The following is a 72089-nucleotide window of genomic DNA, read 5'->3' as shown; positions in this document are numbered from 1 at the left end:
CGAGATCACTACTAAGATTATGGCTCTCAAAGGAAAACAATCCACTCCAAGAGGCAAGAAAGAGAGCGTTCCAAAATCACTTTGGAATCAAGGGAAGTTCTTATCTAAAGAACATTCAGACCATTATCTTAAAGTAATGGGTCTGAGATCAGTGATCCCGGAAGTGAGATTCGATCTGAAAGAAGATGAATATCCGGAGATCCAGGAGCAAATTCGAACCAGGAACTGGGAAGTCTTAGCTAATCCTGAAACGAAAGTAGGAAGGAACATGGTCCAGGAGTTCTATGCTAATATGTGGCAGACTGACAAGCAAAGATTATCTGGAACAGCCTGCTACGAATTTCGGACCATGGTCAGGGGAAAGATTGTTCATACCACCCCTGACAAGATCAGAGAGATATTAAAGCTACCTCAGCTAAAGGATGATCCAGACTCCTTCAACAGGAGGATGATGAGAGTAGACATTGGCCTGGATAAGATTCTAGAGGACATATGTATCCCTGGAGCCAGGTGGACCACCAACACAAAGGGCGTCCCAAATCAACTCAAGAGAGAGGATCTCAAACCAGTTGCTAGAAGATGGCTGGACTTCATTGGGCGTTCTCTGTTGCCCACTAGCAACCGTTCTGAAGTCACAGTTAAAAGAGCAGTGATGATTCATTGCATCATGATGGGAAAAGAAGTGGAGGTTCATCAGCTGATTTCAACTGAGCTCTATAAGATTGCTAACAAAAATTCAAAAGAGGCCAGGTTGGCTTATCCAAGCGTGATTTCTCTGCTCTGCAAGGACGCTGGAGTCAAGATGAGAATAACTGAATATATCCTAATTGAAAAGTCAATCACCAAAGCATCAATGGAGAGACAACAAGCACAGGAGGATCTTATCAAGAAGAGAGCACAGGAATCCCTCCCAGAGATTCCTCAAGCAGAATATTGGGAATATCTTGAGACGTCTGTCACCAAGATACAGGAAGCTATAGAGCAAATAATAAAACAACAGAAGGAACACAGTCAAATGCTGACCCAGATGTTTAAAGAACAAGAGGAGCAGGGACGTGACTTAAGGGAACTGAAGCGCCAAAAGTCTTCTGTAATACCAAGCCTCCCAAGGATCAGAGGAACCCCCATACCCCCAGAATAAAGGTTGTTAATTTCCAATTTCTGCCTTAACTCTGTGACAGTGTCCTTATAAAAAGTTTACCTTAGAAGTCATATAATAGTAATTAGTATCTATTTGATTTTATCTCCAATTAAGCTGTAGTTTATTTTTCTCATCATCATTAAACATGAATAAAATAGTAGATCTTTTGAATAAGAAGCAATAAAATTTCGAGTTTAATAAAAGAAATTCTAATTGGTTAAATGTGGTGGCAATGCTTTCTGTCTTCTGAATGAATGCTTGAACAGTGCATATGTCTTTTGAATTTGTTGTTTAAGACTGTTAAATATGTTGGCTCTTGAAGGAATGATGAACATGAGACATGTTATTGATAATCTGAAAATCATAAAAATGATTCTTGAAGCAAGAAAAAGCAGCAAAGAACAAAGCTTGCAAAAAAAAAAAAAAAAAAACAAGCAGAAAAAGCCAAAAGCTCTTAAAACCAAAAGGCAAGGGCAAATAAAAAGGATCCCAAGGCTTTGAGCATCAGTGGATAGGAGGGCCTAAAGGACTAAAATCCTGGTCTAAGCGGCTAAACCAAGCTGTCCCTAACCATGTGCTTGTGGCGTGCAGGTGTCAAGTGAAAACTTGAGACTGAGCGGTTAAAGTCAAGGTCCAAAGCAAAAAGAAGAGTGTGCTTAAGAACTCTGGACACCTCTAATTGGGGACTTTAGCAAAGTTGAGTCACAATCTGAAAAGGTTCACCCAGTTATGTGTCTGTGGCATTTATGTATCCGGTAGTAATACTGGAAAACAAAGTGCTTAGGGCCACGGCCAAGACTCATAAAGAAGCTGTGTTCAAGAATCATCACACTGAACTAAGAGAATCAATAACACTATCTGAATTCTGAGTTCCTATAGATGCCAATCACTCTGAGCTTCAATGGATAAAGTGAGATGCCAAAACTGTTCAGAAGCAAAAAGCTACTAGTCCCGCTCATCTAATTAGGATCTGAGCTTCAATCAAAAACTCTGAGATATTATTGCTTCTCAACCTATTAGTCTTCTATTTTATTTGTCTAGTTGCTTGAGGACAAACAACAGTTTAAGTTTGGTGTTGTGATGAGCGGATATTTTATACGCTTTTTGGGATAATTTCATATAGTTTAGAGTATGTTTTAGTTAGTTTTTAGTCTATTTCTAGTAGTTTTTAGGAAAAATTCATATTTCTGGACTTTACTATGAGTTGTGTGTTTTTCTATAATTTCAGGTATTTTTCTGGCTGAAATTGAAGGAGCTGAGCAAAAATCTGATTCAGGCTGAAAAAGGACTGCTAATGCTGTTGGATTCTGACCTCCCTGCACTCAAATTGGATTTTCTGGAGCTACAGAACTCGAAATGGCATGCTTCCAATTGCATTGGAAATTAGACATCCAGGGCTTTCCAGCAATATATAATAGTCTATACTTTGCACACGGATAGACGACGTAAACTGGCGTTCAACGCCAGTTCTCTGCCCAATTCTGGCGTCCAGCGCCAGAAAAGGATAAAAAACTGGAGTTGAACGCCCAAACTGGCATAAAAACTGGCGTTCAACTCCACAAATGGCCTCTGCACGTGACTCACTCAAATCTCAGCCCCAGAACACACCAAGTGGGCCCCAGAAGTGGACCTCTGCATCATCCATCATAGTCCACTCATATTTTGTAACCATAGGCTACTAGTTTAGTATTTAAACAACTTTTAGAGACTTATTTTGTATCTCATGACATTTCAGATCTAAACTTTGTATTCTCTGACGGCATGAGTCTCTAAACCCCATTGTTGGGGGTGAGGAGCTCTGCTGTGTCTCGATGAATTAATGCAAGTATTTCTGTTTTCCATTCAACCACGCTTGTCTCTATCTAAGATGTTCATTCGCGATTAACTGTGATGAAGGTGATGATCTGTGACATTCATCACCTTCCTCAAACCATGAACGTGTGCCTGACAACCACCTCCGTTCTATATCCGATTGAATGAGTATCTCTTAGATTCTTTAATCAGAATCTCCGTGGTATAAGCTAGAACTGATGGCAGCATTCATGAGAATCCGGAAAGTCTAAACCTTGTCTGTGGTATTCCGAGTAGGATTCAAGGATTGAATGACTGTGACGAGCTTCAAACTCCTGAAGGCTGGGCGTTAGTGACAGATGCAAAAGGATAGTAAATCCTATTCCAACCGGATCGAGAACCAACCGGTGATTAGCCGTGCTGTGACAGAGCACGTGAGCGTAGTTTTTACTGGAAGGATGGAAGGTAGCCATTGACAACGGTGATCCACCAACACACAGCTTGCCATAGGGGGACGTGTGTGCTTGAACAAGAAGACAGAGGAAAGCAGAGATTCAGAAGACAAAGCATCTCCAAAGCTCCAACATATTCTCCATTACTGCACAACAAGTAACTTTTAATTTATGCTCTACTGGTTATTCACAATTCAATTGATAAACATAATTGACTTCCTGACTAAGATTTACAAGATAACCATAGATTGCTTCAAACCAACAATCTCCGTGGGATTCGACCCTTACTCACGTAAGGTATTACTTGGACGACCCAGTGCACTTGCTGGTTAGTGGTATGCGTTGTGAAAAGTGTGATTCACAATTCGTGCACCAAGTTTTTAGCGCTGTTGCCGGGGATTGTTCGTGTTTGAACAACTGACGGATTATTTTGTTGCTTAGATTAGGAAAAATCTTTCTTTTTTTTTGGTTTAGAGTCTTTTATTATTTATCCCTTGTTAAAATACTTTAAACTTATAGCTCAGTTATTTAGAACGTGGTGTTTATGTTCATGATAATTGGCTATCATATTTTTTAAAAACCTTTTTCAAAAATAATTTTTCTATTAAATCCTGTGCCAAACTTTAAGTTTGGTGTTTTCAAAAATAATCTTTCTTAAAATTTTTGAAAGTGCCATAACTCATCTGGCTAGAGCGTTAATCTGTGTTCTTGGTAATTGGGTTAGAGTCTTTTATATTCTTTTCAAAACCTTCTTTTTCATAAATTATATTTTCTCTATTAAATTTTGTGCCAAACTTAAAGTTTGGTGTTTTCTTGTTGATTTCCCTTTGGTTTTCGAAAATTTTGGTTTGGTTTTCTAAAAATTTTAAGTTTGGTGTTCTTTCTTCATGTTCTTGTGTTCTTGTGAGTCTTCAAAGTGTTCTTGAGTTTTCCTTGTGTCTTGATCTTAAAATTTTTAAGTTTGGTGTTCCTTGGTGTTTTCCCTCCAAATTTTTCGAAAACAAGGAGCATTAGATCTAAAAATTTTAAATCTTGTACTATCTTATTGTTTTTCTCTCTCCTCACTAAATTCAAAAAAAAATATCTTTTCAAAATATCTCTTCTAACTTCCTAACTTCTTATCTTTTCAAAATTTGTTTCAACTAACTAACTAACTTTTTGTTTGTTTCTTAACTTTTTCAAAACTACCTAACTAACTCTCCCTCTCTCTAAATTTCGAAAATATCTTCCCTCTTTTTCAAAAATTTCTTTTTTATTAACTAATTAATTTCTATTTTTAAAAAAAAATATTTAACTTCAAAATTCAAATTCTTTTTAGTTATTTTATTTTATTTAAGTATTTACTTCTTATAAAATAAAATAAATAAAAAGGTAAATCAGTCCAAGTTATATCCATAGATCCATCATGGACATAAGTGGAAATGAACAGTCCATGAGGACTCTGGGGTCATATTCTAACCCCTCTACTGCTTCATATGGGAGTAGCATCTGCATACCCTCCATTGGAGTCAGTAGCTTTGAGTTGAATCCTCAGCTCATTATCATGGTGCAGCAAAGTTGCCAGTATTTCGGTCTTCCACAGGAAGAACCTACAGAGTTTCTGGCACAATTTTTACAAATTGCTGACACAGTACATGATAAGGAAATAGATCAGGATATCTACAGACTATTACTGTTTCCATTTGCTGTAAAAGATCAAGCTAAGAGGTGGTTAAATAACCAACCTAAGGCCAGCATAAGAACATGGAAACAGCTGACAGAAAAATTCCTGAATCAATATTTCCCTCCAAAAAGGATGACACAGCTAAGGCTGGACATCCAAGGCTTTAAACAAGGAGATAATGAATCTCTTTATGATGCCTGGGAGAGATACAGAGAGATACTACGAAAATGCCCCTCTGAAATGTTTTCAGAGTGGGTTCAGTTAGACATCTTCTACTATGGGCTTGCAGAAGGAGCTCAGATGTCTCTAGATTACTCAGCTGGTGGATCTATCCATATGAGAAAGACAATTGAAGAGGCTCAAGAGCTCATTGATACAGTTGCCAGGAATCAGCATCTGTATCTAAGCAGCAACCCTTCGATGAATGAAGAGGTTAAAACAGTAACTGCTGAATTCAGTACTGTAAAACAAGCTGCTGAATTCAATCAGCAATTAGATTTTCTAACAAAGCAGCTAGCTGAATTCAAAGACAGGTTACAGGAGACAAGGATAGCTAATATACATATGGACGAACAGTTTAAGCAAACAAAGCAGCAGCTATCAAAGCAAATAGCAGAAGAATGCCAAGCAGTTCAATTAAGAAGTGGGAAAACATTAAATACCCCACCTCAAGGCATCAAAAATTCAAGAAATGAGCGACCCACCAAAGATTCCCCTGAGGACAGTAAGAGCCCAGGGAAAAATAATTCTGGCACTAAAACGCCAGAAAATGGGTGGAAGGCTGGCGCTGAACGCCCAGACCATGCCCAAAACTGGCGTTCAGCGCCAGAAACAAGGCAGGATTGGCGTTCAACGCCAGAAATGGGCAAGAATCTGGCGTTGAACGCCCAAATGGGGCAGAATCCAGCATTGAACGCCCAACAGGGGAACATTTCTGGCGTTCAGGCGCCAGGAACAGACAGTGAGCTGGCGTCTAACGTCACTCCAGCTTCTGACTCTGGCATTCAATTGCCAGTGAGGGATCAGACACACACAAGTGCTGACAACAACCCCTCTAAAAAGGCTTCTTTAACCATTAAGGTTGAGGAATATAAAGCCAAGATACCTTATCCTCAAAAACTCCGGAAAGAGGAGCAGGATAAGCAATTTGCTCGCTTTGCAGATTATCTAAGGACTCTTGAAATAAAGATTCCATTTGCAGAGGCACTTGAGCAAATACCTTCTTATGCCAAGTTCATGAAAGAGATCTTGAGTCATAAAAAGGAGTGGAGAGAAACAGAAAGAGTTCTCCTCACTGAAGAATGTAGTGCAGTCATTCTGAAAAGCTTTCCTGAAAAGCTTAAAGACCCTGGGAGTTTTCTGATACCATGCATATTAGAAGGTGATTGCACCAAGACAGCTTTGTGCGATCTTGGGACAAGCATCAACCTGATACCTGCATCCACTATCAGAAAGCTTGGCTTAACTGAAGAAGTTAAACCAACCCGGATATGTCTCCAACTTGCTGATGGTTCTACTAAATACCCATCAGGCGTGATTGAGGACATGATTGTCAGAGTTGGGCCATTCGCCTTTCCCACTGACTTTGTTGTGCTGGAAATGGAGGAGCACAAGAGTGCTACTCTCATTCTAGGAAGACCCTTCCTAGCAACTGGACGATCCCTCATTGACGTCCAACAGGGGGAAATAACCCTGAGAGTCAACGATGATGAGTTCAAGTTGAACGCTGTCAAAGCCATGCAGCATCCAGACACATCAACAGACTGCATGAAAGTTGATCTCATTGACTCTTTGGTAGAAGAGATCAACATGGCTGAGAGTCTCGAATCAGAGTTGGAAGACATCTTTAAAGATGTTCAGCCTGATTTGGAGGATTCAGAGGACATGAAAGAGCCTCTGAACTTTCTTCTGAAAGAGGAAAAACCTCCTAAACCCGAGCTCAAGCCACTACCACCATCCTTGAAATATGCATTTCTGGGAGAAGGTGACACTTTTCCAGTGATCATAAGCTCTGCTTTAAATTCACAGGAAGAGGAAGCACTTATTCAAGTGCTAAGGACACACAAGACAGCTCTTGGGTGGTCCATAGGTGACCTTAAGGGCATAAGCCCAGCTAGATGCATGCACAAAATCCTATTGGAGGATAATGCCAAACCAGTGGTTCAACCACAAAGGCGGCTAAATCCAGCCATGAAGGAAGTGGTGCAGAAAGAGGTCACCAAATTACTAGAGGCTGGGATTATTTATCCCATTTCTGATAGCCCCTGGGTGAGCCCTGTTCAAGTCGTCCCAAAAAAGGGAGGCATGACAGTGATTCATAATGAAAAAAATGAACTGGTTCCTACAAGAACAGTTACAGGGTGACGCATGTGTATTGACTACAGAAGGCTCAATACAGCCACCAGAAAGGATCATTTTCCTTTACCATTCATAGACCAGATGCTAGAGAGACTAGCAGGTCATGATTATTACTGCTTTTTGGATGGATATTCAGGCTATAACCAGATTGCAGTGGATCCCCAGGATCAAGAGAAAACAGCATTCATATGTCCATCTGGAGTGTTTGCTTATAGAAGGATGCCATTTGGGCTATGTAATGCGCCTGCAACCTTCCAGAGATGCATGCTCTCTATTTTCTCTGACATGGTGAAAAAATTTCTGGAAGTCTTCATGGATGACTTCTCAGTATATGGAGACTCATTCAGCTCCTGTCTTGATCACCTGAAACTTGTTCTGAAAAGATGCCAAGAAACCAACCTAGTTTTAAACTGGGAAAAGTGTCACTTCATGGTGACTGAAGGAATTGTTCTTGGGCATAAAATCTCAAACAAGGGAATAGAGGTGGATCAAGCAAAAATAGAGGTAATTGAAAAATTACCACCACCTGCCAATGTTAAGGCAATCAGAAGCTTTCTGGGGCATGCAGGATTCTATAGGAGGTTTATAAAGGATTTTTCAAAAATCGCAAAACCTCTAAGCAATCTGCTAGCTGCTGACACGCCATTTGTGTTTGACACAGAGTGCCTGCAGGCGTTTGAAACGCTGAAAGCTAAGCTGGTCACAGCACCAGTCATTTCTGCACCAGACTGGACATTGCCATTTGAGTTAATGTGTGATGCCAGTGATCATGCCATTGGTGCAGTATTGGGACAGAGGCATGACAAGCTTCTGCATGTCATTTATTATGCCAGTCGCGTTCTAAATGATGCCCAGAAAAATTACACAACCACAGAAAAAGAACTACTTGCAGTGGTTTACGCCATTGACAAGTTCAGATCATACTTAGTAGGATCAAAGGTGATTGTGTACACTGACCATGCTGCTCTTAAGTATCTACTCACAAAGCAGGATTCAAAACCCAGACTCATCAGATGGGTATTGCTTCTGCAAGAGTTTGATATAGAAATAAGAGACAGAAAAGGGACAGAGAACCAAGTAGCTGATCATCTGTCTCGGATAGAGCCAGTGGAAGGGACGTCCCTCCCCTTCCTTGAGATCTCTGAGACGTTCCCTGATGAGCATCTATTTGCCATTCAGGAAGCACCATGGTTTGCCGATATTGCAAACTATAAAGCTGCACGGTTCATACCCAAGGAGTACAATAGAATACAAAAAAGAAACTAATTACTGATGCAAAGTACTACTTGTGGGATGAGCCCTATCTCTTTAAGAGATGTGCAGACGGAATTATCCGTAGGTGTGTCCCCAGAGAGGAAGCACAGAGAATCCTATGGCATTGCCATGGATCTCAATATGGAGGCCATTTTGGAGGTGAGCGAACAGCCACCAAGGTTCTCCAATGTGGCTTCTATTGGCCCACACTCTATAAAGATTCCCGAGAGTTTGTACGTAATTGTGACAGTTGCCAAAGAGCTGGTAATCTGCCTCATGGTTACGCCATGCCTCAACAAGGAATCTTGGAAATAGAGTTGTTTGATGTATGGGGAATTGACTTCATGGGACCTTTCCCACCATCATACTCAAACACTTATATTCTGGTGGCAGTTGACTATGTATCAAAATGGGTTGAGGCTATTGCCACACCCACCACTGATACTAAAACAGTGCTGAAGTTCCTCCAGAAACATATCTTTAGAAGGTTTGGTGTCCCTAGAGTGTTAATCAGTGATGGGGGCACTCACTTCTGCAATAAACAGCTTTACTCTGCCATGGTTCGGTATGGAATTCGCCACAAGGTGGCCACTCCATATCATCCACAAACCAATGGGTAAGCTGAAGTCTCTAACAGAGAATTAAAGAGAATCCGGAAGGTCTAAACCTTGTCTGTGGTATTCTGAGTAGGATTCAATGATTGAATGACTGTGACGAGCTTCAAACTCGCGATTGTTGGGCGTTAGTTACAGACGCAAAAGGAGGGTGAATCCTATTCCAGCATGATCGAGAACCGACAGATGAATAGCCGTGCCGTGACAGGGTGCGTGAGCATATTATTCACTGAGAGGAGGGGATGTAGCCACTGACAACAGTGATGCCCTTGCATAAAGCCAGCCATGGAAAGGAGTGAGACTGATTGGATGAAGATAGCAGGAAAGCAGAGGTTCAGAGAAACGAAAAGCATCTCCATTCGCTTATCTGAAATTCCTACCAATGATTTACATAAGTATCTCTATCCCTATTTTATTATATAATATTCGAAAACACCATTATCACTTTATATCTGCCTGACTGAGATTTACAAGGTGACCATAGCTTGCTTCATACCAACAATCTCCGTGGGATTCGACCCTTACTCACGTAAGGTATTACTTGGACGACCCAGTGCACTTGCTGGTTAGTTGTATCGAAGTTGTGACAATTATGAATTAAGATCAGAGCACCAAGCTTTGGAGCCATTACCAGGATTTGTTCGAGCCTGGAGATCACAATTTCGTGCACCAAGTTTTTGGCGCCGTTGCCGGGGATTGTTTGAGTCTTCGGCAAGCTTTTGGTCCGGTAACATCAGTGCCAGATTCCCTTTTGATCCGGCAACAGCACCAAGTTTTTGGCACCGTTGCCGGGGATTGTTTGAGTTTGGACAACTGACGGTTCATCTTGTTGCTCAGATTAGGTAATTTTCTTTTTATTTTATTTTAAAAAAATTTTTCAAAAATATTTCTAAAATTTTCTCATCTGTTTTCGAAAATAATAAAAATGTTTTCAAAAAAAAAAATTTTTTTTTATTCAAAATTTTTAAAGAATGAATTCTAGTGTTTCATGAAGCATGTAAAGCCTGGCTGGCTGTAAAGCCATGTCTAAATTCTTTTGGACCATCTTTGGATCTTTGGATTACCTTATGATCCTTTGATCACGCTTTAGGGGGCTGGCCATCTCGGCCATGCCTGGACCTTTCACTTATGTATTTTTAACGGTAGAGTTTCTACACTCCATAGATTAAGGTGGGGAGCTCTGCTGTTCCTCAAAGATTAATGCAAAGTACTACTGTTTTCTATTCAATTCTTCTTATTTCTCTTATAAGATATCCATTCGCACCCAAGAACGTGATGAAGGTGATGATTATGTGTGACGCTCATCATCCTTCTCCTTTATGAACGCGTGCCTGACAAACACTTCTGTTCTACATGAAATAAGCTAGAATGAATATCTCTTAGATCTCCTAACCAGAATCTTCGTGGCGTAAGCTAGAATGATGGCGGCATTTAAGAGAATCCGGAAGGTCTAAACCTTGTCTGTGGTATTCTGAGTAGGATTCAATGATTGAATGACTGTGACGAGCTTCAAACTCGCGAGTGCTGGGCGTTAGTGACAGACGCAAAAGGAGGGTGAATCCTATTCCAGCATGATCGGGAACTGACAGATGAATAGCCGTGCCGTGACAGGGTGCGTGACAGAGAATCCTGGAACGGACAGTAAATACCCGTGGAAAGGATTGGGCAAGGATCTTGGATGATGCTCTGTGGGCTTACAGAACAGCATTCAAGACCCCTATAGGGACCTCTCCATACCAACTGGTGTATGGTAAGGCATGTCACCTGCCCGTGGAACTGGAACATAAGGCCTACTGGGCAACCAGATTCCTAAACTTTGATGCCAAATTAGCAGGAGAAAAAAGATTGCTCCAGCTAAATGAGCTAGAGGAGTTCAGATTCACAGCTTTCGAAAATGCCAAGCTATATAAAGAAAAATAAAAAAAGTGGCATGACAGAAAGCTGTCATCTAGAATCTTTGAACCAGGACAGAAGGTTCTGTTGTTTAACTCTAGACTCAGGCTATTTCCCGGGAAACTGAAATCCCGGTGGAGGGGACCATACGTGATTACAAGTGTATCACCATATGGTTACGTGGAGCTTCAAGATATTGATTCTGATAAGAAGTTCATTGTCAATGGACAGAGAATCAAGCATTATCTAGAAGGCAACATTGAGCAAGAATGCTCAAGGCTGAAGCTAGATTAAAAGCTCAGCAAGGTCCAGCTAAGGACATTAAAGAAGCGCTTGTTGGGAGGCAACCCAATGTTTATCTAATTCTCATTTTTATTGTTTTTCATGTTTTCTTAGGTTCATGATCATGTGGAGTCACAAAATAAACAAAAAAAAATCAAAAACGGAATAAAAAACAGCAGAAGAAAAATCACACCCTGGAAGAGCATCTGTCTGGCGTTCAAACGCCAGAACAGAGCATAGTTCTGGCGCTGAACGCCCAGAATGGGAGCATCCTGGCGCTGAACGCCCAGAACAAGCATGGTTCTGGCGTTCAACGCCAGAAATGGCAGCAAAGGGGCGTTGAACGCCCAAAATGGGCACCAACCTGGCGCTGAACGCCCAGAGTTGTGTGCAAGGGCATTTTGCATGCCCAAATTGGTGCAGGGATGTAAATGCCTTGACACCTCAAGATCTGTGGACCTCACAGGATCATTTCAAGATCTGTGGACCCCACAGGATCCCCACCTTCCCTCCTCATAATCCTAGTTTTTTTATTTCCACATCTTCTTCTTCATCTATTCCCTCTTCTTTTGCTCGAGGGCGAGCAACATTCTAAGTTTGGTGTGGACATCACAATTATGTGAAGGATCTATAGCTCAGTGGTAGAACATGTGGCTGCAAATCAAGAGATACCTCAGGGGATGCACTTCCCTCCACATAATTATTGGAAGCAACTGAGGATAGAAATACCAAAAATCACTAGGAATCAAGCCACAAAGGCAAGGAAAAGACATAAAAGAGCTCAAGAACATCATTGGTGCCTCAAGAAGGAAATGCCATCATCACTAAGGTGGACTCGTTCCTTGTTCTTACTTTCTCTGTTTTTCATTTTCTCTATGTTAAGTGCTTATCTATGTTTGTGTCTTCATTACATGATCATTAGTAGTAATTAGCGTCTAGTTTGATTTTATCCCCAATTAAGTTATAGTCTATTTTTCTCATCATCAGCAAACATGAATAAAATAGTAGATCTTTTGAATAAGAGGTAATAAAATTTCGAGTTTTTAATAAGAAAAATTCTAATTAGTAACATGTGGTGGCAATGCTTTCTGTCTTCTGAATGAATGCTTGAACAGTGTATATGTCTTTTGAATTTGTTGTTTAAGACTGTTAAATATGTTGGCTCTTGAAAGAATGATGAACATGAGACATGTTATTGATAATCTGAAAAATCATAAAAATGATTCTTGAAGCAAGAAAAAGCAGCAAAGAACAAAGCTTGCAGAAAAATATATATATATGTATATTAAAATAGGCGAAAAAAAAATATATATATATAGAAAGAAAAAGAAAAAGCAAGTAGAAAAAGCCAAAAGCTCTTAAAACCAAGAGGCAAGAGCAAAAAGCCAATAACCCTTAAAACCAAAAGGCAAGGGCAAATAAAAAGGATCCCAAGGCTTTGAGCATCAGTGGATAGGAGGGCCTAAAGGAATAAAATCCTGGTCTAAGCGGCTAAACCAAGCTGTCCCTAACCATGTGCTTGTGGCGTGCAGGTGTCAAGTGAAAACTTGAGACTGAGCGGTTAAAGTCAAGGTCCAAAGCAAAAAGAAGAGTGTGCTTAAGAACTCTGGACACCTCTAATTGGGGACTTTAGCAAAGCTGAGTCACAATCTGAAAAGGTTCACCCAGTTATGTGTCTGTGGCATTTATGTATCCGGTAGTAATACTGGAAAACAAAGTGCTTAGGGCCACGGCCAAGACTCATAAAGAAGCTGTGTTCAAGAATCTTCATACTGAACTAAGAGAATCAATAACACTATCTGAATTCTGAGTTCCTATAGATGCCAATCACTCTGAGCTTCAATGGATAAAGTGAGATGCCAAAACTGTTCAGAAGCAAAAAGCTACTAGTCCCGCTCATCTAATTAGGATCTGAGCTTCAATCAAAAACTCTGAGATATTATTGCTTCTCAACCTATTAGTCTTCTATTTTATTTGTCTAGTTGCTTGAGGACAAGCAACAGTTTAAGTTTGGTGTTGTGATGAGCGGATATTTTATACGCTTTTTGGGGATAATTTCATATAGTTTTGAGTATGTTTTAGTTAGTTTTTAGTCTATTTTTATTAGTTTTTAGGAAAAATTCATATTTCTGAACTTTACTATGAGTTGTGTGTTTTTCTGTAATTTCAGGTATTTTTCTGGCTGAAATTGAAGGAGCTGAGCAAAAATCTGATTCAGGCTGAAAAAGGACTGCTGATGCTGTTGGATTCTGACCTCCCTGCACTCAAAGTGGATTTTCTGGAGCTACAGAACTCGAAATGGCGTGCTTCCAATTGCGTTGGAAAGTAGACATCCAGGGCTTTCCAGCAATATATAATAGTCCATACTTTGCACAAGAATAGACGACGTAAACTGGCGTTCAACGCCAGTCCTCTGCCCAATTCTGGCGTCCAGCGCCAGAAAAGGATCAAAAGCTGGAGTTGAACGCCCAAACTGGCATAAAAACTGGCGTTCAACTCCACAAATGGCCTCTGCACGTGAATTGCTTAAGTCTCAGCCCGAGCACACACCAAGTGGGCCCCAGCACACACCAAGTGGGCCCCAGAAGTGGATCTCTCCATCATCCATCATAGTTTATCCACTTTTTGTAAACCTAGGCTACTAGTTTAGTATTTAAACAACTTTTAGAGACTTATCTTGTATCTCATGACATTTCAAATCTAAACTTTGTATTCTCTGACGGCATGAGTCTCTAAACCCCATGGTTGGGGGTGAGGAGCTCTGCTGTGTCTCGATGAATTAATGCAAGTATTTCTGTTTTCCATTCAAACACACTTGTTCCTATCTAAGATGTTCATTCGCGCCTAACTATGATGGAGGTGATGAGCTGTGACACTCATCACCTTCCTCAAATCATGAACGTGTGCCTGACAACCACCTCCGTTCTATATACGATTGAATGAGTATCTCTTAGATTCCTTAATCAGAATCTCCGTGGTATAAGCTAGAACTGATGGCAGCATTCATGAGAATCCGGAAAGTCTAAACCTTGTCTGTGGTATTCCGAGTAGGATTCAAGGATTGAATGACTGTGACGAGCTTCAAACTCCTGAAGGCTGGGCGTTAGTGACAGACGCAAAAGGATAGTAAATCCTATTCCAACCGGATCGAGAACCAACCGGTGATTAGCCGTGCTGTGACAGAGCACGTGAGCGTAGTTTTCACTGGAAGGATGGAAGGTAGCCATTGACAACGGTGATCCACCAACACACAACTTGCCATAGGAGGACGTGCGTGCGTGAATCAGAAGACAGAGGAAATCAGAGATTCAGAAGACAAAGCATCTCCAAAACTCCAACATATTCTCCATCACTGCACAACAAGTAACCTTTAATTTATGCTCTCTTGGTTATTCACAATTCAACTGATAAACATAATTGACTTCCTGACTAAGATTTACAAGATAACCATAGATTGCTTCAACCCAACAATCTCCGTGGGATTCGACCCTTACTCACGTAAGGTATTACTTGGACGACCCAGTGCACTTGCTGGTTAGTGGTACGAGTTGTGAAAAGTGTGATTCACAATTCGTGCACCATGGGCAATATAGAACGCCCAATGAAGTCCAGCCATCCTCTGGCGACTGGTTTGAGATCTTCTCTCTTGAGTTGATTTGGGACACCCTTGCTGTAGGTGGTCCACTTGGCTCCAGGGATCCATATATCCTCTAGAATCTTATCCAGGCCCTTGTTTGTTCTCATCATTCTCCTATTGAAGGAGTCTGGGTCATCTTTCAGTCGAGGTAGCTTAAAGATCTCCCTGATTTTGTCAGGGTGGATGTGAACAATCTTCTCTCTGACCACAGTTCGATAGTCATAGAGGGCAGTTCCAGATATTCTCTGCCTGTCTGTTTGCCACAGATTAGCGTAGAACTCCTGAACCATATTCCTTCCCACTTTTGTTTCAGGATTAGCTAGGACTTCCCAGTTCTTGTTTCGAATCTGCTCTTGGATCTCCGGATATTCATCTTCTTTTAGATCGAACTTGACTTCCGGGATCACTAATCTTAGACCCATTATTTTGTAGTAATGGTCTGAATGTTCTTTGGTTAAGAACTTCCCTTGATTCCAAAGTGGTTTTGGAATACTCTCTTTCTTGCCTCTTGGAGTGGGTTGTTTTCCTTTAGGAGCCATGATCTTAGTGGGTATAGTTTAGTGATCACAGATAAACACACCAAACTTAGAGGTTTGCTTGTCCTCAAGCAAAAGAAAAGAAAGAAGAGGGATAGAAGGAGAGCTAGTGTCGAATGGTGGATGAGAGGAGGGAGGCCGAATGTGGATTTAAAAGGGAGGGGGGTGGGTTTTCGAAAATTTTAAAAAGATAAGATAGAAGATATGATTTATAAAAAATAAGTATGATATGAAAAGATGTGATTTAAAATTGAAAAGATATGAAAGATATTTGAAAAAGATAAATTTGGATTTTGAAAAAGATAATGTGGAGATTTGAAAAAGATATTGATGAGTTGAAAAGATTTTAGAAGAAAAAGAGATAGATTTATTTTGGAAAATTTGAAAAAGAGTTGGATTGGATTGAAAAAGAATTTGTGTTTATGGATTAAGATACATTTGATATTTTTAAAGTAGGATTTTTAGAAATTAGGGTTTTTAGAAATTAGGGTTTGTAACATGTTTATGCAAGAAATCATGAATTGAAACATGAAAATTAAAATTAAAATAAAAAAATGTGAAATAAAAACGAATTTACCTCCTCCCCACCATCCTGGCGTTAAACGCCCAAATGCTACATGTTTTGGGCATTTAACGCCCAAATGCTGCTTCTCCTGGGCGTTCAACGCCCAGCTGTTGCTTCTTTCTGGCGTTGAACGCCAGAAACTCCTTTGTCACTGGGCGTTTTTCTGAACGCCCAGGATGCTGTCAATCTGGCGTTAAACGCCCAGAAGCTGTTTCTTTCTGGCATTTAACGCCCAGATGGCTATCATTACTGGCGTTAAATGCCCAGTAGATGCTCCTTTTGGGCGTTTAACGCCCAGTTGTGCCTCTTACTGGCGTTTTCTTGCCAGTGAGCTCTTTTTCTCTGTTTTGTGTGCTGAATCCTTTTGTAACCCTGTGAACCTATGCAATTGACTCTTTACCTTATTAATAGTGAACTTTATATAAACAAATAAAATCAAGAATAGGGCAAAACAACAGAAAAAGTTTTCCCAATGGCTGGGTTGCCTCCCAGCAAGCGCTTCTTTATTGTCTTTAGCTGGACCTTGCTGAGCTTTTAATCTAGTCTCAGCCTTGAGCACTCTTGCTCAGCATTACCTTCAAGATAGTGTTTGATTCTCTGTCTATTAACAATGAACTTCTTATCAGAATCAATGTCTTGAAGCTCCACATAACCATATGGTGATACACTTGTAATCACATATGGTCCCCTCCACCGGGATTTCAGTTTCCCAGGGAATAACCTGAGCCTAGAGTTAAACAACAGAACCTTTTGTCCTAGTTCAAAGACTCTTGATGACAGCTTTCTGTCATGCCATCTTTTTGATGTTTCCTTATAAAGCTTGGCATTTTTGAAAGCAGTGAGTCTAAATTCCTCTAGCTCATTTAGCTGGAGCAATCTTTTTTCTCCGGCTAATTTGGCATCAAAGTTCAGGAATCTGGTTGCCCAGTAGGCCTTATGTTCCAGTTCCACGGGTAGATGACAGACTTTACCATGTACAAGCTGGTATGGAGAGGTCCCTATAGGAGTTTTGAATGTTGTTCTATAAGCCCACAGAGCATCATCCAAGCCTCTTGCCCAATCCTTTCTACGGGTACTTACAGTCCGTTCCAGGATTCTTTTTAGTTCTCTATTAGAAACTTCAGCTTGCCCATTTGTCTGTGGATGATATGGAGTGGCCACCTTGTGGCTAATCCCATACCGGACCATGGCAGAGTAAAGCTGTTTGTTGCAGAAGTGAGTGCCCCCATCACTGATTATTACTCTAGGGACACCAAACCTGCTGAAGATATGTTTCTGGAGGAACTTCAGCACTGTCTTAGTGTCATTAGTGGGTGTGGCAATGGCCTCTACCCATTTTGATACATAATCGACTGCCACCAGAATATAAGTGTTTGAGTATGATGGTGGGAAAGGTCCCATGAAGTCAATTCCCCATACATCAAACAACTCAATCTCCAAGATCCCTTGTTGAGGCATGGCGTAATCACGAGGCAGATTACCAGCTCTTTGGCAGCTGTCACAGTTATGTACAAACTCTCGAGAATCTCTATATAGGGTAGGCCAGTAGAAGCCACATTGGAGGACCTTGGTGGCTGTTCGCTCACCTCCGAAACGGCCTCCATATTGTGATCCATGGCAATGCCATAAGATCTTCTGTGCTTTTTCTCTAGGTACACACCTATGGATTATTCCGTCTGCACATCTCTTAAAGAGATAGGGTTCATCCCACAAGTAGTACTTTGCATCAGTAATTAATTTTTTCTTTTGTTGCCTGCTGTACTCCTTGGGTATGAACTTTGCAGCTTTATAGTTTGCAATGTCTGCAAACCATGGTGTTTCCTGAATGGCAAACAAATGCTCATCCGGAAAGGTTTCAGAGATCTCAAAAGAAGGGGGGACGCCCCTTCTATTGGCTCTATCCGGGACAGATGATCAGCCACTTGGTTCTCTGTCCCTTTTCTGTCTCTTATTTCTATATCAAACTCTTGCAGAAGCAACACCCATCTTATGATCCTGGGTTTTGAATCCTGCTTTGTGAGTAGATATTTAAGAGCAGCATGGCCAGTATACACAATCACTTTTGATCCTACTAAGTATGATCTAAACTTGTCAATGGCATAAACCACTGCAAGCAACTCTTTTTCTGTGGTTGTGTAATTTTTCTGGGCATCATTTAAAACATGGCTAGCATAATAAATGACATGCAGAAGCTTGTCATGCCTCTGCCCCAGTACTGCACCAATGGCGTGGTCACTGGCATCACATATTAGTTCAAATGGTAATGTCCAGTCTGGTGCAGAAATAACTGGTGCTGTGACCAGCTTAGCTTTCAGAGTCTCAAATGCTTGCAGGCACTCTGTGTCAAACACAAATGGCGTGTCAGCAGCCAGCAGATTACTCAGGGGTTTTGCAATTTTTGAAAAATCCTTTATAAACCTCCTGTAGAATCCTGCATGTCCCAGAAAGCTTCTGATTGCCTTAACATTAGCAGGTGGTGGTAATTTTTCAATTACTTCTACTTTAGCTTGATCCACCTCTATTCCTTTGCTTGAAAATTTATGCCCAAGGACAATCCCTTCAGTTACCATAAAGTGAAAATTTTCCTAGTTTAAAACTAGGTTGGTCTCTTGGCATATTTTCAGAATAAGTGCTAAATGGTTAAGGCAGGAGCTGAATGAGTCTCGAAATACTGAAAAGCCATCCATGAAGACTTCCAAAAATTTCTCTACCATATCAGAGAAGATAGAGAGCGTGCACCTCTGAAAGGTTGCAGGTGCATTACACAGACCAAAAGGCATCCTTCTATAAGCAAACATTCCAGAAGGACATGTAAATGCTGTTTTCTCTTGGTCCTGAGGATCTACTGCAATTTGGTTATAACCTGAATAGCCATCCAAAAAGTAGTAGTATTCATGACCTGCTAGTCTCTCTAGCATCTGGTCTATGAATGGTAAAGGAAAATGATCCTTTCTGGTGGTTGTATTGAGCCTTCTGTAGTCAATACACATGCGCCACCCTGTAACTGTTCTTGTAGGAACCAATTCATTCTTTTCATTATGAACCACTGTCATACCCCCCTTTTTGGGGACAACTTGAACAGGGCTCACCCAGGGGCTATCAGAAATAGGATAAACAATCCCAGCCTCTAGTAACTTGGTGACCTCCTTCTGCACCACTTCCTTCATGGTTGGATTTAGCCGCCTCTGTGGTTGAACCACTGGCTTAGCATCATCCTCCAATAGGATTTTGTGCATGCATCTAGCTGGGCTTATGCCCTTAAGGTCATTTATGGACCACCCAAGAGCTGTCTTGTGTGTCCTTAGCACTTGAATTAGTGCTTCCTCTTCTAGTGGATTTAAAGCAGAGCTTATGATCACTGGAAAAGTGTCACCTTCTCCCAGAAATGCATATTTCAGGGATAATGGTAATGGCTTAAGCTCAGGTTTAGGAGGTGTTTCCTCTTCCTGAGGAATTTTCAGAAGTTCTTTTAATTCTTCTGAATCCTCCAAATCAGGCTGAACATCTTTAAAGATGTCTTCCAGCTTTGATTCGAGACTCTCAGCCATGTTGATCTCCTCTACCAAAGAGTCAATAAGATCAACTTTCATGCAGTCTTTGGGTGTGTCTGGATGCTGCATGGCTTTGACAGCATTTAACTTGAACTCATTCTCATTGACCCTCAGGGTTACTTCCCCCTTTTGGACATCAATGAGAGTTCGTCCAATTACTAGGAAAGGTCTTCCTAGAATGAGAGTAGCACTCTTGTGCTCTTCCATTTCCAGCACCACAAAGTCAGTGGGAAAGGCGAATGGCCCAACCCTGACAATCATATCTTCAATCACGCCTGATGGGTATTTAATGGAGCCATCAGCAAGTTGGAGACATATCCGGGTTGGTTTGACTTCTTCAGTTAAACCAAGCTTTCTGATAGTGGATGCAGGTATTAGATTGATGCTTGCTCCAAGATCACATAAAGCTGTCTTGGTGCAATTACCCTCTAGTGTGCATGGTATCAGGAAGCTCCCGGGATCCTTAAGCTTTTCTGGGAAGCTTTTCAGAATGACTGCACTACATTCTTCAGTCAGGAGAACTCTTTCAGTTTCTCTCCAATCCTTCTTATGACTCAAGATCTCTTTCATGAACTTGGCATAAGAAGGTATTTGCTCAAGTGCCTCTGCAAACGAAATCTTTATTTCAAGAGTCCGAAGATAGTCTACAAAGCAAGCAAATTGCTTATCCTGCTCCTCTTTATGAAGTTTTTGAGGATAAGGCATCTTGGCTTTGTATTCCTCAACCTTAGTTCCTGCCGGTTTACTTCCTACAGAGGTGGTTGGAGAAGCCTTTTTAGAGGGGTTGTTATCAGCACTTGTGTGTGTCTGATCCCTCACTGGCATTTGATTGCCAGAGTCAGAAGCTGGAGTGGCATTGGACGCCAACTCCTTACTTGTTCCTAGAGTTTGAACGCCAGAACTGAGCTTTCATTGGGTGTTTGACGCCAAATCATTGCTTGTTTATGGCGTTTGAACGCCAGAGTTATTCTTCTCTGGGCTCTTACTGTTCTCAGAGGGATCGTGAATAGCAGTTTGTTCATTTCTTGGCTTCCTGCTGCCTTGAAGTGAGGTATTTAATGTTCTTCCACTTCTTAATTGAACTGCTTGGCATTCTTCTGTTATTTGTTTTGATAACTGTTGTTCTGTTTGCCTCAATTGTACTTCCATGTTTATATTAGCCCTTCTTGTATCTTGTAATATCTCTTTGAATACGGCCAGCTGTTTTGTTAGAAAATCTAATTGCTGATTAAATCCAGTAAGTTGTTCTGCAGGACTGAGTTCAGCAGTTACTGTTTTAGCCTCTTCTTTCATGGAAGATTCACTGCTTAGGTATAGATGCTGATTTCTGGCAACTGTATCAATGAGCTCTTGAGCTTCTTCAATTGTCTTTCTCATATGTATAGACCCACCAGCTGAGTGGTCTAGAGAAGTCTGAGCTTTCTCTGTAAGCCCATAATAGAAAATGTCTAACTGCACCCATTCTAAAAACATTTCAGAGGGGTATTTTCTTAGCATCTCTCTGTATCTCTCCCAAGCATCATAAAGAGATTCATTATCTCCTTGTTTAAAGCCTTGGATGTCCAGCCTTAGCTGTGTCATCCGTTTGGGAGGGAAGTATTGATTCAGGAATTTTTCTGACAGTTGCTTCCATGTCTTTATGCTAGCTTTAGGTTGGTTATTTAACCACCTCTTAGCTTGATCTTTTACAGCAAATGGAAACAGTAATAGTCTGTAGACATCCTGATCTACTTCTTTATCATGTACTGTGTCAGCAATCTGTAAAAACTGTGCCAAAAAGTCTGTAAGTTCTTCCTGAGGAAGACCGAAATACTGGCAACTTTGCTACACCATGATAATGAGCTGAGGATTCAACTCAAAGCTACTGACTCCAATGGAGGGTATACAGATACTACTCCCATATGAAGCAGTAGTGGGGTTGGCATATGACCCCAGAGTCCTTCTGGACTGTTCATTTCCTTAGATCCATGATGGAGAAAGGGAGATAATGTAAAATAGAGAAAAAAATATTTTTATTTATTTATTTATTTATTTCGAAAATAAAATAAATTATAATAAAATAAATAAAAATGGGTGAAAATTTTTGAAAAATGAAGAGAGAGAAAGAAAAAAATTGTTAGGAAGTTTTGAAAAAGATATGATTGAAAGGATTTGATTGGAAAAGATATGATTTGAAAAAGATATGATTTTTAAATTTGATGACCTATTTAATGCTAATTTTTCGAAAATTATGAGTGGAGTGAAGAAAAGATAAATATATATATATATTTTAAAATTTATGATGAAAGAGAAAAACACACAACTTAAAATTTTTAGATCTAATGCTCCTTGTTTTCGAAAATTTTGGAGGGAAAATACCAAGGAACACCAAACTTTAAAATTTTAAGATCAAAACACAAGGAAGACTCAAGAACACTTTGAAGAATCACAAGAACAACAAGAACATGAAGGTAGAACACCAAACTTAAAATTTTTAGAAGACCAAAATAAAATTTTCAAAATCCAAAGAAAAATCAACAAGAAAACACCAAACTTAAAGTTTGGCACAAGATTTAATCAAATAAAAATTATTTTTAAAAAAAAAAGAATTTAAAAAGAAGATACCCAATTACCAAGAACATAGACCAACGCTCTAGCCAATTGGGCAGTAAATGTAACACTTGTTTTGAAGAAGTATTTTTAAATAACTAAGAATGAGTTTTTTTTGAAAACTAATGTTTTGAAAAGGCACAAGAAAAACAAGAAAAGAGACAGAACAAGAAAAACAAAGATCAAACAAGAAAAACAAACAAGAACAACTTGAAGACGAAGAAAGAACAAGGAACACGAATTTCAAAAATTTTAAAAGAATATAAAAACATGCAATTGACACCAAACTTAAAATATGAAACTAAACTCAAACAGAAAAACTCAATTATCAGTTTATAAAATTTTCGAAAAAAATTTAAAAAGAGAAAATAAGGATTTTAAAAGAAAAATTTTTCCTAATCTAAGCAACAAAATAAACCGTCAGTTGTCCAAACTCGAACAATCCCCAGCAACGGCGCCAAAAACTTGGTGCACAAATTATGAATCACACTTTTCACAACTCGTACCACTAACCAGCAAGTGCACTGGGTCGTCCAAGTAATACCTTACGTGAGTAAGGGTCGATCCCACAGAGATTGTTGGTTTGAAGCAAGCTATGGTTATCTTGCAACTCTTAGTCAGGATATTAATTTATGGTTATCAGTTGACTTGCAAATGAACAAGAGAGCATGAATTAAAGGTTACTTATTATGCAGTAATGGAGAATATCTTGGGGTATTGGAAATACTTTGTCTTCTGAATTTCAGCTTTTCTCTTGTATTCCTGTTCCCCCATGCATGCAAAAATGCAAAGTTCCTTCCATGGCAAGATGTGTGTTGGTGGATCACCGTTGTTAATGGCTACCATCCGTCCTCTCAGTGAAAAGGGTCCACGTGCGCTGTCACTACACGGCTAATCATCTGTCGGTTCCCACTCATGCTGGAATAGGATCCATTGATCCTTTTGCGTCTGTCACTACGCCCAACACTCGCGAGTTTGAAGCTCGTCACAGCCATCCAATCCCAGAATCCTACTCGGAGTACCACAGACAAGGTTTAGACTTTCTGGATTCTCATGAATGCCGCCATCAATCTAGCTTATACCACAAAGATTCTGATTAAGGAATCTAAGAGATACTCATTCAATCTGATGTAGAATGGAGGTGGTTGTCAGACACACGTTCATGGATTGAGGAAGGTAATGAGTGTCACGGATCATCACCTTCTCTATAATTAAGCGCGAATAAATATCTTAGATAGAAACACGCATGTTTGAATGGAAAACAGAAATAGTTGCATTAATTCATCGAAACACAGCAGAGCTCCTCACCCCCAACAATGGAGTTTAGAGATTCATGCCGTCAGAGATTACAAAGTTCAGATCTAAAATGTCATGAGATACAAAATAAATCTCTAAAAGTTGTTTAAATACTAAACTAGTAACCTAGGTTTACAAAAAATGAGTAAACTATGATAGATAGTGCAGAAATCCACTTCTGGGGCCCACTTGGTGTGTGCTGGGACTGAGACTTAAGCTTCTCACGTGCCTGGGCTGTTTTGAGCATTCAACGCCAGGTTGTAACCTATTTCTGGCGTTGAACTCCAACTTGTAACCTGTTTCTGGCGCTGGACGCCAGACTGCAACATGGAACTGGCGTTGAACGCCAGTTTATGTCATCTATCCTTGAACAAAGTATGGACTATTATATATTGCTGGAAAGCCCTGGATGTCTACTTTCCAACGCAATTAGAAGCGCGCCAATTGGACTCCTATAGCTCCTGAAAATCCATTCCGAGTGCAGAGAGGTCAGAATCCAACAGCATCAGCAGTCCTTTTTCAGCCCGAATCAGATTTTTGCTCAGCTCCCTCAATTTCAGCCAGAAAATACCTGAAATTACAGAAAAATTCACAAACTCATATTAAAGTCCAGAAATATGAATTTTTTCTAGAAACTAATGAAAATATACTAAAAACTTAACTAAAACATCCTAAAAACTACAGGAAATTAACCCCAAAAAGCGTATAAAATATCTGCTCATCATGCATCTTTCCTTCTTCCTTCTCAATTTTTGCAACCGATTCAGGTAATCTTTGATCCTCTCTCTTTTCTGCTTCATTGTTATCCTGTTTGTTGCTTGTGTCTGCTTTGTGTTCTTGCTGTCTTGTTTGATTTTTGTTGGTAGATGACTTTTTAGTGCCAAGTAGATGTCTTAGGGGAGGGGTACCATTCCAAGTTAGGCTTTTAGGTAGCTTGCATGATAGATAACTTTAGCCATGCTTGATCTTAACTGTTGAATAGGATGGACATAGTTTCTGGGTTTTTCCTGAACTCCCGACCTCATAGACTAATGGAGTGGTACCCCCACTGTAGGTATGCCTCGCATCGTTTTCCGAGCTTTTGCTTTCGCCGTGAACTATGACCCCTACGCTTGGGTGACCTCCAATGTGAAGGACTCACCGAATCAGATGGATCTGGAGGAGTTGACGGAGTTTCGGCAAGCCGGGTATCTGTGCGAGGGGACAGATGAGGAGGCCAATTATGAGTCCTTTGTTCCTGCCCCCAATGAGCGGTTGTATGAGATTAATTTTCGCTCCCCCCGGGTTACCGACTGGATTTGGTTTTACAAAGCCATGTTCACCCAGGTTGGCGTTCGCATACCATTTTCTGATTTTCAGATGTCGCTTCTTAATTGGATACCCCTTTCGCCATCGCAGCTTCATCCGAACAGCTGAGCTTCTATCCGCTGTTTCGAGATGATTTGTGAATATCTCGAGCTTCCGGTGTCAGTGGATGTCTTTCTCTTCTTCTTCAACCTTACAAACCCTTCCTGATAAGGGAAAGCGAGGAAAGGGTTCCTGTCTTTCCGATCTGCTCAAGGTCGGAGGGTATTTGGCCTGTTCGAGGACTCCTATCATGGGTTCAAAGACAAGTACTTCAAAGTTCATCCCGTCAAAGGTCGCCATCCTTTTTGGTTGTCGCTAGAGGGGGAACGCCTCATCCCGACGTATTGGAGCTTCGGGGCGGGGTCTAACACCTTCATTAAGGTGACCTACAAGGGGATGTCCCCTGTAAATAAAAGAATTGCCGATGTGTTATTTGCGATTTTTGGAAAGAACCCTGTGAACCCCCACCTTCTTATGGGTGAACGGGAGGCCGCCAGGAATTATATTTGTGAGATGTTTTGTCTTGTACTTTTGCCTCGTTTTTTATTTAATTTTCTCTTGCCGACTTCTCGACTAACGCATTTGTTTCTCTATTGTAGTGGAGATGTCTGCTTCGGTAACCGGGCTCGAAAGTTTAGTCAAGACCTTCTTGGAGGATAGCGACGAGGAGAAGGCTGACGAGAAGGATGCCGGGAAGTCGAAAGGCCCTACCGAGGAGAAGGAGAATCAAGCCGTACCTTCTCCTCGGGACGCCGAGATGTCCGATAAGAACTCTGTCGGGGCGCGAACTTCTCCCGTTCTCGAAGAGACAGCCGTTGTTGGGCACTCGTCATCTTCTCGTCAGGAGGATGATGATTTGCAGCTCATCCCTACTCCTAAGAGGCAAAGGGCATCCTCCAGCCCGGAAGGAACCCTTACCGTGATGGAGAGGAATTTTGACGCTGCCACCTTCCTTGACTCCCAGCTGATCCCTGGCACGGAGGACCACTTCCATGGCACCGAATTGGCGGGCCAGGCAAGGTGGATGTATCGTACTTTGCTCCGTGGAGTTGTGATAGCTCGGAAAGCCGAGTTCGAGCTGTTGGGGATGCAGGCGCTTCGAAGGAAACTTGAGTCTTCTGCCAAGGCGAACAACAATTTCAAAGTTTAAGTCGAGTCGCTCCAGGGGCAGCTGTCCGAGGCAGGGGAGAAGCTCAAGGCTGCTGAGGAGAAAGCTGCCTCTGCTGAGGAGAAGTTGAAAGCCTCCGATGAGACCGTATCTCGTTTGGTCGAGCGGGAGATGACCCTTGAGAGCCAGTTGAATGCCGCGCAAGGTCGGGTGGCGGCTTTGGAGAAGGAACGTGACCAGGCCATTTCGTCGGCTAGAGCTTCTCAAGCCGAGGTTGAAGAGCTTAAGAGGAAGCACAAGGTGACTAAAGAGCAAGGAAAGAACGCGATATTCATGACTGAGGAGGCTCTCAAGGCTCAGGTGAAGATCGTGGTTCCGGACTTCGACACGTCGGCTATTGGGGCTTTCAAAACGATTCAGGATGGCAAGATTGTTGATATGCCCCGAAAGTGAACTCTTGTAACTTGTGTATGGTTTTGTAAAATACTTTGTTGCAACCGTTAAGACGTTTGTTACTCTTTAATGGTTGCTTGGTCGGCTTCTAGTTATTGCCTCTATCTTGTTTGTTTAGTGGCGTTTATGTTTTGTTACCGTTTTTCTAGTGTGGACTTATTGCTTGTGTTCGTTTTGCCGTTTACGTTGGTAACGTGGTTGAAACCGTCTTGGTCATATTATCACGGCCGTTAATTATGGCTATGATCCGACTGGCTCCCGGGGTGATCAGTCCCGGGTTGCCGTTGAAGAATGCGATTGTGTGGGATACGTATTGGGGAGTAGTAGATGGAAGAATTCAGACAAGTAAAAATTAGTCGTTAGCTAAACAAATTCATGAACATGGTAGGCATTTGATAAAAGTAAATCATTGGACATTATCATTTGATAAAAGTAAACATCCATCTAGCTCGTCAGGTCGCTTGGCCGGTGTGCCCAAGCTATGAATAGAACCTTCTCAGGTTACCTGCATTCCATGTTCTCGGGATTTCTTTGCCGTCGAGTCTTTCCAGCTTGTAGGCACCTTTGCCAAGCACTTCTTTGATTCTGTAGGGGCCTTCCTAGTTTGTTGCCAGCTTTCCTTCTCCCGGGGCCAGTTGCCCGACGTCGTTGCGCCGCAGGACAAGGTCCCTTTCCTCAAATTCCCTCCTGAGGACCTTGGTGTTGTAGCGTAGGGCTATTCTTTGTTTTAGTGCTATCTCTGATAAGTGGGCCATCTCTCTGACCTCGTCTACTAGATCTTTGTCCACTACTTCTACTCCTGCGAGAAGTAACCGCGGGCTCGGCTCGCCGATCTCGACGGGTATCACCGCATCGACTCCGTATGTTAGGTGAAAGGGTGTTTCTCCTGTGGAACTTTGCTCGGTTGTTCGGTAGGACCAAAGGACTGAGGCGAGCTCGTCGGCCCATGCGCCTTTTTTGCTATCTAGACGCTTCTTGAGACCTAATAAGATAACCTTATTTGCGGACTCTACTTGTCCATTTGTCTGGGGATGCTCAACCGAGGAGAACTTCTGTTTTATACCCAAGCCGATGAGAAATTCTGCAAACTTCTTGTCAGTGAACTGTGTTCCATTATCCGATATGACAATCTTCGGGATGCCGAATCAGGTTACCACCTGCCTCCACAGGAACTTTCTACAATTGGATGAGGATATGCTGGCCAATGGTTCAACCTCTATCCATTTGGTGTAATATTCGATGGCAACTATGAGATACTTGACTTGTCCTGGGCCGACCGGGAAGGGTCCTAAGAGGTCGATTCCCCATTGTGCGAAAGGTCGGGTAGACGTCAGTAGGCTCAGCTCGAAAGCTGGAGCTTTGTGGAAGTTGGCATTCTGTTGACACTTCGCACATTTTTTTACAAATTCTCTGGAGTCATTCATCATTGTTGGCCAGTAGTATCCAGCTCGGATAAGCTTTCTTGCTAGGGAATTGCCCCCGATGTGATGGCCGCAGCACCCCTCATGGACTTCTCTGAGTACGTAGTCCGTCTGGTCGGGGTGTAGGCACTTCAGCAAAGGTTGGCTGAGTCCCTTTTTGAATAGCTGGTCTTGTATGACCGTGTATTTGGCGGCTTCTCTTCTTAACGCTTTGGCTTCCTTCTCGTCCTCAGGGAGTTTGCCGATTTCCAGGAAGTCAGTGATGGGGTCCATCCAAGAAGGGCTTATTTTGGTCAGGTGGAGGGCAACTGCCGGCTCTTTCGTGATGCCTTGGAAGAGGGAGCGGTTGCCGATTCCAGGTTTTGTGCTCGCTAGCTTGGATAGGAGGTCTGCCCGTGCGTTCCTCTCCCTTGGAACGTGTTGGATCATGACCTCTTCAAATTGTTTGCTCAGCTCCTTGACCCTCTCTAAGTATTTCTGTAGCAGTGAGTCTCTGGCTTGGTAGCTTCCATTCACTTGCGAAATGACGACTTGCGAGTCACTGCATACTTCCAGCCTCGTGGCCCCAACTTCTTGAGCTAGAACCAAACCCCCCAAGAGAGCTTCGTATTCTGCTTGGTTGTTCGATACGGGGAACTCAAACTTAACTGATTATTCGTAGATGACTCCGGCCGGGCTTTCTAAGATGATCCCGGTGCCCCTAGACGTCTGGTTGGAGGCTCCGTCCACATGGATCTTCCACCGTGTGTCCGTGTCCTCGGTTGGATTCCCAGTTACTTCTACTAGGAAGTCTGCCATTGCTTGCGCCTTAATCGCTTGTCGGGCTCATAGCCTAGGTCGTATTGGGATAGTTCGATGGCCCATGTCATCATCCTTCCCGCCAAATCAGGTTTTTGGAGCACCTGACGAATCCCCTGATCCGTCCTCACGACCACCTGGTGACTCTGGAAGTACTGTCGTAGTCCGTGGGAGGAGACCAGGAGTGCTAGTGCCAGCTTTTCCAGCTTGCTGTATCTAAGTTCCGTCCCTTGCAGTGCTATACTCACAAAGTAGATTGGTTGCTGGGCCTTCCCTTCTTCGCGCACCAACACCGCTGCAAGCGCCCCTTCCGTTATGGCTAGGTACAGATAGAGTGGTTCTCCGGCTTTGGGCTTCTCGAGTACTGGGGGTGCTGCTAGAATCTCTTTGAAGTGGTTGAAAGTTTCTTCGCACGCAGGGGTCCACTCAAACGCTATTCCCTTCTTCATCAAAGCGAAAAAGGGTAGGGCCTTTGCTGCCGATGCACCGAGGAAACGGGACAACGCTGTGAGCCTTCCCGTCAGCCGCTGAACGTCTTTGATGCAGCCCAGACTCCTCATCTGGAGTATTGCTTGGCACTTTTTAGGGTTGGCCTCCACTCCCCTCTGGGTTATCATGAATCCCAGGAACTTTCCGGCCTCCATGGCAAAGGCACACTTAAGCGGGTTGAGCCTCATGCCGTGTTGTCGGAGGGATGCGAACACGTTCTCCAGGTCGCTTATGAGATCGTCAGGGCGGGTGGTCTTTGCGAGGATATCATCCACGTAAACTTCCACCGTCTTGCCGATGAGGTTGCTGAATATTTTGTTCATCAGTCTCTGGTATGTTGCCCCCGCATTCTTCAGGCCAAACGGCATCACCCTGTAGCAGTAGGTCCCCCTGGCGTTATGAACGCTGTTTTATCCTCGTCTGGCCGGTGCATCAGTATCTGATTGTAGCCGGAATAGGCATCCATGAAACTCAGATACCGGTATCCCGCAGCCGCGTTAACGAGTGCGTCAATGTTGGGAAGGGGGTAGCAGTCCTTAGGGCATGTTTTATTGAGATCGGAGTAGTCCACACACATTCTCCATTTCCCATTGTGCTTTTTTACCAGGACCATGTTTGATAGCCAGGTCGAATAGTCCAGCTCCTGGATGAACCCTGCTTCGAGGAGGCCGGTCGTCTGTCTGGCCACTTCCTCTGCTCTTTCCTGAGACATTTTTCTCCTCCTTTGGGCCACTGGTTTGGCTTCCGGTCTGATGGCTAGGTGGTGCGACATGAGACCGGAGTCTATGCCCGGCATGTCGGCAGGTGTCCAGGCAAACAAATCGCCATTGGCTCTGATCATTTCCATCAAATGTTCTTTTAACTCATGGGGGAGGTTCCTATTCACGAATGTGAATTTTTCCTCTGAGTTCCCGACCCTAAACTTCTCCAGGTCCCCTTCGGGTTCGGGTCTTAGTTTGTCATCGACTCTGGCATCCAAGTCGGCGAGAAATATTCCCGATGCCTCTTTAGACTTTTTTCTTAATGAGAGACTGGCGTTGTCACAAGCGACTGCCATTTCCAGGTCTCCTCTCACAGATCCAACTGACCCTTCTTCAGTTATGAACTTCATTACTAACATCCTCGTGCTGATGACTCCTCCTAGATCGTTGATTGTCTTTCTCCCCAGGATGATGTTGTAGGCGGTGGAGTCCCGTAGGATCACAAATTCGGCCATTACCGTTCTTCTCCCCTGGCCTTGTCCCAATGAGATCGGCAGGGTGATTATGCCATCCAGCTTGATGAAATGGTCGCCGAGCCCTACGACACCGTGCTGGTACGTCTGTAGGTCGGCGTCCCTTAGGCCCAAAGCATTGAACATATTGCGAAACATGATGCTCGAGTCTGCCCCCATATCTACAAGGATTTATTTGACGAGACCGGTTCCTACTCTGGCCGTTATGACCATGGGAGGACTCTCTCCGATCTCGTCGAACCATTGATCCTCCGGGCCGAACGAAATGGGTGGGAGCTTCCTAGTGCTTCGCGTAGAGGATGAGGAGACCGCCAGGACTTTGGCATCTTTCCTGTGTGCCGACCTTGACCTAGGTGCTGTATTCCTAGCTGTTACCACGTTCACTATGGTGAGGCCCCGGTCGTCGTCCTCCGGTTCTTTGCGTCGCTTCGGTGCCTGAGTCCTATCCTCACCGTCGTGGTCGCGATTTCGTCGCCTCGGCTCCCTAATGAGGTGGGAAAATTCGGCTAGCTTTCCATCCCTGATGGCCTGCTCCAGTGCATCCTTTAGATCGAAGCAGTCTTGGGTTTTATGCCCATAGCCCTTGTGATAATCACAGTAGAGGCTTCGGTTTCCCCCTGTTCGTTCCTTCAGTGGTCGGGGCTTCGACAAGATCCCCTTTTCGGCAATTTGTTGGTAAACTTCCATGATCGGCGTGGTGAGGGGAGTGTAGTTGGTGAACTTCCCAACACGAGGAAATGGTCTGGGTGCCTTGCTCTGGCCGCCGTCTCTGGCGTGTTCCTTTTGTCCTTCTATGCTTCCGCGGTGCCGGTCTTGGTTGTGAGAGGGCTGCCGTTTGTTGGCGGCTACGACTCGGCTCACTTCTTCGTCGTTGATGTACTCCTTGGCCACACATTGGATTTCCTGCATACTCCACACTGGTTTCGTGGTAAGGTGCTTTTTGAAGTCCTCGTTCAGGAGTCCGTTCGTCAGGCACAAGCTTGCGACTGAGTTCGTCAGCCCGTCGATTTCCAGGCACTCATCGTTGAATCTGTCTAGGTATTTCCTGGTCGACTCGTTGGGTCGCTGGGTCATCCCGATCAGGTTGATTGGGTAGTTCGCCTTTGCAATTCTGGTCGTCAATTGGGCTAAGAAGGCATGGCTGATGTCCGCGAAGCCGGTCACCGAGCCCTGCGGGAGGTTATTGAACCACCGTATTACAGGTCCCGTCAGGGTGACCGGGAAGGCGCAGCACCTTACCTCGTCTCCCACTCCCTCAAGGTTCATTTTGGCCTCAAAGGCCGTGAGATGTTCCAGCGGGTCTTGCGTTCTGTCGTACCTCATGTCCGTTGGCTTGTTAAAGTGTTTTGGCAGCCGGACTTCGAGTATGGAACGATGAAATGGGGTCGCCCCCATTATCACGGGTCCCCATGTTCTCGTCGTTCTTCCTTCGTCGTCCTCCCGACGAGCGTCTTCGGTTCCTCGACCTGTAGTGTGCCGCCTTTCATGTCTGGCATAAATGACGTGGTCATGGCGTCTTATCGCGCGTCCTCTTTCCCCAGCTCTCTCGGATTCAGCCTGGGGGCTGGGCGTGCGTCTGGAGTGGCTTCTAGAGTGAGAGCGGGAATGGCTTTGTTCTGGGGTGTGCTGGTAGTGTTCCCTGTCTGCCAGTCGGCGTTCCAAGTCTTGCATCATGTGGCGCAGTTCTTGCATTATTCTGGCGTGGTTGTCGCCAGTTCCCCCGAAGGGGCGTCTCTCGTGAGATTGTGTTGGGTGTCTTGGAGGGGATCTTGTGCGCTGCTGGGAAGTAGTAGCGGCAGCGTCCCCTCCGGGCTCGGCCTCGCGGCCTGTTCCACTTTGGACCCCTACGAAGTCCATGGACGGTCTCCACAGACGGCGCCAATGTTCGGTAGATCGGGTACCGGACGGGTAGGATTGGTATCCTCTCCAAAGAAGGGGAAGTCGTCTGGTCGTACGTCTCCGGGTTGGGGATATGCGAGGTCCCGAGCCCTTCGAATACAGAAGGGGGGTGTCACCTGCAAAGACACTCCGACGCCCTAGTCAGTGAAGTGTGCAGGCGAGTAGAGAGTGAGTGGTATGTCACGTACCTTGGGGGAAGGGTAGGTCCTTTCCCATTTATACCGTGTCAGAGGTGGGCCCTACAGGGACATGCCCACCTTCTTCGAGGCCTCCCTTGCACAGCTGTGGCGAAGCTGCCAGGGACGCGTGTCAGGGACGCGTGTCCGGGTCGGAATCTGAGCATCTCACCCCCGACCGTTCAGGTCGGGTGTTGCTCGAGTCGGGCCGGCCCGTAAACTGCTTGGGCCAGGCCGTAATAGTACCAAAAGGTGCAGTGCCAATGCATGGATAGAACTCGTGAAATGAAAATAAACTCTAAATCACATGTGGTGCTCGCAAATGGAAGAGAAGCTTAGCTTTAGTCAACTCGTTTCTAACACACATGAAATGGAGGTTTAGTAGCTTGACGGCTGCATCTCCATGGTGATACATGCGAAATGGAAAAATTGCAATTGTATAGCCTGGAGTTGGTGGCGGGCCACGAAATGTGTAACTAAGGTATAATATCTACAAAATGCATGGCTGGTTCCAACTCATGCATACCGCATGTGAAATGGTATATTTTGCGTGTATTTCATGCGAAATTGGTTACTACACTACAAAAAATTTTGGTTAAAACGGCGATTTTTTGGGTATTTACGGCGGTTTGAATCGCTATTATTACCAAAAACGGCGGTTTTAGAAAGCGACATAATTCTGAACACCGTTCTGGTTATTACGGCGGTTTTCAGAAAACCGCCACAATTTTTTTGGTTAAAACGGTGGTTCAAACCACCGTTATTTTCAGGGTAAAAACGACATTTTTGATTGGTTAAAATGGCGTTTTTGAAACGTCATTTTTACCCTAACAAAGTGGCGTTTTTGTTGGTTAAAACGAAATTTTTGAATCGCCATTTTTACCGTAACAGTGAAATTTTTATTGGTTAAAATGGTATTTGAAACCGCTATTTTTACCGGGTTAAAATGGCGTTTTATGTTGTTTAAAATGGCAGTTACAAACCGCCCTTTTTACCGGATAAAAGTGACTTTTTTTTATCTTTTAAAAATGCAGTTTTTATTGTTGTTTTTATCGTGCTAAACAAATAATTTTTTTTATTAAAATTTCACAATAACAAAATCATAATCCATAGACAAAATATTATATAACTCAAAGTATTAAACATAATATATGATTTTTTTAGTATTACAAATCAAAAGTAATAACTCCTATACAAAGTATCAAACTAAGAAATATTGTTAGTTCTATTACATTGGGAGTTTTCCAAGAGATGCTCAAAAAGTTTGCTACCGGCCCTTCTAACATTTTCATTGTTCGTGTCCATGTCCGTGTGAATAAATATTACCTGAAAAAGAAAATTGAACGTTAGAAATAAATAGTTGCTCAAATAAATAGCAAACTACCAGCATTTTGAAGAATAGAAAACTAAACCAGCAGTCTCACAAGAAATATGCTATTTGATAAGAACTCATTATTTGACAAGAACTCTACTAACAATATTAATAATAAATCAAATACAACTAACTAGCTATCTCAAGAGAGATAAATACTAATAATTAGTACCTGGTCTTGGCTCAATTTGGCTCCCTTTGCTGAGAATATAGACCAAAAAGGATAAACACTCCAGTTTTAAATATTTGTAAACTCAGTTTATCAAACAAATCAAATAGTTTAGTATATTTTTATAGGAATGAAATCTTAATATATATTCTCCTTTTCAAAATATACTGAACTAAAAAAACTAATTAACAAATTTGGAAGTGGCAGGGAATATAATATTTCACATATGTAGATAAACCATCAGCCTCAGGAATGAAATCTTAATATATATTTAATCTCTTCAGCTAACTTCTCAACATGGCCGTACATGGAATAGTAACTAAACATGCCATACAATTTTAATCAGATTCATGTTAGTGCCAGGTCATAATACTATACATATAGTATGACTCACTTCCAATCACTGTTAGATTGGGTATTGCACCTACATAGTTTGTATTATAAATATATCCCCTAAATTAATATTTACTTATTCAGAATTATACTAATGCCAACCACTAAAGCATGAAGAGAGGGTTATGGTGGCACTAAATATCTATAACATAAGAAAGAGTAGATATTAATGACAAATATTTCAAACAATGGGTACGAACAAAATTTTTAAATCTGTATTCAAATAATGCCAGACTGGATCAACTCTGGTTCCAAATCCAACAGCAACCTCACAGTATTTTCAAGCTACATGGAGAATAAATATGTGTAAAAATCACCCTGCAATTAGAATACAGATAGAAGACCAAAAACAAAAAAACAAGAAAGCAATACTACTTGATAGATTCATACGATTTCAGTAACTTCCAGAATATATAATGTTTATCAGGGTAGAGTCGGTCTTTTCTCACATAACAATTTGAATAGTCATGTTTTATTCTAAATTTACTGAGGCAAACTGTACCAGTGTCATGTTTTAAGATCCCCACCTAAATCTGAATCAAGATCATATGAAAAACTAACTTCAATAAGAAAAGAGCATGACAAGTTGTTCAGGAATAGAAGAGAAAATTCATAAATATTATATCACATGGTAAATGCTGGAACAACTGTCATTCTTTGAAAGGTGACTCTTCAATGGAAATAATCTTAGTGACATGTATATTGAAATTTCAATAAACCTCTAAAATAATATAGCTTACCACCACCAATCAAACATGAGTAACCAATAAAAAGATTTAAATCAATATAATAGTCTCATACATGAAAGGGAAGAACATACTTTTAACTTTATATTCTCTCTAAAGTCCCAATATATTTGAGCATTTCTGATTTATGATTTATCTAATAAAAATAGGAGCATTATCTGTCTTATAACACCCAGCCACAACTGACTCATAAGAGCAATATCTTTTGGGACTTTTATCAAACAGAAAATGGAAATTGAAGAAAATTATTCTAAAATAAATTCATGGAAAAAACTTACTCTAAAATATTAAAAAATATACCACAAGAAAATGTAAAATTTAGGCTTCACTCACTTGTCTCTCAAACAAAGGCTTCAAAGCATGATTAGCTTGCAAATTAACTCCTTGTATAATACTATGCAAATGGGAGATTCCAGATCTTTTAGGGTCATCCTCAATTCTTCTTTGATGCAATATCTATATATTGGTTAGGGAGAAAAAAAAAAGGCCAGCATGTTTCAGTTCACCAAATAAAACTGAGGGAAAAAAAGAGTGCTTCTTATAAAATTGAATAACATGTTCCAAAAGTGTAGGGCTCTAACCACTTTGTATCTAATTGTGTATAGTGTATAGTGTGTATTCAAGATTTCAATTAAGTGGTACATATCTTTATGCATCAGCATGAATCAAGATCTCTTTAGACAATTCTTAGTTTGCCTCTCATAAAGAATCAGAGATCGTATAATAAGCCTCGATTTTATTACTGGCATTTCCTTAGCATACAACATTCTTTGTTATCACAATTTAAAGCTCGGTCCACTTGAAAATATTTCTTACCTTCCTTTCTATTTCTTCCTTGATCAACTTTTATTGTAAATTAGTCCAGTTTCGTCTCATTTCTGTGATAACTGAGTTCAGTTCGTCTTCCTTGATTTTTAGCAGCAACTCTGTTATCAGATGCATCGAACCACATCAGTACTCGAATCCATTGAGATTTATTCAAAAACCAAAGTGGATAGTAAAAATGAAATTAGCCTACCAATTTCCATGCATTTTTGCTGTGTTAGTTCCAATGAGTTTTTCAACCTCTCCTGTTGTAGTGAGTATCTCATCTCAATGTCTTGGAACCATCTTATGCAAACCTTAAGCCTTTTTATATAATCAATCATATTTTCACATCTTTCCTAAAAAAAATATCACTTAATGTTAACATATAAAATCAAGCAATAATTCAGGTAATAACATGTATCTTGTACATCAATTTACAAATGATAACCCCTTTGATCTGAAATCCAAATAAGCAATTGACACAATAGGTAATTATAATTATAATTATCAAATTAGCTCAATTAAATTTTACTAACTTTAGAATTGAATCTGTCTTTCCTTTTGGCTTTCTCATTTAAAAGTACTTTCACATCCTCTCTTGTGAACTCTATTATGCCATAGTCTTATCCAGCATTGCTTGGGTATTGCACCTACGTGGTTTGTATTGTAAATATATCTCCTAAATCAACATTTACCTATTTAGGATTATACTAATGCCAACCACTAAAGTATGAATAGAGGGTTATGGTGGCACTAAATATCTACAACATAAGAAAGAGTAGAGATTAATGCACCCCAACAAAGTGACAAATAGGGTTTAAGATCACAACCACAGGAAGGGACAAGAAAATAATACATATAAATAATATCAACAAAATAAAGCATTGCAATCTAGAAGTGCTTTCAAGGATATAAGAATATAGCATTGCATTCTCCGTGAATTTCTTGAAAAATAGAGCATTGGTAACTCGTGTTCACAAATAAATGTGATTTATAGTTAATGAAAACCAAGAAAGGCTTTGTGGAAGATCTTCTTAATCTTTTATTTCTTTCTTCAAGTAAATAACAAAATGTGAGCATGCAAGTCATGACATTGATGAAAAAAGAAAACAAAGAAAGCATGTCCTTGCTGGATTCACATTGGGAACTAAGCTAGTTTTGAATTTCAAAAATGCACAATGATGAACATGCATCTATAACAGAAAACAATAAGCACCAAAGAATCATCATCTATAACAGAAAACAAGTTCCACTCTTTTTCATCTATCTCAGGAAATTCATCAACCACATGGCAAGCATAACAATACTGAACCGAAATACAGTTAGAAAACAAGCAATTGAGAATGAACAAGAAGAGAAAGAGAATAAAAATAGAAATTGAGAATGAACAGAAACACACTACAAGCAATGTTGAGTGGATCGAAAAAGAAGAGAATGTAAAAGTGAGAACGTAGTACCGGCGCCGCTGGCGGAGGAGACCCATTAATGGAAAAGGTGCTTCGCTCAATCTCATAAGCTATGGCATAGTGACCAGATTTGGAAACGCGTCGATAGAGGAGGCGCCTTCACTCGAACGCAGAAGGTTAATGGAAGCAGCTGAAATGAGATGACTGGTGGTGACCATGGTGGCGACAAGCTTTAGGGTTTCAGATGAACTCACTCTCGTTCTCTTTTCCCTCTCCCTCCGATGTGTGATCTCAGATTATACCTAGAAGGAAAAGGAAAATTAACCAAGAGAATTATACTTAGAGACTATTGAGACGAAAGCTTCACAAAACTCAGATTCAACCAAGCAGGACCACCATTGAAGAGGAAAAAAATAAAGGCTCTGTAAAAGCTTAACAAATTAGAATTAAAAAAATTCAAGATCAACTAAGATGCACAAAACCAGATAGCAGAAGCTCCACCGAGGACAACAATGATGGTGTTGCTTGTGGTGACAAGGAGATGAACGACGGCGCAACGAACCCTCAAATGCTTGCTGTTGAGAGCGTCTGCACCTCCTAGTGCATACGCGCCTCTATGAACAATTGTACAAGTGCGCGCACGCACACAATCTGTTTCTCAGCAACATATAATTTTGTCATTTAAACATGGCTTCGAACTTCTAAACCTCTATTTTTACCCTCTAGAACCGTAGTAATGAGTTATAGTGGTATTGAAAGGGTTTGAATTAGGAAGGTGAGGTAACCTGAAAGAGAAGTAAGCTTGAAATATGATGAACCAAGTATGAGAAGTGCATAGATATGATGCATATGTGATTCAATGGCTATAATGAATGATTATGAATGCTTATGTGGCTTATGCACTCAATTTTATATGAGATACGAGTTTTTCCGGGTAAAGAACAGTGGCTTGCCACCACGTGTTCCAGGTTGAGACTCAATACTCTGTTGACCCTATGTCGTAAGGGTGACTGGGCACGTATAAATTCCCAGGAAGGATACCCCCAATGAGTAAGTTTTATATATGGGAAAAAGCTATGCATAGACTCTTGGGGATGCGCGACGGGAGATAGTCCAGGGTTTAGCAGCCGAACTTGTCGGGTTGGCTTGATAACCGACAGATAAGACTCATCAGCCATAGGACAGGCATGCATAATGTAACCACCTTACCCCATGAGGTTTGTGATTCCTCATTCTATATAACATTCGCTGACGTGCATAGGTTTAGATATATAAATATATAGCATAGATAACGAATTAGAATTAGAACACGTAGCGCTAAAACTTTTTCTTTCAGTGCTTCTGAGTGATGAGTTGTGGTAATTAGATAATTATCCCTATAGTTAATTTGGTTCTTTTAAAACTAACTACCTTTTAATAATTGATTAAATGATGAATTAGTAGAGGAATATAGTTATGTCATTAGGCTAGTTAGCACATGATTAAACACATTGAACCACTCTTTTCCCTTCTCACGGTTCAACCGAACCATACTCCTTTTAACTAAACCAAACAGAAGGCAACCCTAATTAAACTCATTCTCTCCTTCTCTCATAACCGAACGGAACTTCAAGGAAAACCATATTTACCTCTTCAATCATTAATGATGTGATGTGGTATTGTAAGAGGAGAAAGCCACGAAGCTTTTTGGCACCAACTCACTTCTTTCCTACCTCCTATAGGTATATATGGATGAATCAAGCTTCTCACTTTTCCTAGACCCAACAAAAATGCACGGCAAGAATAGAAGAGAGGGACAGAGATGAAGCTAAGAGAGGAGAAGGGAGCAAGAATGGCGACTGATCAAGGAGAAGAAGGAGAAACACAAGCAAACTCATCATCATCTTCGTGCATCACCATCAGGGAAGAAGAGAAGGACAACCATGGAAGTTGCTACCCGATGTCAGAGGAGGAGCTCTACCCCTTTTCCTTCCTGATTTCTTTAACGTTCTTCTTGCTGGGTAAGAACCAGTAGCTTCTGTATTCTTCTGTTCTTTCCTAATTTGAAAGTTCCATTCTTATTAAGCTTCAAATTCTTTAATTAGTGGTCAAATCAATCAAGCTCAGTCCGTCACAAGAGTAAGAACCCTTCTCTTGCTCCATATGAAGTTCGTCCATTTGGCCCTATAAATTAACAAATTTCTTTAATTATGTTTGTTAGGGTTTTTGATTTAAGTTAAGCAAAGGACAGAATTTGGGTTGTAAATTCTCAAAGAAAGGTAAAGGTTAGGACAATTAGACTATTATTCTTGTGGCTGTGCCTGTGATGAGAATAGATAAACTATAATATGCTTGATTGATGATAAATATGGCTCTAATATGTATTTGAATGATGGTTAGTGATAAACCCATATTTTATGATATAATTTGTGCTCAAATTGAGTGTTTCTATCAATCCTTCACCCACTTATTCATGTAAATTGCATGGTTTTACTTTTCCTTCCTTATATTATGATATATGTTAAAAACATGTTTCCTATGCTTTAAAAATATTAATTTTAATTACCCTTTATTACCATTCGATGCCGTGATTTGTGTGTTAAGTGTTTCAGATCTCATAGGGTAGGAATGGCTCAAAGGACAAAAAGGAAACATACAAAATGGAAGGAAAGCATAAAAATGGAGTTTTGAAGAAAAGGCAGCAACATGAACGCGTGCCTAGCGCAAAAATGCAACGACGCGAACGCGTAGATGATGCGAACGCGCGCCTTGAGCAGAACACAATTAACGCGTACGCGTGACCGACGCGTACGCGTGATAAGGAAAACTCCTAGATGACGTGAACGCGTGACCCACGCGAACGCGTGACCCACGCGAACGCGTGACCCACGCGAACGCGTGACCCACGCGAACGCGTGACCCACGCGAACGCGTGACAGACGCCATGTACAAAAATCTGCAGAAAATGCCCCCAGCAATTTTTGGACCCTTTTTCGGCCTAAATCCAAGCCAGAAACACAGAATATAAGCCAGAGAATGGAGGAATCAAAAGAGATGCGGAGGACAACTGAATAATACATAATTATTAGGATTTAGATGTAGTTTTAGAGAGAGAGAGGCTCTCTCCTCTCTCTTAGGATTTAGGATTTAGGACTTAGATTTTTAGAATTAGGATTCCTTCAGTTTATGGTTATTTCTTCAATCACAGGTTCAATGTTCCTTTAAATCACTTTCTAGTTTTATTTACTTTATTACTTTGATTGATATTTATTTTCCAGATTTGGCTTATAGACCCTTCATGTTATGATTTTCTTAATTAATATAATTTGAGGTATTTCAGACTAATAATTACCTTATTCTATTTATGATGATTTCAATTCAATTTAGATTTATTTTCTCCTTTTGGCTTTGGTTAAGTAATTTATAACACTTGAGTTATCAAACTCAGCTGTTGATTGGAATTGGAATTCTTTGCTGGTTAATTTGTATTCCAATAACTCTAGTCTCTCCATAGGAGTTGACTAAGACCTGAGGATCAAATTAATTTGTCTACTTGACTTTCCTTTGTTTAGCAAGGGTTAATTAAAAGTGGGAGCTGAATCCAATTCTCTTCACACTTGATAAGGATAATTAGGATAGGACTTCAATTTCTTATACCTTGCCAAGAGATTTTATTATTATTAATTTATTCTTCTTGTTATTTAAATTATTTGTTCCCTATTTCAAAAACCTAAAAATACACTTTTACTCATAACCAATAATAAATCATACTGCCCTGCAACTCCTTGAGAAGACAACCCGAGGTTTGAATATTTCGGTATATTATTTTTATTGGGTTTGCTTAAGTGACAACCAAAACTTTTGTAAGAAAGGAATTCTTGTCGGTCTAGAAGCTATACTTACAACAGGAATTTATTTGTGAAAATTCTAGATCGCGCGAGAGTTTCGCTCTTTAAAATGGCGCCGTTGCCGGGGAGTTGCAAATGTGTGCCTTATTATTGGTTATTGTAAATATTTCCTTTTGCTTGTTTATTTGTTTTTATTTTTGCTTTTAATTTTTATTATTTACTATGAATTCTCACCCCTGTCGCTTTGAGTTTGTGATGAGCGGATAATTTATACGCTTTTTGACATTGTTTTTAGTATGTTTTTAGTAGGATCTAGTTACTTTTAGGGATGTTTTTAATAGATTTTGTGTTAAATTCACATTTCTGGACTTTACTATGAGTTTGTGTATTTTTCTGTGATTTCAGGTATTTTCTGGCTGAAATTGAGGGACTTGAGCAAAAATCAGATTCAGAGGTTGAAGAAGGATTGCTGATGCTGTTGGATTCTGACCTCCCTGCACTCAAAGTGGATTTTCTGGAGCTACAGAACTCGAAATGGCGCGCTTCCAATTGCGTTGGAAAGTAGACATCCAGGGCTTTTCATCAATATATAATAGTCTATACTTTGGCCAAGAATTGACGACGTAAACTGGCGTTCAACGCCAGCCTTCTGCCCAAATCTGGCGTCCAGCGCCAGAAAAGGATCCAAAACCAGAGTTGAACGCCCAAACTGGCACAGAAACTGGCGTTCAACTCCACAAATGGCCTCTGCACGTGCAACACTCAGGCTCAGCCCAAACACACACCAAGTGGGCCCCGGAAGTGGATTTATGCATCAATTACTTACTCATGTAAACCCTAGTAGCTAGTTTATTATAAATAGGACCTTTTACTATTGTATTAGGCATCTTTGGATTACCTTATGATCCTTTGATCACGTTTTAGGGGGCTGGCCATCTCGGCCATGCCTGGACCTCTCACTTATGTATTTTCAACGGTAGAGTTTCTACACTCCATAGATTAAGGTGTGGAGCTCTGCTGTTCCTCAAAGATTAATGCAAAGTACTTCTGTTTTCTATTCAATTCTTCTTATTTCGCTTCTAAGATATCCATTCGCACCCAAGAACGTGATGAAGGTGATGATTATGTGTGACGCTCATCATCCTTCTCCCTTATGAACGCGTGCCTGACAAACACTTCTGTTCTACATGAATTAAGCTAGAATGAGTATCTCTTAGATCTCCTAACCAGAATCTTCGTGGCGTAAGCTAGAATGATGGCGGCATTCAAGAGAATCCGGAAGGTCTAAACCTTGTCTGTGGTATTCTGAGTAGGATTCAATGATTGAATGACTGTGACGAGATTCAAACTCGCGAGTGCTGGGCGTTAGTGACAGACGCAAAAGGAGGGTGAATCCTATTCCAGCATGATTGGGAACCGACAGATGAATAGCCGTGCCGTGACAGGGTGCGTGAGCATATTATTCACTGAGAGGAGGGGATGTAGCCACTGACAACGGTGATGCCCTTGCATAAAGCCAGCCATGGAAAGGAGTAAGACTGATTGGATGAAGATAGCAGGAAAGCAGAGGTTCAGAGGAACGAAAAGCATCTCCATTCGTTTATCTGAAATTCCTACCAATGAATTACATAAGTATCTCTATCCCTATTTTATTATATTAAATTCGAAAACTCCATAATTATTTTATATCCGCCTGACTGAGATTTACAAGGTGACCATAGCTTGCTTCATACCAACAATCTCCGTGGGATTCGACCCTTACTCACGTAAGGTATTACTTGGACGACCCAGTGCACTTGCTGGTTAGTTGTATCGAAGTTGTGACAGACAATAAAACTAGATCAGAGCACCAGGCCTTTGAAGCCATGGATATGTATCACAATTTCGTGCACCAGTTTGGTTCTAATAATGTTGAAAGGAATGGAAGCTATAACAGGAACATGCATCAAGGTCAAAACAATCAAAGATGGATGGAGCCACGAGGATCTGATCAACCCTTTAGGCAACAATACCTTCCAAACTATCATGGACGACGACCATTCAATAATGCACTTCAGAACAATAGTTATGATGGACCCCCTTGTAATTACCGACAAGCCCCATCATACGCCTATGAACCACCTCTTCAACATAGCTTTGAACCACCACACTCACAAGCCAACTACCACCATTCACCTCCATATAACCCTAAGCCATATTCACCCCAATTCCAACCTAATTACTCCCGAGAACCACCACTTCCCTATGCATCATGTCTGTATCCATCACTCCAAGAATCAAGGGAGCAACTCAAGGAAACATTTGAAAAATTTTATGCCACACTACACCAATTGAATCAAGCGATAAATAGACTACCTTCCCGATGTTTGGACACTCAAGTAACCCCATGGCTTCATGTGGACAAACTAATGAAGAACGCAACATGAAGGAGATACTAGAAACACCACTGGACAGTACGGAGCATGACTTTGTACTGGAACAAGTGGAGGAAGCTGAAATTATCGAAGAAGAAGAATTGGTTGAAGACTTAGGAGACGCTAAACCTCCATGGGAATCCAGAATTATGGAGAATTCCGTCAAGAGAAATGCAGTTGATGCTAAGGAGGATAGTGCACAACCTCCAAAGCAGGAATCTTATAAAGAACTGGACGGAATAACTCAACAAGCAAGTTTCCTTGATAATGAAGATCACGAGTCAAGTTCTCCTAGTAATGAACTTGCATCCGCAAGTGAATTCTTTGAGATGGAAGAATCTTCCCCAAGTGAATACGAAGATGATGCAGAGGTAAATTTTTCGCGACCTCCAATTTATGATTTGAGTGATGAGGAAGATATCGAAGAGTTGGATCAAGATGTGGTTGAATTTGAAGAAAATTACAAAGAAGTGGAAGAATTCACAGAAGAACACAAGGGAGATGAGCTTGCAAAACCACTGGAAACACCTATCCCAAGGCCATTGATGGGTTGGAAACGGATTTCCAACACCTAAACTCACCGGCAAGTGTACCGGGTCGTATCAAGTAGTAAAACTCACTTAGAGTGAGGTCGATCCCACAGGGATTGATGGATCAAGCAACTTTAGTGGGTGATTAGTTTAGTCAAGCTAACATTGGTGAGTGATAATTGATGCAGCAGAAAGTAAATGACAAGAAAATTTAAAGTGCAGAAAGTAAAATTGCAAGTAACTTAAAGAGCAAGAAATGTAAATTGACAGAATCTTAAATGACAAGAAATATAAATTGCATCAAATGTAAAGGGGATTGGGTGTAGGAAATTTAAAGGAAGCAGTAAGCAGAACTTAGAACAATTGCAGAAAAATTAAATTGCATGAAAAGTAAAAGGAATTGGGTGCTGGAAATTAAAATAGAACTGAAAAAATAAGAAGTGCAGTAAACTAAAGAGCTCTCAGGTTATGAAATTCGGAAACAGATTGATTCAATACCAAAACAAAAATGTAGAAGTACAGAAGAATTAAAATAGAATTTAAATTTAGCTCAATTGTGAAATCTAAAGGAGAAATTCAAGATCTCAGGAAATCAATGAGACTAGAAAATAAGTCTAGATCTCAATTCCTTCCTTGATCCAATAGAGAATAATTGCAAAAGAAAATAGAGAAGAAAGCAGTAAAGACAATTTAGATCCAAATCACAATTCCTTGAAATTATGCAGAAAGTAACAAGAGAGATCTTAGATCAAGATTGAAACAGAATTTCTTCAATTCTTAATCCAAGATTCAAAACAAAGAGTAGAGAGTGCAAAAGTAAGAACAAGAAAGAAGAGAGATCAATTCTCCTTCCTAATTCCCAAAAATCAAATTCAAAGAAGAAAATTAAGAGAGCTCCTACTACCACTGCTCTCTAGTAGAGCTAGCCTCCTAACAAAGATGAAAATGATGCCTTATATAGGCTTTACAAAATGAAAATGAAAATTAAATTGAAAATAAATTACAATTAATTGAAATTCCTATTCTAACTTGTTCTTGTGCCTTTGAGTAATGATGTGGGCTTGGCTTGCTTCGGGTTTGAAGAGAGATGGGTCCATTTGGCCTTGGTTCAATTGGTGAAGAATTGAATCCAATTTGATTTTTAATTGAATTTTGGACCATGGGTGCTACTCCCAGGGAACGGCTCAGTTGATTAAGTGAACTGAGCTCTCCATTTGCTTGTGGCGCGTAAATTTGTGCGCACCAAGCCTTCCTTGTTGCTGCCCCCTTTGATCCTTGCCCGTGTCACATTGTTGGAGTGCATGGGGGAGTAGTGCTCGGTTAGGAAAGTGAACTGAGCTTTCCTTTGTAGCGCCTTGCTTTGGGCTTCATGTTTCCAAGTTCGAGCCTTGGTGGAAGCACTTTTGTGAGCCTTTTCCTTGAATTTTCTTGAGTAGGAGAGCACGACAAATCTCAGTTGGGAAAATGAACTGAGTTTTCATGGGCCTTGGCCTTCCAATTTTTGCTTTCCTTATGTCTCCCCCTTCGAGCCTTGGTGAAGCCACTTTGGTTTATTTTTGCTTATTTTTGGTCCTTAAAGATGCCTTTCACGTGTGCCTCAATTTCATGCCAAATATAAACTACTATATATCATTGGAAAGCTCTGAATGTCAGCTTTCTAACACAACTAGAAGCACATCAATTGGACATTTGTAGCTCAAGTTATGGTCCTTAAAGGAGGCATAGTCATGCTGTAAGCGCCCAAGTTTAACTTAGCGAGAATTCTTGCTTCCAAGCCAAATTTTTCACGACAAAGCTAGGTTCACTTAGTTAACCGAGCTTTGAGTGCTGATTGTCAAGCTTCCTTGATTTGGTCATGGGCCACGCTTTTAAAAGCGTGGCCTAAGGCTCCAAAGTGTGCTCCAACTTCAAAGTGTGCCCCAAAACTCTTTTTTTCTCCTTTTTAGCTTATGTTATGCTTTTTGCTTCTTTTTCTTCTTATTTTCTACAAAATTTATCAAATCAAAAGATCAAAGAAATATAATATTTAAGCATAAAAGCATTCAATATTTAAGCACAAATCATCAATTTTTTGTATGAAAAAGCATAGAAAAACATGACATGGTGACATGTCATCACAACACCAAACTTAAACCTTGCTTGTCCCCAAGCAAGAAAAGAATCATGCAATAAAGATTGACAATCCAAGGTAAGAATAATAGCAAGTTAATGTTCATGGTAGGCTAGTTTCTTATGCATGCTACAATCAACAAAGAAATATAAATGATTGATGCTTCTATCTATCTCAATTTATGAAATCTTTTCCTTATACTTCTTCCTTGAAGCAAGCTTTTGATTTTCTTATTAGCTTTTCCTTTTGGGTGCTTTTCCCCATGAGTTGATAACAAAGCTACGACTTCTAAATGCTTTGTTTTCAAGTATTACCACTTGATACATAAGCACCACAAGCATTTAATTAGAGGACTTCATTAAGCTCATTTGTTTCTTTTCTTGACTCTCTAATCATTGATGCTCAAAGCCTTGAGCTTTGAGGGAGTGCTTTTGCAGTTGAGCCTAGCCTTGACTTCTAAGTGTTTTGTTTTCAAGCATTTTACTTGATACATAAACACCACAAGTACTTAACAATGAAATTGTCATTGGTACTCAGAGCCTTCAGCTTTCTCATTCTTTTCCTTTTTCTTTCTTGCCTTATTTTGTAATTGCTTCTTCAAGGTTTTCATGATTTCCAAAGGTTTCACAAAATATACTAGATAAAAACTTCAGTTAAATAAAATCTAATGCAATTGAGCAACAATCAATCATACTAGCGTTCCAATATTTGTATGCACATGCTAAATTCTTCTTTAATTCCTTGTTTGTTTATGATCATGATACTTTACTGCTTTTGAATTCACAAAACTCAAGTTGATAGTCATAATGGCATGGTAACATGTTACAAATCAAGATGCAGGCAATGCTTATCCATACCACACATGTAAACAGGGAAGATAAAGACAATCATGCAATTTAAGTGCTGGAAACAAATGAGAGGGAAAAGGAACTTTACAACCTTGCAATTCTTCTTCTATATTGTTGTCCTCTATTCTTCCTTCTTCCCATACCAATACTCAGAATGCTTGCTCATCCTCAAGCAACAATTAGAACAACGGCTATGGGGCTAAGATGGATCATGAATGTCTTACATAATGAAATATTAGTAGCACATGTGTTTTAAGCAAGCAAAATTAAAGATAACAATCAAGGCACAAGAGACAGAGACATTTTGATTGCATAGATAAGAAGGTGTGCACAATACATTGCATAAAAGATAAGTGGCACACCAAACTTAATGTGACACTTTCACTTGGAATTAATGCAAGTATCTTGTAAGAATTGGAACCAAATTTTGTTGCATAGCAACACCAAACTTAGAATGCAATCATATGTCAATTTATTTGAATTAAAACTAAGCAAATGAAACTATTATTTGTTAAGTACAATCCCCAAGCCAAGAATCTGTCATGAATAAGGATCTCTTGGTGATGTACTAACAAAGACAGTTAATAAGCAAACCAGAGGAAAGCATTTAAAAACAGAAAAATAACTAAAGCAAGTAGAATGAAAAAGTGTTAAATCAAAAGAGAAAAATAAAACTCAGAGGCATTGTGATTATGCAAACAAGTGGTGAGTGTGACACTATGCAATCATCCAGAGGGATTGAAAACAAAGTGTTGCATGGCAACACCAAACTTAGAATGTAACCTATATGCCAATTTATTGAATTTAAACAAAGCAAAGAAAGAAAACAAAGCAGAGAAGAGAAATTATACCTACGGTTGACATGTTGTTCACTTTCTTCCTCTTCTTCCAGTTTGTTAAGAGGAATGACCTTAAGAGGGGAGAAGATTCAGCTACTGTCCCTTGTCTTGGCCTTTCCTCAGCAAGCTTCCTTTTGTAAATAGCTTGATTGAGCTTGCTTGCTGGATTAGGGACAAAATTGGTGCTCTTGCTAGTTGCCTTCACTTCTTTGGATTCAAGACTTGGTTGCTGTGTGATTATTGGAGTTTTATATTCATCCAGAGCCTTTTGAATTGGTGGTTCTATGAGCTTTTCCTCTATGTACTTCTCTGCTTCACTTGAGTTTAGAATTTTTTGGTTGTCTTTCTCACTTTCTTCTCTTCCACTTTGTCCCTTGCACTCAACATTTGACTTAATATCTTTTTCATTGAGGAGGTTTGTTGATCTTCCCAACATTTCTTCATCTCCTCTTCATATTTTTTAATCTCAGAGTCAATTGTTGAGACTTTTTGGTCCAGGGGAGTTTGAGGAGGTTGTGAGTGTTCAAGTTCTCTTGTCATCTCAAGTGCAATTTCAGGTTCCAATACTTTCACCACCTCTTCATTTTTTGCAATTTCACTTGACACAGGGGCCTTGTGTTCTTGTTTTTCCATTTCCTCCTTCCTTGCATTCAACAATTGGCCTAACTGCACTTCCATATTTTTGAGGGAGTTCTCTTGTTCTTTCCAAACTTTCGTTGTCTTCTCCTCATATCTTTTGAGCATGGACTCAAGCTTTGAGAGCCTTAAGCGGTTCATGGAAGTTTGTGTAAGTGGTGAGTTTTGAAAGGGGCTTTCTGTTGAACCATGGTCAAGTGATGATATCTTTGGATGAATATCATATGGAGAATTAGAATTCCCTTCCCAGCCACCATTAGAATCATGACTTGCATCATTTTGTGGTGGAGGGAAATATCCCATATGGTTTTCTTGCTCATCTTGTGTCTCTGAAGCAAATCTCCATGGATTGGAGTGCTTAGAATTTGTATTTTCTTGGTGATATTCCCAGCCACCATTAGAGATTGACGATGGTGGGTAATATCCCATAAAATTTTGTTTGACCATAAGATGAGTTGAACTCCATTTGTATTTTGTAAAATACAACATCAATGAAAATTGAAATTCATGTCACAGAGAAAGAATTTCTTAGTGAGGATATAGCTCAAACACCTTGCCATCAACCTAAAACAGAGAACAAAAACAAAGAAAATGCTTGATCTAGTCTTCTCAACCACTGAATCATTGTTGATCTAATCAATCTCCGGCAACGGCGCCAAAAACTTGATGGGTTGGAAATGGATTTCCAACACCTAAACTCACTGGCAAGTGTACCGGGTCGTATCAAGTAGTAAAACTCACTTAGAGTGAGGTCGATCCCACAGGGATTGATGGATCAAGCAACTTTAGTGGGTGATTAGTTTAGTCAAGCTAATATTGGTGAGTGATAATTGATGCAACAAAAAGTAAATGACAAGAAAATTTAAAGTGCAGAAAGTAAAATTGCAAGTAACTTAAAGAGCAAGAAATGTAAATTGACAGAATCTTAAATGACAAGAAATGTAAATTGCATCAAATGTAAAGGGGATTGGGTGCAGGGAATTTAAAGGAAGCAGTAAGCAGAACTTAGAACAATTGCAGAAGAATTAAATTGCATGAAAAGTAAAAGGAATTGGGTGCTGGAAATTAAAACAGAACTGAAAAAATAAGAAGTGCAGTAAACTAAAGAGCTCTCAGGTTATGAAATTCGGAAACAGATTGATTCAATACCAAAACAGAAATGTAGAAGTGCAGGAGAATTAAAACAGAATTTAAATTTAGCTCAATTGTGAAATCTAAAGGAGAAATTCAAGATCTCAGGAAATCAATGAGACTAGAAAACAAGTCTAGATCTCAATTCCTTCCTTGATCCAATAGAGAATAATTGCAAAAGAAAATAGAGAAGAAAGCAGTAAAGATAATTTAGATCCAAATCACAATTCCTTGAAATTATGTAGAAAGTAACAAGAGAGATATAAGATCAAGATTGAAACAGAATTTCTTCAATTCTTAATCCAAGATTCAAAACAAAGAGTAGAGAGTGCAGAAGTAAGAACAAGGAAGAAGAGAAATCAATTCTCCTTTCTAATTCCCAAAAATCAAATTCAAAGAAGAAAATTAAGAGAGCTCCTACTACCACTACTCTCTAGTAGAGCTAGCCTCCTAACAAAGATGAAAATGATGCCTTATATAGGCTTTACAAAATGAAAATGAAATTGAAAACAAATTACAATTAATTGAAATTCCTATTCTAACTTGTTTTTGTGCCTTTGAATAATGATGTGGGCTTGGCTTGCTTTGGATTTGAAGAAAGATGGGTCCATTTGGCCTTGGTTCAATTGGTGAAGAATTGAATCCAATTTGATTTTTAATTGAATTTTGGACCATGGGTGCTACTCCCAGGGAACGGCTCAGTTGATTAAGTGAACTGAGCTCTCCATTTGCTTGTGGCGTGCCAATTTGTGCGCACCTTGTTGCTGCCCCCTTTGATCCTTGCCCGTGTCACATTGTTGGAGTGCATAGGGGAGTAGTGCTCGGTTAGGAAAGTGAACTGAGGTTTCCTTTGTAGCGCCTTGCTTTGGGCTTCATGTTTCCAAGTTGGAGCCTTGGTGGAAGCACTTTTGTGAGCCTTTTCCTTGAATTTTCTTGAGTGGGAGAGAACGACAAAGCTCAGTTAGGAAAGTGAACTGAGCTTTCATGGGCCTTGGCCTTCCAATTTTTGCTTTCCTTATGTCTCCCCCTTCGAGCCTTGGTGAAGTCACTTTGGTTTATTTTTACTTATTTTTGGTCCTTAAAGATGCCTTTCCCTTGTATCTCAATTTCATGCCAAATATTGACTACTATATATCGTTGGAAAGCTCTGAATGTTAGCTTTCCAACGCAACTAAAAGGATATCAATTGGACGTCTGTAGCTCAAGTTATGGTCCTTTAAAGGAGGCATAGTCATGCTGTGAGCGCCCAAGTTTAACTTAGCGAGAATTCTTGCTTCCAAGCCAAATTTTTCACGACAAAGCTAGGTTCACTTAGTTAACTGAGCTTTGAGTGCTGATTGTCAAGCTTCCTTGATTTGGTCATGGGCCACGCTTTTAAAAGCGTGGCCTAAGGCTCCAAAGTGTGCTCCAACTTCAAAGTGTGCCCCAAAACTCTTTTTTTTTCTCCTTTTTAGCTTATGTTATGATTTTTGCTTCTTTTTCTTCTTATTTTCTACAAAATTTATCAAATCATAAGATCAAAGAAATATAACATTTAAGCATAAAAGCATTCAATATTTAAGAACAAATCATCAATTTCTTGTATGAAAAAGTATAGAAAAACATGACATGGTGACATGTCATCAGCCATTACCACCTAATACTAAATTTAAGTGGGTAAAATCCTTAGCTTTTATCTTTACTTTTCCACTTGAATACAATTGCTTGAAACAGATAGTCAGCTTAGAGCTCTTTGCGGCTTTAAGAGTAAAAAGAAAATGGTTCGTGCTCAAGGCTGGTATGCAAGATTCAATAAGGTTCCACGCTTCAATCTGAAGTGTAAGGATTAGTTTCGAGTTAAATTGAATGGGTATCAGAGAATGTTTGGCCATCTTGGTGAGAATGCAACTTCCAAATCGCCCGGCTGGAAAAATATAAATCAAGACAAAGACGGATATAAGAGCAAGGTTTGGGATCCTGGAATCTATTCTGACATTCAACGCCCTGGGAACCTGAGAACCTGTTTGAATTTACTCAAAGGCTTTACATGCCTAGTTTGGAACCCCGGAGGCTGTTGGCATTCCAAATAGTGGTGGAGATTTTTGGATGAATTCAAGCACAAGCCACCATAGCAGGAAGCTCATCAAAAGTCCAACTTAAGGACTTTAACTAAAAGTGCTAGGTGGGAGACAACCCACCATGGTACGATCGTTCCTTCTTCAATTTTATTTCGTTTTGTTTATTTTTATTTTATATTATTTTCATTGAACCTGGAATTATTCATAGCATCTACATTAGCATTGCATATTTCATACTGCATAATCAGACTAAAAAAAAAAATCGCCCCACGCGAGCGCGCAGGCCACGTGTGGGCGTCGAATGGATATCGGCGTAAAGATCCAACGCCCAGAAAGTTGGGCTGGAATCGTGCGGCTGGCGTGCGTTTAGCACAAATCAGCCCACGCGTTCGCGTCCCTTGCACTACGCACATCCCACGTGAAAGCGTGAGCGACGCGTCCGCATCGCATGGATTTCATGGACCCCATTAGAAACAGAGAGTTGTGCCAAAACGACGCTGGAACTGTGCGTTCACAATTTTCAGTGACGCGTTCGCGTGCTTCACGCGTACGCGTCCCTTACCTTTTACCCAATTCACGCGATCGCGTCAACACCCTTTTCTCCCAATTCACGCGATCGCGTGCTCCACACATTCGCGTGGATTCGAAAACACTAACTCCCATTCATGTGAAACCCTACCCATTCACACGAAAACCCCACCCCCCATCTGCAACCTCTCTTCCTCCCATCTTTCAACCACCACCTCTCCTCGCCGCCCAAACTCGATCGCCGCACTGCCCTGGCTGCCGCGCCGCCCCGACCGCCAACGCCCCCCTCCTTCTTCTTCCCTCCCTCCTCTTCTCCCTTCTCCCGTTCCCCCCATGCACCACACCCCCCACTGCCGCCGCCCGTACCGTGCCACTGCTTCCCCGCCAACCACTCCCAACCACCCACCAGCCACCACAACACCACACTCACCCCTCACCTTTTCTCCTGCACCTCAACCGCCCCTGCCTCCACCTCGAACCGCCGCCGCGCCGCCACCCATTGCCGCTGCATCACCAATACCACCACCATCTCTCTCAGCCTACTTTCTGTTTCTACACGTCAGGTTCCGCCGAACACCGATTTCATTTTTCCGATTAGTCAATTAGTTGTATATTTTACAGTTTTTGTTCGAAATAGGATAGTTAGAGATGCATGATAGTAGTGGATTCTAGGTGGTTAGGTAGCTAGGATGTGGTTAGTTGATTTAGGCCTGATAATTGCACCGTTCGTGCTAACTATTTTTATCTAATTTGCAATTTTGAATTTGCTGTAATGCTGTGCTGTTCATATGTTGTTCTTCATATTTCATGTTGTTGTTAAACTGTTCTTTAATGTTTTTGATAATTGTTAATCTTTTCAGTACTATTTACTTTCATATGAACTGAATTTTTCTGCTATTTTACTAACCAGGAACATTCAATTTTAACCGGAATGCTGCCCAATTTTCTGCAAATTTATGGTTTAATCTACTCCATTCATGTATTGGTTTGAAACTCATTATTTTGCATTACTTGGCTACAACCAACCCAATTCATGAATGCACAAGCTAGCATTCTTATTCCTTTTGATTCCCTGAGTACTAATTTACTTATTGATGATTTTATTCTAATTTTACACTTACTTTATCTATAGGAATTGTCATCAATAAACTGCAATCCTTGCTTGAATATGAGTTAATTGTTCCTCAACTTTGTGCATTTCTTGGTAAATAGGAAAACAATTCTCATGACACTCACTTTAACTTCCTTTTTAACTCCTAACCAGCTCCACTTTCTAACTTCTTTTGGTTTTTACCTAACTACTTTACCTTTCTAACTCAAGGCATGATTACTGTTTTTCCTAGTTAACTTGAATTCCACTTCTATTATATTTTGGATTGTGATTTTTACCCTCAGACTTTTAACTCGAATACACTCCAATTTATACACATATTCAACTCATTTCATGCTTTTATTGTTCTTTTTGCCTTTATGCTTACAATAACAAACCTTACTTGCCTACTTATTTTCCTACTTTAGTTCTTCAATTATACCCTGCTACTTCTGCTTTTCAGGATGTCTGACCCCCAAAGGAAAGGAAAAGGCAAGGTTACCATAGGCAAACGGAAAAGAGGAGAATCTTTTACCTCTATCCTGGATCTCCCCTTCACGACGATTCCTGGCGGAAAAAGAACTTTACCTCGTAGGAAAAGGCCGACCAGCTCCTCACTGCCACAGATCCAATCAAATTTGCAAACAGATACTGTGAGCTCAAGTATCCAGTGTTTGCCAATGCCAAAAACCTCTACCTGGAGAGAACGCTTAAAATTCCAGAAGAACTCACCCAGTACACTTCCGAACAGATTAAACAAAGAGGCTAGTTCTTCATGGAAAGGAACTTGACAGAGGTCAATGCCTCCTGGGTCAGAGAATTCTATTGTAACTATTTCAAGACCTCCCTGGATGCAGTGCACCTTAGAGGGAAATAGATTTTGGTCACTGAGGAAGCTATTGAGGACATCCTCCGGCTTCAGCCTAAGCCAGATCAGCCTGACGGTTACCAAAAGGCCGAGGAGGATATGAGATACATGAGATTTGACTGGGATGCAGTCAAGCAGAGAATAGCCCTTGATCCTACTGCCCCATGGGTCATGGGAAAGAACACAGTGATGCCTAAGGAGATCAAGCTGATATATTTGAATGATGAGGCTTGGCTTTGACAGCAAATCCTGAGTAATTACGTGATGCCGAGCACTCATGAGACAGAGGTGTCCGCTGCTATGATCACCCTCATCTGGTGTGTGATGGAGGGTAAGGACCTGTATCTTCCACGTTTCATCAGGTATTATATGGCCAGGGTCCATGTCAGAGGCACTTTCCTTTTCCCTTATCTAATCACCCAGCTAGGCCGCCAAGCTGATGTGCCTTGGGAGCTGGCTGATAAGAAACCGACTGCTGCAGACTGCAAGAAGATCATTCCTCACAGCAGGAAGTTTCTGGCATTAGGGTACAGACCTCCTTTTTTCACTGCCTCGGGTGAGGCAGCCACATCTTCAGCTGCCCCTTTTGCATCCACTACTGTACCATCTCCATCCATTGCACCTCCACCTGCTCTTGAGCCCATTTATCATCTGGTGCACCGCCTCTTCGCACGCTTGGATCGTATGGAGCGTCGCAGCAAGCGACGCTATGAGCACCTCAAGTTGATGATCCGATCCGGCAGCGACATCCCCTCTGAGCCTGACACCGCTTCTGAGCCTTCTGATGCGGAGGCGGATGATCATGAGGAGGAGGCACATGCCCAGGCTGAGCAGGGAGGACCTGAGTAGGCTGCACCTCACCATGAGGAGCCCCACCAGATTCAGGCCGCAGATCCAGAGATTCCTATACAGACAGAGCCTCCACTTCAGCAGGCAGCTCCTCCTATACTTATTCAGACTGCAGACCCTCAGCCTACTACAGAGACACCAACAGCCCATCCTTCCGGAGATGACACTTCTCACACCCAGCTTCAGTGAGCATCGAGGACGATGCTATCATTTAAGTGTGGGGAGGTCGCTATCTTTAGCGTACCTTATTTTGGTGAACCATTCTTTAGACACTCTTTTTTATCCTATTTTGCTTATTTTTTTGTATTTTTATCTTTATTTTTATTTTTATCTTATCTTGTCTTTCAGTACTTGCACATTTTTCTGTATTTTTACAGTATTTTTGCATTTTGTACTTTAGTTTATATATATCCTAGATATTCAGTTTAGTTTAGTTGTAATTTTAGTTATTAAGTTGTTATATAGAACATATAGATAAATTAGTTTAGTTTACCCTTTTTAGCATACGATAACTTGAAAATAAAAAGAGTAAACTAAAAACTTTAGTAAAACAGAATCACAACAATCCACATATTGTATATATATAGCAATAAATAATTGGTTAATTTAAACAACATTTTTTCAAGGAAGAACACTAAGATTTTAAGAGCCACCCTAAGATTCACATTGAGAATAATGGGAACTCTTGATTTCTACTTGCATGACATACATAACTGATATATGGTTTTTGAGCCAGAGAACACACAACCTGTGAGTTTTTGACCTTATTTGTATGGTTACATTATTTAACCATAATTATTTCATTCTTCTGTGTTCGCCCTTCTTTTTTATTCTGGTAATCTTTACTTTGTTTCAATCTATATATCCAATATAGAATATAGATACATACCAAGAGATGATTGAGGCCATCATTTAAATTTTTCCTCACTTATCCCAAATAAGCTTACCCTTTTACATCACCCTTGTTAGCCCCATTGAGCTTTTAATCCCCTCTTGTTCTATAACCACATTACTAGCCTTAAGCAGAAAAACAAATTAAATACCCCAAGTTGGATCCTTGGTTAGCTTAAGATAGAGATTGTGTATCCACTAAGTGTGGGAAAACATGGGAACATGGGTTGATAGGAAAGGATAATAAGGATTTTGGGAGCATGCTCATGTAAAATCAAATTAAACCAAAACACCGTGTGCATTGTGATAAACCCATATTTTATGATATATTTTGTGCCTAATTTAAGTGATTTATTCAATCCTTCACTCACTTATTCATGTTAGTTAAATGGTTTTACTTTCCCTTCCTTATTACGTGAGATATGTGAAAAACATGTTTCCTATGCTTTAAGAATAATTATTTTAATTACCCTTTATTACCATTCGATGCCGTGATTTGTGTGTTGAGTAGTTTCAGATCTTCTAAGGCAGGAATGACTTAAAGGATGGAAAGGAAACATACAAAAATAGAAGGAAAGCACAAAATGGAGTTTTTGAAGAAACTGGCAGCGACGCGAACGCGTGGACGACGCGGCCGCATGCCCAGCGCGAAGAGAGCGCGACGCGAACGCGTAAATGACGCGAACGCGCACCTTGAGCAAAACGCAGATGACGCGGACGCATGGCCGAAACGAACGCATGATAAGGAAAAACCCAGATGACGCGACCGCGTGACCCACGCGGACACGTGACCCACGCGAACGCATGACAGAGGCCACGCACCAGAAATTACAGAAAATGCTCCCAGCGATTTTTGAAGCCCTTTTTGGCCTAGATGCAAGAACAGAAAGCACAGATTAGAGGTTATAAAGTTGGAAAATGCATCCATTCAAGAGGAGAGTCTCTAATTATTTAGTTTTGATGATTTAGAAGTAGTTTTTAGAGTGAAGTTCTCTCCTCTCTTTCTTAGGATTAGGATTTAGGATTTTTCTTGCTTTCATGATTGTCCCTTTTTATCAGGTTCAACTTTCCTTTTTATTATCTTTTCAATTTAATTTATGAACCTTTCTATGTTACAGACAATTCTCTTAATTAATGTTATTTGAGGTATTTCAGTTTATGATTGCTCTCTTTTGTTTATGTTACTATTACTTCCAACCTGAAGATATTTTTATTCGAGTAGATTTACTTTTCCCCTTTTGGTCTTGGTTAAGAAATCAGTAACTCAGGATTTATCAAACTCAACGTGATCGATAATTGTTATCTTTGCTAATTGAATTAAACTTCAATAATTCCAGCCCTTTCTTAGGAATTGACTAGAACCTGAAAATCAGACTAATTAATCCACTTGATCTTCCCTTGCTTTAGTAAAGGCTAACTAAGTGGGATTAAGATTCAATTCTTGTCTCCATTGATAAGGATAACTAGGATAGGACTTCGAATTTCTCATACCTTTCCAAAAGTGTGTTTTACAGTTATTTATTTATTTTACTTGTCATTCAAATTACTTGTTCCTTACTTTCAAAACCCCCAATTTATAATCTTCATAACCAATAGTAAGAACATACCTCCCTGCAGTTCCTTGAGAAGACGACCCGAGGTTTAAATACTTCGGTTATCAATTTATTTAGGGGTTTGTTACTTGTGACAACCAAAACGTTTGTAAGAAAGGACTTTTGTTGGTTTAGAAGCTATACATGCAACGAGGATTTATCTGCGAATTTCTAGACCACACAAAAGTTCTCTCTTCAAAATGGCGTCGTTGCCGGGGATTTGCAAACGTGTGCCTTATTATTGGTTATTGTAAATATTTTATTTTGCCTGTTTATTTATTTTATTTTTGCTTTTTAATTTTTATTAGCTACTATGAATTCTCACCCCTCTCGCTTTGAGTTTGGTTCTAATATTGTTGAAAGGAGTGAAAGCTATAACAGAAATATGGATCAAGGTCAGAGAAATCAAAGATGGATGGAGCCAAGAGGATTTGATCAACCCTTTAGGCAACAACACCCTCCATGATATCATGGACAAAGACCATTCTACAATGCATACCAAGCTGATAGATATGGTGGACCACCCTGTAACTACCAACAAGCCCCACCCTGTGCTTATAGACCACCTTCTCAACGTAGCTTTGAACCACCACACTCACAAGTTCCTTTTCACCATTCACCACCATATGATCCTTATTTACCCCAATTCCAATCCAATTACTCCCAAACACCACCACTTCCTTACGTACCATGTCCAAATCCATCACCTCCAGAATCACAGGCTCACCTCAAGGAAACAGTAGATCAACTTCAAACCACCCTTCATCAACTGGAGCAAGCAATAATTCAATTATCTTCTAGACTTTCGGGCATTCAAGGACCTCCCACAACCCCATGTGGACAATTTAATGAAGAGCGTAGCATGAAGGAGATACTAGAAACTACAGTGGACAAAACAGAGCGTGACTTTGTACTGGAACAAGTAGAGGAAGCTGTCATTATAAATGAAGAAGAGTTGGTTGAAGACTTAGGAGACGCTGAACTTCCATGGGAATCCAGAGTTGTGGAAAATTCTGTCAAGGACGATACAATTGATGTAAGGAGGATAGTGCACAACCCCCAAAGCAAGTCTTTTATGAAGAACTAGACGGAATAATCCAAGAAGAAAATCTCCTTGATGATGATAGTCACAAGTCAAGTTCTCCTAGTAATGAACTTGCATCCGCAAGTGAATTCTCTGAGATTGAAGAACCTTATCCAAGTGAATACGAAAAAGATGCAGAGGTAGATTTCTCTCAACCTCCAGCTTATGACTTGAGTGATGAGGAAGACATAGAAGACTTTGATCAGGACGATGTTACATTTGAAGAATTCTGCAAGGAAGTGGAGAAATTCACTGAAGAGCACAAGGGAGTAGAACTTACAGAACCACTGGAAACACCAACCCCAAGGCCATTACCACCTAATACAAGCTTCAAGTGGGTACAATCCTTAACCTTTATCTTTACTTTTCCACTTGAATATGGTTTGCTTGAAACAGATGGCCAGCTTAGAGCTCTCTGCGGCTTTAAGAGTAAGAGGGAAATGGCTCGCACTCAGAGCTGGTGCACAAGGTTCAATAAGGTTTCACGCTTCAACTCGAAGTGCACGGATTGGCATCATGTTCAATCTAATGGATCTCGAAAAACGTTTGGTTATCTTAGTGAGAATCTAAATTCTAAACCGCACGGATGGAAAAATATAGATCAAGACGAAGGCAGATTTAAAAGCAAAGTTTGGGATCCTGGAATCTATTCTGACATTCGTCACCCCGGGAGCCTGAGAATCTGTTTGAAGCTGCTCAGAAGCTTTACATGCCTAGTTTGGGACCCCGGAGGCTGTTGGCATTCCAAACATTGGTGGAGATTTCTGAATGAATTTAAGCATAAGCCACCATAACAGGAAGCTCATCCAATGTCCAACTTAAGGACTTTAACTAAAAGTGCTAGGTGGGAGACAACCCACCATGGTATGGTCGTTTCTTTTTCAGTTTTATTTTGTGTTATTTATTTTTATTCTTTTTTCAATTGAACCTGAATATTATTCATTAGCATTGCATACTGCATAATTGCATAATTGCATATAAAAAAAGGGGCGTGCGACGCGACCGCATTGCTCATGCGATCGCGTCAGTTGCGAAAACCACCTCCCACGCGTCCGCGTCATTCACGCGGCCGCTGATCTGGAAATCGGCGTAAAGATCCAACGCATAGAAAGTTGGGCTGGAATCGTGCTGCTGTTGTGCGTTTCGCACAAAACGACCCACGCGGTCGCGTCACTTGCATAACACCAATCCCACGCGATAGCGTGAGCAATGCGTCCGTGTCGCGAGGATATCATGGCACCCCAGTGGAGACAGAGAGTTGCACCGAAACGATGCTGAAATCGTGCGTTTCGCACAATTTCCGGCGACGCGGTCGCATGCCTGACGCGACCGCGTCATTCATCCTTTTTCCTTTCCATGCGGTCGCATCACTCACGCGATCGCGTCAACCCCCATTCCACCCCAGCCACGCGATCGCGTGCCCACCAACCCCTTTCTTCTTCTTCTTCTTCTTCTCTGCAACCCCCCTCTCCACCCCTCGCCACCCACAACCACCACCACCGGCCGCACCACCGTCGACCACCAAGCCACGACCGCGACGCCACCCCCTTCTTCCTTTCCTCTCTTTCTTCTTCTTCTCTTCTCTTCTTCCCTCCACCACCGCTGCCCCATCCGCAACCACCACCCCCACCGCGCTACCATCATCGCCGCATAACCCACGACCAACACCCTCACCCCTTCCCTTCCTTCCTCCTTAACACCTACCCTCCCATTACCCCTACCCGAAAACCCCCTACCTCCGAACAGCCACCACCACCGCGCCAACCGCCCCTGAACCACCGCGTCAGCCACCACTACAACCACCCCCTACCATCTCTCTGCCCTATTTTCATTCATACGCCTACCAGGTTCCGCCAAACGCCACTCTTTCAATTCATAGTTAATTGCATATTTTTCCATTTATGTTCAAAATTAGGCTAGTTAAATATGCATGTTGTAGTGGATTCTAGGTGGTTAGGTAGCCTAGGATGTGGTTAGTGGATCTAGGCCTGATTGATTGCGCTGTTCTTGCTACTTGTTTTATAATTTTCGCAATTCTGCTGTTGCTGTGATCTAAGTATTGTTCATATGATATTCTTACTGTTCATGCTGCCATTGCGACTGCTCTTTCATGTTCATATTATTTATACCTATTTGCAGTTTATTTTAATTTATATGAACTATTCTGCTTGCTGTTTATTTTCCGGGAACATCTAATTTTAGCCGGAATGCTGCCCAATTTTCTGTAAATTATTTTGATTCTCATTCATGTATTGGTTTTGGCATTTTCAATTTTGCTTTCCTTAGCTTTCACCAAACTAATTCCTGAATGCACGGGCCAGCATTCCTATTCCTTTTGTTTCCCCGATTAATAAATCACATTATTGATGATTTGATTTCAAATTTTCGTTATTAATATATCTATATGAATCATGAATAACTTGATTTCCTTGCTTGAATATGCGTTGTGTGTTGCTTCAAATTGTGAAATTCTTGTTACTTAGAAACCAATTATCTTGCCACTTACTCTGACTTTCTTTTTACTAACTCACTGATTTTTTATTTCTAACCTCTTTTTCAATTTAACACCACTTTTAACTTTCTAACAACCCCCTCTGCTTTTTGACTCACTCTTTACTTTTACTTTTTAACTCAAGGCATGTATATGGTTTTTCCTAATTAACATGAATTCTATTTATATTACATTTTGGATTGAAATTTCTCACCTCAGTTTTTTAATTCCGAACCAATCCAAAATGCACAATTATTCAACTCATTTCATTATTCTACTGCTCCTTTGCCACTTTGTGCTTATTTTGTTATTTGCCTACTTATTTTCCTGTTTTTCTTATATCCTAGATTTCTGTTTTTTAGGATGTCTGACACCCAAAGAAAAGGAAAAGGAAAGGCAACAACTGGCAAACAGAAAAGAGGAGAATCCTCTATGTCCATCCTGGACATCATGCATGATGACTCCTGGCGGGAGAAACACTTTACCCCGCAGGAGAAGGCTGACCAGCTACTCCCTGCCACTGATCCCATTAAGTTTGCAAACAGATACTACGAGCTGAAGTATTCGGTGTTTGCAACCTCCAGGAACCTGTACCTGGAGCGGACTCTGAAAATTCCAGAATAACTCCAGCAATACACCTCCGATCAAATCAAACAAAGAGGCTGGTTCTTCCTGGAGAGAAACCTGACAGAGGTCAATGCTTCTTGGGTAAGAGAGTTTTACTGCAATTACTTCAAAACTTTCCTAGATGTAGTGAACCTAAGAGGGAAGCAGATACTGGTCACTGAAGAGGCCATTGAGGATATTTTGCAGCTTTAGCCTAAATCCGATCAGCTTGATAGTTACCAAAAGGCTGAGGAGGACATGCGCTTTATGAGGTTTGACTGGGATGCGGTCAAGTCAAGGATAGCCCTTGACCCGACTGTCCCATGGGTCATGGGTCAGAATACCACCATGCCTAAGGGAATCAAGTGGATATACTTAAATGATGAGGCTTGGCTCTGGCACCAGATCCTGAGCAACTTTATTATGCCAAGTACTCATAAGATGGAGCTACCTGCCGCTATGATCACCCTCCTCTGGTGTGTGATGGAGGGTAAGGACCTGTACCTGCCACGATTCATCCGGTACTACATGGCCAGGGTCCACGTCAGAGGCACTCTCCCCTTTCCATATCTGGTTACCCAGCTCGGCCATCGAGCTGACGTGCCTTGGGAGGATGCTGATGAGAAGCCACCTGCTGCAGAATGCAAGAAGATTATCCCTCACAGCAAGAACTTTCTGGCTTTGGGCTATAGACCTCCATTCTTCACTGCCCCTGATGAGACAGCCACACCTTCAGCTGGCCCCTCTTCATCTACTGCTACCCCAGCTACCACCACTGCACCTCCACCTGCCTCAGAGCCAGTTTATCACCTCATGCACCGCCTATTTCAGCAGCTAGACCAGATGGAGCGCTATAACCAGTGCCGATATGAGAGATCTGAGCGTCGCAACAAGCGACGCTGTGAGCACCTAAAGCTGATGATATGATCTGACGGCGACATCTCCTCCGTGCCTGACACACCATCAGAGCCATCTGAGGAGGAGGCGGATGATCAAGAGGCGGAGACCCATCCACAGAGAGAGGCTGAGCAGGCAGGCCTGGAGCAGGCTGTATCACAGCAGGAGGAGCCGCATCAGATTCAGGCTACAGACCTAGAGGTTCCTATACAGTCAGCACCTCCTCTGCAGCAGGTAGATCCTCAGACCACCACCACAGAGACTCCAGCCACCCATCCTTCCAGTGATGACACTCCTTCACATCCTACTTAAGTGAGCATCGAGGACGATGCTTTATTTTAAGTGTGGGAAGGTTGCCATCTCTGGCATATTTTTCTTGGTGAACCACTACAGACTCTTTTTATTTTATTGTTATTTTTCTGTATTTTGATCTTTATTTTTATTTCTTAGTACTTATATATTGCTCTTTTCATGTATTTCTACTCTATTTCTGCATGTTGCACTTTAGTTTATATTTTAGCCAGTTAGTTTAGTTGCAATTCTAACTTATTAGTTATAGAATATGTGGATTAATTAGTATAGTTTACCCTTTTAGTATATGATAGTTTGGTTTAAATTGAAAATAAAAAGGAAGTAAACTAGAAACTTTAACATAAACAATCCACACACCTTGTATATATAGCACTACATGTTAGTTAGTTAACAACATTTCATCAAGGAGAAACACTAAAACTTTAAAGCCATCCTAAGATTTACATTGAGAATAATGGGAACTCTTAATTTTTACTTGCATGACATATATAACTGAGATATGATTTTTGAGCTAGAGAACACACAGCCTGTGAGTTTTGAGCTTAATTGTATGGTTATATTCAAACCATAATATTTTATTCCTGTGTGTTTTGCGCTTCTTTTTTATTCTGATGTTCTTTACTTTGTTTTAATCTATATGTCCAATTATAGAATATAGATACATACCAAGAAAGTGATTGAGGCCATTGTTTGATTCTAGCTCACTTATCCCAAATTAGCCTACCTTTTACATCACCCTTGATAGCCCCCTTAAGCTTTTAATCCCCTCTTGTTCTATAAACTACATTACTAGCCTTAAGCAGAAAAACAAAATAAAAAATCCCAAGTTGAATCCTTAGTTAGCTTAAGATAGAAATTGTGTATTGTTTAAGTGTGGGGAACCTTATGGGAACATGGATGATAAAAACAAAGGTAGAAAGTTAAAAAGAATAAAGACATTTCAAAATAAAAGTTTTGGGAAGCATGCTCATGTGAAATCAAAACAATTGAATTACCATGTGCACTAAAAAAAAATAAAATTTTCTATTTAAATAAAGGGGATAAAAAAAATTCCCCAATTACAAAATAAAAAAGAATCAATGCACATGGGACAAAAGTTAAAGTTAATATATGAACTTGCAATACAAAGTGAAAAAAATTGGGTAAATAGGTAAAGAAGCTTTGCTTTATAAATATGTATGTTAGGTGAGATCTTAGACTAATCAAGGATTCACTTATTAGCTCACTTAGCCTTATACATACACCCTTACCTTTACCTTGGCCCCATTACAACCTTAAATAAAGACCTCATGATTTTTTGTATGTCTGTATTCTATAATTGTTGATTGGTTAGATGAAGAACAAAGTTATAGAAAGTAAGGATAAAAAGAAGAATGGAGTGATTAACCCAATAAACACTGAGTGACTAGAGAGTAAACACAAAATCCAGTGAGGGTTCAATAGCTCATCAACGTATATCTCTGCTTAAATTGTTAATTGTCTTGCAAGTTTATAAATTATTTTTCTTTTCCATCTCAATTGTAAAAGTGCTTTAACATTATCTAAGGTTTGGCTATGCATATATGACTCCTTGAGAATGTGAATTAGTTCAACTATATGTAAGTTTTATATATAAGTGAATGACAATTAGAATTGCATGATTCATTTAGGTAGTTGCATTTAGAATAAATTGCATTGCATGAGATTCCACCACTTTAACGTTAACCTTACTCTTTATCTTGGATTTAGCATGAGGACATGCTATTGTTTAGGTGTGGGGAGGTTGATAAACCCATATTTTATGATATATTTTGTGCCTAATTTAAGTGATTTATTCAATCCTTCACTCACTTATTCATGTTAATTGAATGGTTTTACTTTCCCTTCCTTATTATGTGAGATATGTGAAAAACATGTTTCCTATGCTTTAAGAATAATTATTTTAATTACCCTTTATTACCATTCGATGCCGTGATTTGTGTGTTGATTTGTTACAGATCTTCTAAGGCAGGAATGACTTAAAGGATGGAAAGGAAACATACAAAAATGGAAGGAAAGCACAAAATGGAGTTTTTGAAGAAACTGGCAGCGACGCGAACGCGTGGACGACGCGGCCACATGCCCAGCGCGAAGAGAGCGCGGCGCGAACGCATGACCGAAGCGAACGCGTGATAAGGAAAACTCCAGATGACGCAACCGCGTGACCCACGCAGACGCGTAACAGACGCCACGCACCAGAAATTACAGAAAACACTCCCAGTGATTTCTGAAGCCCTTTCTGGCCCAGATCCAAGTACAAAAAGCACAGATTTAAGGTTATAAAGTGGGGGAATGCATCCATTCAAGAGGAGAGTCTCCAATTATTTACTTTTGATGATTTAGATGTAGTTTTTAGAGAGAGGTTCTCTGCTCTCTCTCTTAGGATTAGGATTTAGGATTTATCTTGCTTTCATGATTGTCCCTTTTTATCAGGTTCAACTTTTCTTTTTATTATCTTTTCAATTTAATTTATGAACCTTTCTATGTTACAGACAATTCTCTTAATTAATGTTAGTTGAGGTTTTTCAGTTTCTGATTGCTCTCTTTTGTTTATGTTACTGTTACTTCCAACCTGAAGATATTTTTATTCGAGTAGATTTACTTTTTCCCTTTTGGTCTTGAGAAATCAGTAACTCAGGAGTTATCAAACTCAACGTGATCGATAATTGTTATCTTTGCTAATTGAATTAAACTTCAATAATTCCAGCCCTTTCTTAGGAATTGACTAGAACCTGAAGATCAGACTAATTAATCCACTTGATCTTCCCTTGCTTTAGTAAAGGCTAACTAAGTGGGATTAAGATTCAATTCTCGTCTCCATTGATAAGGATAACTAGGATAGGACTTCCAATTTCTCATACCTTGCCAAAAGTGTGTTTTACAGTTATTTATTTATTTTACTTGTCATTCAAATTACTTGTTCCTTACTTTCAAAACCCCCAATTTACAATCTTCATAACCAATATTAAGAACATACCTCTCTGCAGTTCCTTGAGAAGATGACCCGAGGTTTAAATACTTCGGTTATCAATTTATTTAGGGGTTTGTTACTTGTGACAACCAAAACGTTTGTAAGAAAGGACTTTTGTTGGTTTAGAAGCTATACATGCAACGAGGATTTATCTGCGAATTTTTAGACCACGCAAAAATTCTCTCTTCACATTGATATATGCTTATGTCAAAAAAATTTATTTTTAGTTAAATAAATAAATAAGGGGACAAAATTACCCCAATAATAAGTTTAGTGAAGAAATCAATGCACATAAGGTGAAATTCAAAGTAAAGTTAGTACATGAGTATGTATTAAAAGAGTGGAAAAATTTGGGTAGCTAGGTAAAGTATTTCAAATTATATAAAGTATATGTAAGGTGAGACCTTAGACTAATTAAGGATTCAACTTATAGCTCACTTAACCTTATATATATATATATATATATATATATATATATATATATATATATATATATATATATATATATATACCCTTACCCTTACCTTGGCCCCATTACAACCTTTAAAAGACCTCATGATTTTTATATGTCTGTATTCAATATTTGTTGATTGGTTAGATGAAGAACAAAGTTATAGAAAGCAAGAATAGAAAAGAATAGAGTGATTAACCCCAAACACTGAGTGACTAGAGAGTAAACACAAATCCAGTGAGGGTTCAATAGCTCATCACCATATATCTCTGTTTAAATATTTAATTGTCTTGCAAGCTTATGAAATATTTTAAACCAACTCAATTGTGAAGGCGCTTTAACATTATCTAGGTTTGGCTATGCATATATGATTCCTTGAAAATATGAAACAAATTAACCACATGTAAGCTCTATATATAGAGGTGGGTGATAATTAAAAACTGCATGATTCATGTAGGTAATTTGCATTTAGAATAGATTGCATTGTATGAGATTCCACCATTCTAACTTTACTCTTTCACTTGGATTTAGCATGAGGACATGCTATTGTTTAAGTGTGGGGAGGTTGATAAACCCATATTTTATGATATAATTTGTGCTCAAATTGAGTGTTTCTATCAATCCTTCACCCACTTATTCATGTAAATTGTATGGTTTTACTTTTCCTTCCTTATATTATGATATATGTGAAAAACATGTTTCCTATGCTTTAAAAATATTAATTTTAATTACCCTTTATTACCATTCGATGCCGTGATTTGTGTGTTAAGTGTTTCAGATCTCATAGGGTAGGAATGGCTCAAAGGACAAAAAGAAAACAAACAAAAATGGAAGGAAAGCATAAAAATGGAGTTTTGAAGAAAAGGCAGCGACGCGAACGCGTGCCTAGCGCAAAAATGCAGCGACGCGAACGCGTAGATGATGCGAACGCGCGCCTTGAGCAGAACGCAATTGACGCGTATGCGTGACCGATGCGTACGCGTGATAAAGAAAACTCCCAGATGACGCGAACGCGTGACCCACGTGAACGCGTGACCCACGCGAACGTGTGACAGACGCCACGTACAAAAATCTGCAGAAAATGCTCCCAACGATTTCTGGACCCTTTTTTGGCCCAAATCCAAGCCAGAAACACAGAATATAAGCCATAGAATGGAGGAATCAAAAGAGATGTGGAGGACAACTGAATAATACACAATTATTAGAATTTAGATATAGTTTTAGAGAGAGAGAGAGAGAGAGAGGGGCTCTCTCATCTCTCTTAGGATTTATGATTTAGGATTTAGGACATAGATTTTTAGAATTAGGATTCCTTCAGTTTATGGTTATTTCTTCAATTACAGGTTCAATGTTCCTTTAAATCACTTTCTAGTTTTATTTACTTTATTACTTTGATTGATATTTATCTTCCAGATTTGGCTTATGGACCATTCATGTTATGATTTTCTTAATTAATATAATTTGAGGTATTTCAGACTAATAATTGCCTTATTCTATTTATGATGATTTCAATTAAATTTAGATTTATTTTCTCCTTTTGGCTTTGGTTAAGTAATTTATAACACTTGAGTTATCAAACTCAGCTCTTGATTGGAATTGGAATTCTTTGCTGGTTAATTTGTACTCCAATAACTCTAGTCTCTCCATAGAAGTTGACTAGGACCTGAGGATCAAATTAATTTGTCTACTTGACTTTCCTTTGTTTAGCAAGGGTTAATTAAAAGTGGGAGCTGAATCCAATTCTCTTCACACCTGATAAGGATAATTAGGATAGGACTTCAATTTCTTATACCTTGCCAAGAGATTTTTTTATTATTAATTTATTCTTCTTTTATTTAAATTACTTGTTCCCTATTTCAAAAACCAAAAAATACACTTTTACTCATAACCAATAATAAATCATACTGCCCTCCAACTCCTTGAGAAGACGACCCGAGGTTTGAATACTTCGGTTTATTATTTTTATTGGGTTTGCTTAAGTGACAACCAAAACTTTTGTAAGAAAGGAATTCTTGTCGGTCTAGAAGCTATATTTATAACGGGAATTTATTTGTGAAAATTCTAGATCGCGCGAGAGTTTTGCTCTTCAGTTAGGTTATATGAATTGTTATGTTTGATATAGTGCTGAAAACTAGAAGTTCGATTATGGTTAAGTAATTGAAATTGTGAAAATTTATTGAATTTGGGTTCTTGGACTGTGTTGGCTGTGAAATCATCTCTGAATAACTGGAGAAAGGTTAGAGGGATGGTTTTGGAAGGGTTATAGGTTTAAGCATGGAATATGATATGTAAGATTGCTGAAAATGTCTAGATAGAATTTCTGCATAATTGACAGTAGAATAGATCCGTTTCTGGGATCAGACCAGGCCTTATTTTTAAATGAAACTATTTTTCCATGAAACTTTAATGTATTTTTAGTGTCTCATAAAAATTTCAGAATTTATTGATGAGTGGTTTGGGAGAAGTGATCTTTTAAAGATTAATGGTTTCTGCAGAAAATTCTGTTTCTTCACTACAAAAGCACCAAATTCCAATCCACTTAATTTACAATTATGATGAGTATTTGGGTTGAAACTAACGGCAGTCTCAATATTTATGTGTCTAAAATCTTCAGTTTAAATTTTGTGTCAAAACTCTTTTTAACCAATTAGTTATGTTGCAAAGAGTGAGGGTAGCTCACTGGATTTTCAAAACAGAATTCTAAAAGACAGGGGTGTGTTCCTAAGCTCATAAATTTTTCATGTGACATGGTAATAATCTGAAATTTAGTTTTTTAGAAAGCTGAAAGATTCTTGTTTAAGGACCTGAATTTTTAAAGGCAATGAGTGAAAATTAGATTTTTCGTGAATTTAACAAATCTACTGTCCTTGCTGTTTTTTGCTGCATTTTCTCAAAAGCAATAACAACATTTTTTTTAAAAGGGATAGTACAAGTTCAAACTATGACCAAATTACCTCAATACCAAGCCTTAGGTTCTAAAATAGGAGTATTAGGACAACCAATGAAGGTTTAAGGTTAATGGGTGGTGCGGAGGTATGTATAGTTAGGCGGTGATGCGGAGGTATGTTTTATAGTGTTAGTGATGTGGAGGCATAATAAAGAGAAAGGAAATGAAAAACCATGTATGAAAGAGATAATTGAAACGAATAATAAATTATGAAAAGTGTATGTTGAATGGGCCTTGTGCCAAACTGCTAATGCGAAAGTGCCCGCCTAAAGGATAGCCTGAGATTGCTAATGCGGGAATATTCGCCTAACTGATAGCACTGTTTCTTACTGTGATGAACATTAAAATGTTATTATGACGAGGCCTAACTGACACGGGTAACTGTGATGCCAAGGTGTCTAACTGACACAGTAAAGGAACCATATTCGGGGTTCACTCCGAGTAACGTCGGGTAGCAGGTAGACAACTGACACATGAGCTCATGGCCTGCGCTAAGAACATGCATGCATCATCTTGTTTGCGCATATGAATTTCTTGTGAATTATTTATTTCCATTTCTTGATTGTTTATTCTATTTACTTATTGTATATATTTTGTGCCTTGTGTTTCTGTATTTGTTCTTTTTTTTTGTTTTATGACAACTTAGAGATAAAGACCTTAGGCCCCTTTTTACCTTACTGAGAACTCTAGGTTCTCACCCTTCTTTTCTTTCTTTCTCCCCCGTCCCCAGACGGGTTTGGTAGAGGAGCTCTTTGAGTTTCGTTCTATTCTGAGCTATGAGGATTCGGCATGCGGCGGAGTCTTCATATGGAGCACGCTTTGGACCACTTTCTTAGACGATATTCGAAGATCACTCCAGAGTTAGTCGCAGTAGATCTTCCGCTCCTTTTTTATGATCTTAGTATTACTTTTCCCTCGATTTTGTAGTACTTTTAGAGTGGTAGGACCTCTTAGTAGTTTGGTTCCGGTGTAGGAAACATGTGTGAGGGTTGGGACTGACTTCCTCTTTTGTGTCTGTACATATGTATATAATTTGGTGTAGTACTTGGTCTTTTGGTGGATGACATGTATTTCCAAGCTTAACTCATGTGTATGTTTGTTTATATGTATATATGTTATTTTCTGTTATCGAGTACTTATCTATGATATGACTTTAAGTTTTAACCTTGCGAGCAACTAACAAATTTTCATGATAAATAAGTTAATTACACTAAATCGGTAAAGGCTTATAATAACATTTGCTTATGAAATCCGGGTCTAGAGTCAAGTAGGTCCTTGCGACAAGTAACACCTAACCAATTGACATTGGTCATGACGTGTCGAAAGTTGGGGTGTTACACATCATATGCATATTGTTTGAATTGCTTGCTTATGCATTGATTGGGAATGCCTAAATAAATTTAATATGCTATTTGTTATACTTGCTATCTGTATTACTTGTATTCTACCTGTATTTTCCACTGTCTGCCTATTTGTCTGTGTGGTTTCACTAGAGTTGGAGGATTAGAGGAAAGGCAGAGGATTGAGGGTTTTGGTTAGGTTTCGATTAAGTTTAGAACCTTAGAGGACCACTTGTTTATGGTTTCTGTTTTAGTTCTTTAAGTTTTATAATCAGAGTTCTATGATTGTCTCTGGCCTTCTCGGGACCTTATATCTTATGTATGCGGCACCATTACCATGCTAAGAATTCTCAGTTCTCATTCCATATGGATATTTGTGTTTTTCAAATACAGGTCGAGAGGCACCTCGCTAGGCATCTGGAGTTTCTGCAGCGAAGTGGATCTTTTGGGACATTATTCTGTGTACTGTTTATATATGACCATATGTATAGAACCCTCCTAATAACTTGTTTTACTTTTGTACCTCTTAGAGGTGTATGGAGAACTAGGATTGCTTTTGTGTATTTTAGGTTATATATATATATGCAAATACTCTTCGGCCAGCCTTAGCTTCGCAGGATGAGTTAGGAGCTTGTTATTTTGTACTCTTGACACTCTATTCTTGCTTTCTGTGTATATTTGTTCATGTACCTTAGCTTTCTTCGAACGCAAGTAATCCTTATTCTTGAGCATTGCGCTTTTAATTTTGCGATTTAATTTTACCTATCCTTCAAGGTTCCTCGTATATTATATTATTTTGAGTATTATACGTATATATATATATTTTTACTGTAGAGGTCGTAATATCACACTACCTCTGTTTTATAACTTAAGCGTAAAGCTCTGTGTGATAGGGTGTTACAAAAACTCTTAGCCTTAACAGTCTCTTTTGTCCCTTCTCTTTCCATTTCACACTAAATTGATCCCCTCCCTTTTTATCTCCACAAAGTTATTGCCTCTGCCCCTTGTATTACATGCATATATTAGCCAATATATGCTCGTACAGGGACTGACACACAGTGAAAATTGCAGTCTCGACTATTGAGCTCCATTCTGTAGGTGGGCGACCTTGAAATGGCCAATTCGCAGGTACCTACAGTGGATTGGAGTAACTTGCAGGAGCCACCATAGAGGTGGCCCAATTCGCATGCGGAAAGGACGACTTCTGCGTGCTGCTCCACTTTGCATGCGCTCCATTTTGTATGTGTCAGATGAGAACTGCAAAATATTGATGCTCCCTCTTTATTTTGTGGGTGCCATATGGGATTTGGAGTTCATTTCTA

Source organism: Arachis ipaensis, chromosome B10 (assembly GCF_059453495.1).
Source record: "Arachis ipaensis isolate K30076 ecotype BB chromosome B10, ASM5945349v1, whole genome shotgun sequence".
Taxonomy (NCBI): domain Eukaryota; kingdom Viridiplantae; phylum Streptophyta; class Magnoliopsida; order Fabales; family Fabaceae; genus Arachis; species Arachis ipaensis.
The sequence above is the reverse complement of the archived record's forward strand: the minus strand, read 5'-3'. Positions refer to the sequence as shown.